The following is a 72,089-nucleotide window of genomic DNA, read 5'->3' as shown; positions in this document are numbered from 1 at the left end:
ATCCTGCCTAAAAGTGATGCTGAAAAACTTATCCATGCATTTGTAACGACTAGATTAGACTACTGTAACTCCCTGCTTGCAGCGTGTCCTAAAAGCTCCATAAAAAGCTTTCAACTGGTTCAAAATGCAGCAGCAAGATTACTAACAGGAACAAAAAGAAGAGAGCACATTACGCCAGTGCTGAAGTCTCTTCACTGGCTCCCCGTCGAGTCTAGAATCAAATTCAAAATTCTACTCTTGACCTACAAAGCCATAAATGACATGGCCCCATCCTACCTCAAAGATGCTATAGAACCATATCATCCAAACAGAGCTCTTCGCTCTCAGAATGCTGGCCTTCTGGTGGTGCCAAGAGTCTCTAAAAGTACTGTAGGAGGTAGAGCGTTTAGCTACCAAGCTCCTGTGTTATGGAATCAGCTCCCGACCCATGTTAAATATGCTGACACAGTCTCTTCATTTAAGTCCAGGCTTAAAACGTTCCTCTTCGAAATCGCTTATGGTCAGAGTAGTTAGGAACAGAAAGATAAACCCACAGCTTCAGCTACGCTGCCCTAGGAGTAACTATGCTGGGGAAAGTATGGCAGCTTGAGCACTATCCTCTTCTTCTTCTGACTACTTATGCTATCAAACAATATTTATTTTTTGATTCCACTTGCAAACTGTTCACCGCCTTCTTTTTCTTTCTCTCACTCCTGAGGACCTATGGACCCAGATGCCCCTCCCCTGGTGAAGTGGTCCCTGCCCTGTGTGGACGGTCCCTCATCTGCCTGAAGAGTGGCTCCAGTTCGCCTCAGTCGGTCCCTCATCTGCCTGAAGAGTGGGTCCAGCTCGCCTCCGACGGTCCCTCGTCTGCCTGAAGAGTGGGTCCAGCTCGCCTCCGACGGTCCCTCTTCTGCCTGAAGAGTGGGTCCAGCTCGACTCAGACGGTCCCTCTTCTGCCTGAAGAGTGGGTCCAGCTCGACTCAGACGGTCCCTCATCTGCCTGAAGAGTGGGTCCAGTTCGCCTCAGTCGGTCCCTCATCTGCCTGAAGAGTGGGTCCAGTTCGCCTCAGTCGGTCCCTCATCTGCCTGAAGAGTGGGTCCAGCTCCAGTCTCCTTGTGTCCGTCTGTCCGTCTGTGAGAGTCGGATCTCTCCTTCACTGGAACTCCTCCAGGTTTCTACGCTTTTTTCCCAAAGAGGTTTTTTTGTAGTTTTTCCTGGCCGAGAAGGAGAGTCTAAGGACAGAGGACCCTGGGACATCGTCCCTCGCCACCACAGACATTGTTGATTCATTTCTCCCTGTGGCCCTCAGAGGCAACTGTTGTTGTGATTTTGGGCCTTACAAAAATAAATTGATTTGATTTGATTTGAAGCTGTGTATATGAGTGATGGTGTGTTGCTAGGCGATGTGGTTGATTGAAGTAAATATGTGTGATTACAAAACTGTGTTTGAATATCATATAATCCAAGATGTTTACACTGATGTGATTTGTTTTAACTTGTACTGTAATGAACAAATACACACATTGGATAGATATTTTAAAACATGCTTCTGTTTGTACAAGCTTTTTTTTGGCATGGGTTTTACATTTGGTTTCTGTCTCTGCCAAACTTATAGATTTTTATATGTGAAAGATTTTTACAAATAGAACAAGAGTTGGTTATTGAAAGTGGTTTACATGTAGGCAATGACATGTGTCTAAATTGAGTAATTACTAGTACCACTACTTTTCACCTACTCTTACTTGAGTACAATTTTGGCTACTCCACCCACCCTCTGCTTAAGCTGGCTCATTTGAAATACTAAGCAAAGCAACTTTTATGCGTGTGGCTGGATTATGAATTAAAACATTTTCCGCCCTCAAAGGAAAACAAGAACAATGTGTGTGCTCCTCTGATAGAAAGAGTGACATCGAACAACTACCTCATTAGACGGTGCACAGATGCAGGAGGGCCACAAAGGGGGAACAGCCTGTCCGGTGTGTGTGTGTGTATGTGTGTGTGTGTGTGTGTGTGTGTGTGTGTATGTGTGTGTATGTGTGTGTGTGTGTGTGTGTGTATGTGTGTGTGTGTGTGTGTGTGTGTGTGTTTGCTAACCTTTTTTCCAGTACAGTTCTGCTGGAGCAGGCCGTGCTAAGCTCCATCAGTAATGTCCTGCCCTTAATTACAGCGGACAGCACTTGCTCATGCTGAGGGTCTTGTGATACTGCCCCTGAGATTATAAAAAATAAATACCTTTCCTCCTGTTGGCCTCACAGTATCACATTAGCGTTGATTTTCATTTGGATGAATGGTCACATTTATATAGCGCTTTTCTACCTGCAAGGCACACAAAGCGCTTTACGTTATAGTACCAATCGCCCATTCACACACCGGTTGTTTGCAGACACTAGGGGCGAGGTGGGTATAGTGTCTTGCCCAAGGATACAATGGAAGTATTCTCCTCAGGCTGCTGCGATCACACCAGGAGTACTCAGTGTCTAATAGTGTTCAATAGATACAAAACAAGTTTGTTCAGCAAAAGTTAAATAAGAGGCAGCTTTGTTTTGTTAAATTGTACTAAGGTTAGCATCGAACAACTACCTCATTAGATGGTGTACAGATGTGTGTGTGTGTGTGTGTGTGTGTGTGTTTAATAGTCTAATTAATCTGTCCAATTAACAGATTTTAAATTCAAATCCAATTATATCATGAATTTGGGACACTTTCTGTATTGTTTAATAGGCAACCCAATCATCAAATATTTGTTCCCACTTTATAACTAGTGTGTGCGAAGCTAATTGTTTCTATGAGTGCCATACACACACATATAGATTTACCATATTAACCTAATATAGTGTGCTCCAATAATTAGAGCGATGTAATGGAGACATTCTGATGCTAATTGCTCACATGATCTGCAGATGTGCCATAAACACAGTTGCAGTGGCTTTGCATCTGATTCAGATAATTACAAGATAGAGAAGCATGGATTGTGTGTCTTTGTTTATTATGTCTTATTAAATAATAATGCTAATTGTAAGAGGTGCCTAGTCTAACAGTACGTTAGATACTTAAAGCAGGAACACTCTTCAGTTGTATCACATGTATTTCAAATGGACCATATTGGTTTGATACTTGTAACCAATATGATTATGTCAATATAATGATATTAACTCAGTATAAACATGGATGAAGAGAGAATGTTAATTTAACCTTTACCAATATATACAAATTAACTCTAAACTGCATTGCTGCATAATACATTTAAAAAAAAACAAATATTGTTACATATTCAAATCAAATCAAATCAATTTATTTTTGTAAGGCCCAAAATCACAACAACAGTTGCCTCTGAGGGCCACAGGGAGAAATGAATCAACAATGTCTGTGGTGGCGAGGGAGTCAGACAATGTCTGTGGTGGCGAGGGACGATGTCCCAGGGTCCTCTGTCCTTAGACTCTCCTTCTCGGCCAGGAAAAACTACAAAAAAACCTCTTTGGGAAAAAAGCGTAGAAACCTGGAGGAGTTCCAGTGAAGGAGAGATCCGACTCTCACAGACGGACAGACGGACACAAGGAGACTGGAGCTGGACCCACTCTTCAGGCAGAAGAGGGACCGTCTGAGTCGAGCTGGACCCACTCTTCAGGCAGATGAGGGACCGTCGGAGGCGAGCTGGACCCACTCTTCAGGCAGATGAGGGACCGTCGGAGGCGAGCTGGACCCACTCTTCAGGCAGAAGAGGGACCGTCGGAGGCGAGCTGGACCCACTCTTCAGGCAGAAGAGGGACCGTCTGCGTCGAGCTGGACCCACTCTTCAGGCAGAAGAGGGACCGTCTAGAGGCGAGCTGGACCCACTCTTCAGGCAGAAGAGGGACCGTCTGAGTCGAGCTGGACCCACTCTTCAGGCAGAAGAGGGACCGTCGGAGGCGAGCTGGACCCACTCTTCAAATATTGCACTTTTAAATTAGGCAATACAATTAGAATAGATTTTTATGATTTAGCATTTAGGCTTCACACTGCTACTGCTACATCCAAGTAAAGACATTTCCAAGTGCTATTGTGCAAGTGCAAGTGAAATTACTTACTGAAAGTTACTTATCTAACAACATTTTGTAATACTAGGTAAATCTCTTTAAAAACGTAAACTGCTTATTACACAAATCAAATGTTTTATTGGCTTTGATCGTTTATATGTATTTGCAGTAACAATTGCATCATGCATTCATTGTTTTGTAATGCATTTTGCCATAGTAAAATACTTATAATCATAGAAAAAAATCTTCTTACACAGCTATTGCAAGAGGATGTGCTACATCAAGCAGCTCAGGGCCGTGTGGGTGTGTGCTCTGGTCAAGAACAGTAAGTCTCTTGTGCAGTGTCGCACATATACACTGCTATTACTGTTGTTCAGGACACGAACAGAACACTTTGTGACATACAATACAGTACATATGTGTGATAGACTCTTACAGGTTGTGCTCAGGACAATAGTATTTAGTAGTTATAATAGTAGCTTAATTAGTATGGCGTGAATGAATAATGCAATGTAAAGCAGTTTGGGTGTCACAAGAGGCACTATCAGCCTATAAATCCAATAATAATTCTAAAGTTATCATTTAAGATGGAGGACAGAAGCTTATACACCACTGTGGGCATGTCGCTGTTTTTTTTGCTTTTTTTTCTCACATTAAACATTCAAACCAAATAGCTACTGTTAGACCATATAATTTAATTTGGTTCACAAATGATTAGAGCATATTCATTTGTGCCATAAAGTCCTTTCAACAAATAATAATGCTAGCACTTCTATATAGTGTAAGAGTGTAGCTGTAGTGCACATTAATACCATAGTTAATGTGTGCATTCAGCCAATATTTTAACTATAACCCATTAGTCTGATCAAGTTTGTGGACGACACCACCCTCATCGTGCTCCTCTTGGACGGGGATGAGTCTGTCTACAGGAGGGAGGTGGACCGGCTGGTGTCCTGGTGCAGCGGTAACAATCAATGCCCAGAAGACAGTGGAGATGATCGTGGACTTCAGGAAAGTCACAGCCCTTTCCCTCTGCCTTTGGACTCATGAACACTTCCTAAACACTGTCACTTTAACCATAATTGAATCACTCACTGTTCACTTTCTGCAGTACGTATGTAAACTCAACTGTAAATTTGTGTACATATTAAGCCTACTTTTTATTTTTGTTCTTATAGCTTATTGTTATTTTTATCCCATAGCAGATTTAAAATGTTTCTCTTTTTAACTTAGTCATTGTTCAATGTTTTATGTTGCACCAAATCACCAAGACAAGTTCCTATGTTTGTGAATTATGTTCATTGACAATGGCAATAAACCCTTTGTGATTCTGATTCTGATAAACACACATCGTTGTTTTACATCATAGGCCGTTTGAATGTTGTGACATGAACATCAATAGTGTGTTTTATGGTGCATTGCAATACTCTTCATCAAAATTGTTTGGTAGAAATGTGTAAAATGTATTTTGAAAATGACAACATTCAGTATAGAAACAATCACTGAACAAGATAGTGAAATCAGTGAGCTGGGTTAGGCCGTCGTGAGACAAGTTCATTTGACCCTAATGATGATGTGGTGTTGCAATAGTAATCCTGCTCAGATAGAGATCAGAAAACCTAGCTTTAAAAACATAGTACTAATACAAAATATATAATCATAATCATGATCATAATAATAATAATAATAATAATAATAATAATAATAATAATAATAATAAGATGATGATGATGATGATGATGATGATGATGATGATGATGATGATGATGATGATGATGATGATGATGATGATGATGATGATGATGATAATAATAATAATAATACATAAAATGTGTCTTGCCAAATGTCTGATCTTTAATTTACTTACATCTGGTACATTTTTTGACATTGATATTTCCTTTTGTTCCCTAATAAAAAACCTTTCTAAGAATTTGGCACATTACAGTTAGAATTTATGTAATCCGTCATCCGTTTTTATGTTCAAATACTCTGTGAAGATGAAAACATCAGGAGATTACGTTAAGGCCTTTTCCATCAAACCATCAAAGTATTATTCCGTTTTGAGTACACTTCTCTTTGAGTTTTCTGGTAACAGAGCAAAGGCCCTCCGAGTGACACCAAAAGGACACATTTTGCTATTCTATCTGCAGGAATAACTTACATAGGGCTTGATACATTATTGTGCAGTTACATGTAAGTACTCTGCGCAAACTGCATTCACTGTTTTACTTTTTCTTTCCTCCGAAATCGAAATTTTTACAAAACAAGTCTTTCAAAACAAGTTGAGTTGCCCCTCATGTTTCGCTTCATTGTCTGTTTGGTTTCATGTTTTTTTTTTATTTCCTTGTAATAACATTTGTAAATGTGTGCAGCATTTTGGGTAGCTATAGTTGATGTGTGAATGTGCTACATAAATAAACTTGACATTGACCTTTACCTTGCATTACAAGTGTTCATCTTTAGACAAAGGTAAACGTTTTATTTTGCTCTATCCAAAAACAAGGAAAAGGATACCATTAATTCAAAAAACTTAAAATAATCAGAAATTAGCTTGCGTAATTGTTAAAAGTATAGGGATTCAAATTAGTCGTCACTGTGAAAGTTCTGACTAAACTGGGAGTAAACGTGGATTAGAGACTAAACAAAGAGACAAACCAGTACTCAATGTGGACTCAAACCAGGACAAAAGTGAGCGCACCCTTAAAGCATTTTATCTCTTGAATGATTTTAGGATATTGTTATACATCTACAATATAGGAAGTACTGTTTGTAAAGTTGTGTCTGACTGTTTATTTCATTGCTCCCACGTCCGGGATCATCTGCTGTCGCTCACACGGACACACAGTGCCAGACTGGCTTTAGTGTGTGGGCTTCCTGAGGTCAGAGAAACATCCAGTGCACCCAGTTGTTATTAGATACGATAAAGCGCGCAAAACAGAACAAATTTTCATCACAAAGGATTACCACTTTCAAAACATTTTCTTTTAGAACAACCAGTGGTGACTACTCAGATAAATTAGTAAAAGAAACATTCACATACAAAAAGAAGAAAATTGTACTTAAAAGGCCAATTCTGGAGGGAAACAGCATAGTTTTGATGTTCAGACTTTGATGTTACTACTTACTAGACTTCTGATACACGGTACGGAGGAATATCTGGCTTTCAGAATATTTGTCTGGATCTAAACACTTCTTTTGTGAATTAAATTAACTTCTTTCATAATATTTGAAATCTGCCAATGATTATTGATTATTAATAATTAATAATGATATTAACGATTACCTCAGTGTTGGAAAATAAATTCCTGGCTCTGACCATTTGCTGAATCCCTGCTCTTCATCCCCTTTGTCTGAAAAATCTTTACATAAATTCAAATGTTTATAATGAAAATAATGATGGAAATGAGAAGCATATTGAAACATCTTAAAACAAGTAAAATAGTGGTCCATCAAGTAAATCTCAAAGTAATGTTCTGATTTCAAGATACACATTTTAACTGTGAACTTTTTCATTTTCCCCCACTCCTTCCGTTCCTCTTAAGCACATTTGTGGGCAAAGCGGACATTTCAACCAATTCCATGAAACAAATAAAAAAAGGCTGAATGTATTGCATCATGGTACATCCACAGCTGGACACGTTCTCCATGGGTTGCCTGAGGTCAAAGAAACATCGAGTGCATAGAGTTGTTTTCGGACCTGCCATCTTGGTCTTTGCATTCATCCATAAACAGGTCAAAACAGGCATTACCTTAACAGCTGCTATGACGCACGGTGACTACTACCTAATGGTCACCAAGTTCAGGTCACGGAAGCGCGAGCCGGGGGTTTCGGATTTGCATTTAAACAAACGGGTTCAGAGGGATCAATGTGTTTTGTCCTTCCTCACCTCTCAGGCCCTGTTCACCTTAGAGACCATACAGACATTGATGTTCTAGAAGCACCAATTATACATATTTAGAGTCCGGGCTAACAGCTACTCACCTCAATAATAACAGCTACTCACCTCAATAATGTCCATCTTTTTGTACAACGTGGGGGCGTATGATTTCCTATTCACACTGATTGTCTGCCCTGCATGACCCCTAATGGACCACTATGAACATATTGCCTCTTATCAATGTTTTATATTTCCTTATTTCAATTTTAAACACACAAAATAGAACATAGAACACAACACAGAGAGGGGTGGGAACCAACAGTCGGTCAAAAAAATGTTTTAATGTCTGTTCAGGTTCAGTTTGTGATTTTCTTTGTGATGGTCTTCTTTCCTGCAGCTCCAAAATGATCCATTAATTGTATATATAGGAGAAGTTATGAGACCCAAATAAAGTGAGATGCCAGTGCCAAAAACAATCTATTATGCTATTAATCTCTAATATTTAATCTGGTATCCTCGTAGTCTTAGATGAGTCCTTAAACCCCATATGACTCATGGTTCTCATGTTTTTCTAATTATGACGTTTGGTGAGATAGTATCAATAATTATCATAGCTTTTCAGCAGCCAATTTAGACTTTGTGAAGAAAATTTGGCAATTAAATGTTGAAAATTACAGGAGTTGAGTTGTACAACAGAATACCTCCACCGCTGTGATGTCATCAAAAGGTGCCACTCCATCAAAAAGGCAGAGAGAGCCCCCTCAAGGCCCAGACCATTCAAACAGTTCAATTATTTTTAGTCTAAAAATAAAATAGAAGGAATTTAATTCTTATACCCCAAATCTTATTTCCCCAAATCCCCCAAATTACAACTTTGACGTCACAGAGAGCAGTGAACGAGAATCTGCAGTCGGCGTGCTCACTTCTGTCGTGTAAAGCATTATGGGCAAAGGCCCAGAGCTCCACAACCAGGAAGTCATGTGTTTTGTGTGACATGCGGCGATGAGCACACGCCATGCTTGGAAAATTATTTGTCAACTCATAACTATTGAATCATTTTAAATCATTTTGCTCCTTGTTTACCATCTGGTTGCTAAGAAACGGTTGTGGAATTATCTCCACCTATGTCATATTTGCTGACCATGTCAAACCAGGAAGTTCCCAAATTGGAGAAAAACAGGCAAAATGTTTGGTCAAATCTAAAATATAATCAAATTCCTTTTGTTTTACTGAAATATTTAGTCTTGTACGGTGGTTAAAATCCCTTATTAAACAGCGGCTAAATACAAATACAGAACTTCACATTTATTTTTGGCTGGTAAGTGCTTCTACTGTTTTACCAGATGTAATCCTGAAATTGTTTTCATATTGTGATTTTGACTTCATCTGAGCAATATTGACCAACGGTAGATTGTTCAGAAAATATCATGGCTATCCATCAGAAAGGTGCTAACTGTTTCTGTAAAAGTCATGGTTGAGGTTGAAAAAATACGCTTCAAGTTAGTTTTATTTTTAATCTGCTACTTTTTGCAGGCTTTTTGAAATACTTTTATATCAATCAATAAAGTTGATTGAAAGTTGATTCTAATTTAGTAAGTCTGGGTGTTCTTACTGTGAGGCATAGAGAGACCTGATGTCCATAGTAGCTGCAATAAGCTCTAGTTTGAGAGTAGATTTTACTGCCTCAAAGCCAGCAAGGTATGGAAAATACAGTATGTTGTTTTTTTATTTAGTTAATTTTTTTATTTAAGGTTTTTAGCTCTTTTTGTGACCTTTTTGATCATATTTTCTGTTCACTTATTCAATTTTCTACCCTGCAAGGACACAAACAAATGTGTTCAGTTTGCACATCATTTGTATGAATGAGCCAAAGAATCAGCCCCATCTTTTTTATACACGTCAACTGAGTGGATTGGTGACATTTGGCACCGCCGTCAGAGGTGAAACTGGGTGAGGACTGTGTCAAATGGAGCAGAATCTGTGTAGCACGAGGTCCTGCTGCCAGCTGATAATAGGTTCAAAGTCTCAGGCTGTGAACGGCAGGAGAGCAACCCTCCACTAATTAGTCACTGCCAGGCTGCAGAGCTAATTTAGTCACAGTCAGAAGATAAGTTATTACAACAAAACGTGTGGTTTCGAATCTCTCCAATGCAAGTGTTGTTTAAATTACTTTCCTGTAATAAAATAATCTTAGTACTGATTACTTCTTCTAGAAGTAAGTTACTTTATTTCAAAAGTAATTAGATTTCTAATTACTATGATATACTTTGAAAAACAGGAAACCATACGGCTTAGGAACTAACTAATAAAAGCATGAAATCTTTGTGTGATGTATTCTAATTTCAAATAAACAGCAGCATAGTCGATACGTAAAATGTTGTTTTTATACCAATTTGTATTTTGTCCACAGCAGATTTTTGCCTGTGGCCAAAAGATGACGTTGCACATAACCTTTTCATTTACTGTTTTCCAATATGGACAGCATGTATTTGTAGCCAGTAAAACACAACCCAAAGTTACTAGGACCAGTAACCAAGTCAATGGCAGATGAGCCCCTGCTGAGCATGCACGAGGAGCTTGGCCCATGCCGTTCAGAGGAGCTAGAGCAAAGAGAGAGCCCAAGCCAAACGGAAACATTTTTAACCAGAAAAAGGTTAATGATCTGAAAAAAATGCTTTCTGGATTGGAGAGGATTTTGTTGTTGTGGTTTTTTGTTTGTCTTTGTCACTAGAGACAACTGGTGACAGGTTTGAGCTACTTATATTCTATCCAATTATTGTAACAGGCCCTTGACAATAGTGCCAGGCTAGGTCCAGTTGCCGTCAACATGAATATCTTCTGTTTTGCCCCGTTCACTCTCTATGGAGAATTAGCAGAGTCTCGCTGAAATATTTAATTACACAAAGAGAGCGAGTTACAGATGGGTATCCACAAGCAGCATGTAAAGATCATTACATACCATGTAAATTATAAGATAAGATAAGATAATCCTTTATTGTCCACACATGGGGAAATTTCATTGCTGCAACGCAGGTATATACAGAGGAAAAGAACAGATAACTTATAGGAAGTTTGAAAAACACTCTCAATAGAAGATCTCTTTTAAACAAAAACTCCTATAGACAAAACCTCCCATTTCCCAACAAGGGATGGAGGGGAAAAATAGTAAATATAAAATAAATAAATGAATACCATTGCAAGTGATCACGACAGTAATTGCACATGAATATTGGTCACGACAGTAATTGCACATGAATTGCACAGTAATTGCACATGAATCACGACAGTAATTGCACATATGACGGAATTGCACATGGTTAAGTCAGTATTGCGAGTGTTCAGGACTAACAGTGTTTGTTATAAAGTCTGACAGCAGCAGGAAGGAAAGACCTACGAAACCTTTCCTTCACACAGCGAGGGTGGATCAGTCTCTCACTGAAGCTGCTCTCCAGAGCGGACAGAGTGTCCTGCAGGGGGCGACACTCATGGTCCAGCATAGATGTGAATCTAGCCAGGACCCTTCTGTCCCCCACCTCCTGCACCGAGTCCAGAGCACAGCCCAGGACGGAGCTGGACTTCTTGATGACTCTGTCCAGCCTCTTCCTCTCCCTCTCTGTGATGCTGCTGCTCCAGCAGGCCACACCGTACAGGAGGGCTGATGCCACCACAGAGTCATAGAAGGTCTTCAGGAGTGGCCCTGTCACTCCAAAAGACCTGAGTCTCCTCAGGAGGTAGAGCCGACTCTGGCTCTTCCTGTACAGTCCGTCTGTGTTATGAGTCCAGTCCAGTTTGTGGTTCAGATGAACACCCAGGTACTTTTATGAGTCCACTCTCTCAATGTCCCTTCCCTGGATGTTCACTGGTGAGGGGGCAGTGGGGTGGCGTCTGCGGAAGTCCACCACCATCTCCTTGGTCTTCCCCGCGTTGATGAGGAGGTGGTTCTGCTGACACCAGTCCACAATACTCCGCATCATCGTCGTCCGTGATGAGTCCGATGATGGCAGAGTCGTCAGAGAACTTCTGCAGGACATAGCTGTCCGTGTCGTGTCTGAAGTCTGCAGTGTAAAGGGTGAAGAGAAAGGGCGCGAGGACAGTGCCCTGGGGTGCCCCCACACTCTATAGTATATATATATATATATATATATATATATATATATATAGTAAATATATATACATATATATATATATTATACTATATATATATATATAATATCTATATCTATATATATATATATAGTATAATATAGGGGAAATATATCTATGTTTATAAAAGTAAGTGTTTTTGGCTCTAAACTAATGCTAACATTAAATGTTGTAAATAATGATGAAAAACACCACACACTGAACTAACCTGTTTACAAAAACACTCGACTTTGCATTCAATGTACTTTTCAGATATCAGCTTTATGCTAGTTAAAGGTGGTATGGACGATTTTTTTCAGCAAATTTTTTGTCATATTTCCTCGTGGCGTGGATAAATCATTTGTCCTGCCACGTATCAATCATAAAACGCACCTACCGCTCACCTGCAGCCGCGTCAGGCTCGTCCCCATGTTTCAGCGTGCCAAAGCGCATGGATCTATCATAATATAGTTCCCTCGGTGTACGGGGCAAAATGAAGACGGAGAAAGACAGTTCGAGCTGACGCAGAAGTGGACAGAAATCTACGGGAGACGAGTGATGCGATGCGCTCCATTGCGCTAATAAACAAACGCACGTGTGTGTTGTATCAGTCCGCACGGGGGAGTGCGCATGCGCACTTCCGCCTGAGTTCCCAAATCGCCGAAAATCGTCCATACCGCCTTTAATATACTAGTATACTAAGTTAATGTTAGCCTTTGGCTTTTAGACAAAAACACTTACTTTGATAAACACAGTGACATATTTACATCTCGCGCTCTGCTGTAGATCATTTTATTTTTAATTTAGTTCATTAAGACTATGCTAATTCATATACATACAGATATAATGGAGCGGGAAGTGAGGCTATGCATGTTTACAGCAACCGGAAATAGCTGGACGATATCGTTAAAAGGGCCTATTCATCTTATTCCGCCCCGCCCCACTCTCTGCCTCTTTTTGCCACTGGTCGGCGCTTCTGTTGTATTGGCACTTCTGTTGTATTGGCACTTCTGTTGTATTGGCACTTCCAGTCGAGCAGGAACTTCGTCCACAATTTCCAGGAAAAGGTAAATAGATCCATATACAATTTTATCGAAAAATGATAAATCGATTACTACGTTATTAATATGATTACCATTACTTTTTATCTGATTACCATTGTAATAACAAATAGACTGCTTGGTACAAATAATACATTGATATTAACCAATATCAAATTGCAATCATTTAGGTAATAATATCCTCTACAAACAGCAACATATCCAAGCGAAGACTTTATAATGATTAAATATATAAAAAGTTGAATCAAAACAACTGGTTTACTGTGTTCCCACCATGTACATCTTAAGGATAAATCAACACTGTAATTATAGCAAACAGTAACACTGGGCTACATAATAGGATCCGAGGAGAATCTTATTGGAACAAACCAACCCTTGCAGACAGCCTTGGTGATTACAGGAAGAGGACGCGCAAATAGATTTATTAGGGAACCAGTGGGGATGTCCGATGTATCCTCTGAGAGTCGGCCTGCAGTATTGGCAACACACTGCGACACAACAGGGCCTGGTTACACACAACGGATGTAAACAAAAACACAGGTGACGGACAGCATGGGCCTCTGAGTAAGACTTATACTATCACTACTATGTTGATATTACCCAAGATGATCCTGTCCTATCATTCAAACATAGAAAAAGATGTGAACTTGAAATACAGCCTTTAATTATTTTTTTTGGAAACAGCAGAGATGCACAGATTGTCCTGCCACTGGAGAGTTATTTGGTCTATAGGTGGCCATATCACCTTAACAATAATATAAGATAAGATAGGATATGCCTTTATTTGTCCACACATGGGGAAATTTCGGAAATTTCAATGTCTCAGAAGTTAAGCAGTGTAGGCCCAGGGTAGACACTGTGTGGGACACACACCAAGTTAGCCTCAGTGGTGCAGCAGTGGCTCCAGTGTGAACTGTCTGTGCCGTGTGTCCTTAAGCAAGACACTTATTTTTATTTTATTAATATTATTAAGGTTTAGTTTGTATTTGAAAGTGCTGAAAAAAAAAATATAATTACAAATGAAACCCAAACAAAAAAAATTAAATACACAAAAAAGTAGAGTGTATACTAAAACATATAATATAACAACTAAAATAATACACAATAAATTATATAAATAATAAAGTAGAAAATGTCTTGCTTAGCTTAACCAGGGCAAATACATTTTTACAGTGTTTAATTGTGCTGGTGATACTAATTGAAAACAAATTTACCCAATCAAATAACTTTCATTACAATGACCTCAAGTGATGCTCCTATGAAAAGTGATGTTGAAAATTTTAGTGAATGTGGATCTAGAGTAAATGTTAAAACACACACACACGCACACACACACACGCGCACGCAAGCGCGCGTACACACACACACACACACACACACACAGTGTCTAGATGTCTATAAGGTCAGGATTTTTCACCTTCCTGCCCCTGCACTGACACATGGAGTGGGGCTGAGCCAGAGGTGAGTAGGAATCCAGAAGGATTCATCAGTGCAGTGTGCTAAACCATGATGCTCTGTGCGCTGTGGTCTGACTCACAAACAGGGCTGTTTGACTGGCAATCATTGAAGATTATTACACTCAAGATATAAAAACTCATAGAAGCAAAGGAGGTAGACATTAAATTAACATTGTGACCCAAGCAATTACATACATTTTTTGATGCCTTTAGGGAGAACAGCACACATTTAGTTTTACTTTAACAATTTAAATGTGATCGTTTTCATATACTGTTCTTGTACTTAGTGTTGCAAAAACTGTATGTATGTATCCATTGTGGGACAAATAAAGTGTCTCTTATCTTATTTTTGATTCTTAAAATGCAATTCACTGAAGTGCAAACTGACAGGTGGATAGTATCTTGTGGTAAGCCCAGAAGAACTGTAACTACACATTTATGATAAATATAGATGTACATATTACAACAACAACAACAACAACAACAACAACAACAACAACAACAACAACAACATCATCATCATCATCAACTTACTGGCAATAACAGTCATACTATTACAAAAACATACACCTGCAGCTAGAACTATAGGACACATCCTGTGTGACCTTTATAACTTCAACTATGGGCCTGAAGAACTGGCACATATTTAAGTGAGTATATATCTTGAAAATATCTAGACTCTAATATGAGCCACTGACTGTCATATGCTGCATGCAGGATTTGACTCAAGCTTATTGCCTCTGATGCAGATACGTATTACATAATATTAATTCACATAACTATCTGGATGCAACTGTTGAATAGAAACATTGCAGATCTTCTCTGCACCTTCCATCTCTCTTACCTGCCGCCTTGGCTGTTTTCCCAGCGTGAAGCCATTAGCCTTACGTAAACAGCGTGTCGGCAAAGGGCGCTGACTCACTGACGTATTTTAAGGTTAAGCATTTATAAGATCACTCGGTGGTAGTCACATTTACCAGCTCCACTGAGGCAACGCCAGTTTGGTCCTGGTCATTAGCTTTAAAACAGGTTCGCAATGGAAACGTCCAACATCACCACAGAGGCCGATTTCCCAAAAGGATTTTTCACTGGCTCTCTTTTGTCCAATTACAACAATTACAAGTCCATTCATTGAGTCCAGTAAGAAAAGACGGCATTGAAGAGAGAAATCAGTGTCCATGTTGTATTGTTATGAAAGTAGTACTCATGATACAATAGCAATACAATACAGAGCAAGAACAAGTACTGTATGGGCACAAGTGGCATTAGAAACTTAAGAATTAGATCCAGCTAAAACCAACCACCCATTAAACCTTTTCTTTCCCCTTTAAATTTGACTTTCACAATGACAACCCAAAGGTCAGAACACACGGTTATAATTAAAAGGTTAAAGGAAAACATTTGTTGCTATCTCACTCTGGTGCTATTAATACACTGTAATTACTTATTAAATAGCAAAGCAGCATGTATCTTTGCTACAGACTACAGCATATTTTAGGCCCCATAATGCTGAACAAGCAAAAAATAAACAAGCAAACAAGAATTAAACTATAATCAACTTTAAATATTTATTACACAGATGGCAGAACCATGATCCACGTGATCCAGTCACTTGAAAAAGCTCTTTGAATGGAACAGTTTGTGACTTTTAACTGCTACACTCAAGATTAAAGCACACACGATTTCCTCTGGATGAGAAAACATTAGAAAAGTATTAAAAATAAACACAAAAATAAATAAACAAATCAACAATACAAAAACATATTCCACCACCAACAAATCCTAAAATGCTACTGGAGTGCCTCTTACTATACCTCCTTGTATGATTACTGTTATATTTTGGTTCTGTTGTACGTCATGCCGTGTACAAGGCACTGGAGTAGCTTACCCAGATTACCAAGAGTTGACAGATTGCTGATTTATCTAAACATACAGGCGCTTGTGATTTTAACCAAGGCTGTGATTGGCTCAGAAATCTAAAGCCTTTGTATTGAAACTGTAGACACTACTGCTTCATTCAACAGACTGACCTCGACTGACACGCAACTGACCAGAGTCTCACGCCATCAATGCACAGCTTCAGTCTTCATTACTAGTCTATATATTGTAATGATTCCACAAAAAATATGTGCGTGATGCAAATGATGGAGGAAATTATGACAAAAGATAGTCAGAAAAGATATAATATTTCTTATCTATAAAGTTATGAAGGTTTGGATGAATATTTAACCAGAAGAGGACTAGACAGATGCATGTTTCCCTCAGATTAATCCAGTTCAAATGGTTAATGTGAATTTAAGTAGATCTCTATAGGTAATATCCCTGAGGTCGGTGTGTCAAAAACATACTGAATATAGAGAAATACCAGTTGATGTAGTACTGTAGAAAAATTGCACTGTTAATGGAGAAGATTAGAGATCTAACTGAGCTATTTATATTGGACCAAAGGTAATTCTTGTTTGGCTTATACCCAGAGAAAGATACATAAACAAAAGTTGATGTTTATTGACTGCTGAATGTGAATGAAATATGTATTTCTCTGTGTTTGAAGAAACATCATGAACCTGTTGTAAATCAGTGTGCAATAGATGTTCCCATAGAAAAATATAATGTACTGAAGGCCAAAAAGGAATCGTGCATACCAAGGATTTGTGTGGCAGGTTGCATTTATGAGTAGGCAATGTGTATGTGAGAACAACAAATTGGAGATGAAACGTATGTGTAAAATTTCACAATATTACATACAAATACTTGCCAAATTAGGCCTAGCCATATAATACTAAATAGCAGTCGCCTACTAAAACTATCACAACTAATGTAGAAAAAGGTTCAGTTGTAGTCATCTGGACTAAGTTTAGAAAAAACTTATTGGCTTATTGACAATGACTCTTGGATGAGAGTCGAAACGTCTAGCTTTTTCTAAACTTAGTCCAGATGATACAACTGAACCTTTTTCTACAATGGAACACTCCTGGACGAATGAGGGATTACACCGACATATCACAACTAATGCTGCAAACAGAACTATTCTATACACTACCATGGTAACTAAAATTACTCTTATTCCACACATTTAAAAAAAAATGTTAAGATATGAAAAGGTACCATTATTATTACAGTGAATGCCAAAAAGTTTAAAATAAATCTGTTAAAAAAGGTCTGTGCAATCACATACGTATTCATCTTTCTCACCATTGCCACATATTACCTCGTGTATCCCACATGAGCCTCACAGACACCTTTGTTCACCCCAGATGCTCGAATCAACCGCTAATGAGAATTCTCACCACAAACTGCGTGCTAAACATGTTACGCGAATGAAGAGGCATCGCAACCAGTCAACGTATTTGATGACACTATGCTAGCGAGGAGTTGCCATATTGTTTCTGTATTTAGTACGTCACACATGCTCGCAACAACAACAGTCAATGCAATAGTCTTTTTTGGTTTATGTTTCACCTTTGGCACATCCATGACTTATTAGCATCATAAAGTTTTCAATAGTTTTCCTGCCCCGTAAACAGACTATCACAAGACAAAGGAAAAATGATCTGTGGTAGTGGAAACTACAGAAGGACATGGCTATTATGTATCATAAAACTAGATGGATCGATGGACCAACACTTTAGCCAGGTCTAAACACAATATAAAAACATACACACACAGGAATGAGGAACTCAAAAATAAAGACATCAGTGTAGAGCAAACTTAGGCATTTGTGGCCCCAGGAGCCAGTTTTAATTCGGCCCCCCTCAAGATTTTAGTTCCTATTCTTTAACTGTCTTAGCTATGTAACATGTGTCTGCACTTGTGTCCTTAATAGAGGTTACATGAAATAAATGAAATAATTGATTCAAAAGCCTGTATTTTACAAAAAAGTGTTTATGATGACAAGAATTTGTAACACCAATTAACGCAGTCTGGCCCTCCACCACTTAACTCGATTCGAATATGGCCCTCAGAGGAAAAATAATTGCCCATCCCTGGTGTAGAGACATGTGAACATATTATGCTGCTTTCTTTGAAGTACTGTTGATTAGTTGTTTGTGTTTGTTTGTCTGTTTTTAGCTGTATTTTATAGTTAAAAGGGCCACTTTATGGATTGCTCGCACATTGTTATAATAAAGATAAACTTTAGCCTACACCTTTTCGGTCTTTCTGCATATCAAGTTATTGTTTCTAGAATAATGTCCAAACTGTGACTGAAATAAACTAATCTAATTGTGGATTATTATGACACATTTTGGACAACTTTATAGAATAAACAGGACCACAGACTTCCTGTTAAACTGCACTGACGGACCATGTTCATATGCCTATGGATAATATACAAGTCACAAAAACAGAGGTTTTGTCTCGGAAACAGATGTACAGAATCTTAAATTAGTCAGACATACAAGGCATTGACTTACCTTAAATATTGTATTTTGTCCCACCTGCCCTTCTGCCTCATTTCTCTGTCCTCTGACTGATAAATTATGGACAAAACCCATCTGCCAAGGAAAAATTGGTCTAATGTGTACTGTCCTTGTGGGCCGCACAGACTTAAGCTGGATGTGTTTCCACTCACCACGTTGCCAGGACAGTTAGTGGTCATGCTGAGGGAACGCCATGCTGCAGAACAACCTGTAGATACAGACCAGAAGAGACAAATTAAGCTGATAGACTAAGCTGGTATACTCTGCTTTTTAACATATCTTGTCCATGAAAGGTCACAACAGAGAGCAGAATTGTCTGTGTAGGTGTTGACATTTAATATGTCTGTAATTATTGGGCAAATTCACATACAAGATAGTGTTGCCATGATACAATTGCACATGCATGACAGTAAGGCAGAACATTTAGCCACAAAATTAAATCTAATTATTTTATATTAATTATCTTTGATCTGATGATCGAATCACGCTCTCTCCTGGTAGAGCACTCAGATCCACCGATCCACAGGTTGGCGGTACGATCGCAGCTGCCTCGGGTGAATACTGCCGTTGTGTCCTTGGGCAGGACACTTAACCCGACTCGCCTTGACGGTAGACAAGCGCTATATAAATGTGACCATTTAACATTTATATTATGCTTCCTATTTCCATGTTAATCTTTGTATTGATGTATGCTGCAAGGTTTGATATTTCATTTTAGAATAATTGCTTCTGCTCATAATTTCAAAACGTGACACAATCAATTTCAAGAATGTGAACATATGAAAAAGTGTGTGTGCTCAGTTGAACCATCTATCGGTCAATTTTAGAATATTTAAAGTATAAGACATTTATATACCCTCATCGAGTTTTGTTTTTGTGCTATACATAAACTAAGCTCCAGCTCATAATCCATAGGTGGCATGGCTGTGTTATCGTGATGCATGGCTCATATTACAGGGTTTTGTGCACGTGTCCTATTCTACATTTGGGAACACACTGGCTTCATTACAGACCAAAAGACTGGTGGCTCGACCCTGCTATACAAACCTAATGCCCACCCTTGGACAGGCAGGCTTAGGTATACCTATCTGATTTCACTCTACTGACAAAAAGGTCAGCAGTATTAGCTCACATAAATAGCTGCCCCACTATACACACAAAACTGATGATGATACAGGTGGAATTTCACATTATGTTTCTAATCGTAACACCTCAACGGTTAGCAAAGAAAATTATGTTGAAGATAAAACCTGCACACTCTAGTAAAGTAAAAACATACTAGCAGAGTGTTTAAAATGGCAATATTGATTGTATTACTTTCATTGTTAAAGTATTACTTTTAGCGATAGGGCTTACTTTTAACTAATTATGCTATTGCTTTAGTAGTGCTAAAGCCGTACTACTGCTGTAATGAGGTTGGATTAAAAAAATTGAAAGAATGTAGGCTATAGAGCAAGTTAACTTATCTATGCCTATTTTTTATTCTGTCAAAGTTATCAAAAAGAAGATAAGTAGAAAGTGACGAGAGGTGCTAAAGTGACTGAGGTAGGTTGAGTCACAGACACTTGGCTCTATCTTTAGACGGCCCGTGGGGTATTTCAATTTACACATTATGGGAAAGTCAATTCAAATTGAACAGCGCGGCTCTCAAGCTGTACACTGTTTTTTCCAAATCTAACACAAGAAATCGGGGAATCTGTAACAGAAAAATAGCTTTTAGAGTGCTACAGTGATTCAATTCATGGGTTACAGCTTCATGTTCTATGCAACAATTGGAAGACTTTATATGCTTAAATTGAATATGTTTTTCCTCCCGGTTGTTCATTTATTTTTCTTTTAAAGTATTTTTGGCTCGTAGGGTTTATTGGACAGGACGGATGAGAATGAAATGGGGGATGAGCGAGAAGGGATGACATGCAGTTAGTATTCAGAGTCGGGAGTCGAACTCTCAACACTGCGGCTGGAGCACAGCACTTGGAGCCTGGCATACTGTGCTATGACTTAACCACGGGCAGCACCCAGTTGTACATTTTTGTGGATGATGAGTTCTAATTTCTCATCATTTCAAACCCATGAATCCCTATTGTAGAATAAACAAAACAGTCTCTACTATGCATTAATGTATTTACGAATGTATTTATTTTATTTAGCTAATACTGTCAAAAACAAAAACAATGAAAAACCATTTGTGTTGGTGAGGAGTTGGCAGCTGTGACGCACAAAAACAGCCATAGTAACACAAAAATGTGGAGGTTTGGTCCTGCTCTGGGCTGGAGGAGAGGCCATGACGCATGACGCTTTGGGAGGCGCGACAACGTCTCATATAAATTCTCCGTCAGACGCGCTCTTTCCTCAGACAGAGACGCGCACCTCTCTGGCATTTGAAAGGGATTTGATTCTATCACAAAGCAACGCAAAAAAACAGCAAGGATGATTAAGAAATCGTCCTCGAGCGAAAACGAGTTTGACATCCCGGCCAAGAACTGCCAGAGGATGGTTATTCTGGGCTCCACAAAAGTTGGAAAGACCGCGATCATCTCCCGGTTTCTCAACGAAAGATTTGACGACCACTACACACCTACAATCGAAGACTTTCATAGAAAATTCTACAGCATCAGGGGACAAGTTTATCAACTGGATATTTTGGACACATCTGGAAATCACCCATTCCCAGCGATGAGGAGACTTTCCATTCTCACCGGTAAGTCTCACCTAATGATGGAAAAGTAGTATATATTAAATTGTCAATTGGCCAACTATTAGGCTACTACTAGAAACATGCCTTACTAATAAACCTTCTTGTCTTTAGGTGATGTCTTCATTCTGGTGTTCAGCCTGGACAACAGGGACTCGTTCCAGGAGGTGCAGCGCCTCAAGCGCCAAATCCACGAGACCAAGTCGTGCCTGCGAAACAAGACCAAAGAGAACGTGGACGTCCCGGTGGTCATCTGCGGGAACAAGTGTGACAGAGACTTTTACCGCCAGATCCAGGAGGAGGAGATCGAGCAGCTTGTCGGTGGAGACGAACACTGTGCGTACTTTGAAATCTCCGCAAAGAAAAACATCAACGTGGACCAAATGTTTCAGACTCTCTTCACGATGGCCAAACTGCCCAGCGAAATGAGCCCGAACCGTCACTGCAAAGTCACTCTGCAGTACTGCGATTTGCTCCACAGAAAGTCGTTCAGGAGCAAGAAGTGCAAAGACGGGAACGCGTACGGCATCGTGGCGCCGTTTGCGCGCAGACCCAGCGTGCAGAGTGACTTAATGTACATCAAAGAGAAGGCCATAGGAGGCAGCCAAGCTAAAGAAAAAGGATGCATCATCTGTTGACATTTCATTTGCAAAAAGGACTATGGACTTGTGTGAACGTTTACAAGGCACATCAGGCCTTTCCTTCTGTGGGCGTTTTGGTCCATGCAGAATCAAGTGCAGCTCTCACCTCATTCTTACAGGTTCTATTGTAGTGATACAGTACAAACCCTGACCATGTCTTATGTCTTATCAATAGCCACTACTGGCACTTAAAATGTTTACATTTTTGCTACTTTTCATGAATGTATGTAGCTGAACAAATATGAATTTTATGTATTTATGGTCTACAAGTTTTGAACAGAGAAAATAAAATACTTTATTAACGGTACTCTGCTTTTGAATTGTTCCTTTATCTTGCAAGAGACATTTTAAACTGTCCTTTCACGAGATGTCACACAAATAATATGTATGTCCTATAGATGGCAGGGGGAAATCTGAACTGATTTGACAACTTTTGCAACTGGAACTGCACATCCATCACTTGAGAGACAATTACAATACCATCTACCAAACTAACGATAAACCACTTTTCAAATTGATATTCTAATCCAACTTTGACATGTCTACTGCTATAATTGGCATTAACAGATTTAATCAATCCTGTAGGTTTAAGGTACTTTATTGTCCCCATAGGAAAATTTGCAGAATAAAATCCAATAGAAATAGTACCATTTATTATAAAACACAGTACAACAAAAGGCAAGAATAAAATGAATATTTTAGAGAAAAAAATAGGTCTTAGGATAGTCTACACATCCTGGTAAAAAAATGAGATCATCAATTAAACACACTTTTTCAAATACATATATCTAAAGTGTGATTATTTGTGTAGAAGTAACCATACTCAGCAACTGACATATATAGATATTATTAATATACAAAGTTCAATCCGAAAAAAATAAACTCAACGATAAATGTTTTTTAACAGTGCATCAGTAACCTGCCAATCACAATATCCACATGAGCATAATCAGTCAGTTCTTGAATCAAACAGATGAGGATGTTGTTGGTTCGTCCGGTGCCCCAGTCTTTGGCAGTCACGATGCTTTGGGCACATCAAACATACAGAGCCCTTTATACTTGTGCAGGAGCTGGTTCTTTGTGCGCACTTGCTCCCGCAGCGTGCAGAGCTGCTGCTGCTGCTCCACCGGGCTGCAGTCAATACCGGGCATGTTCGAGATCTGCTCCCGTGCCTCCTGGATCTTGGTCTTTAGCTTGGCCAGTTCTTGGTGGACATCTTGACTATCCTTGTCCATGCTGAATAAATAATTACAAGTTAGCAAGTACAAAGGAAAAACACAACTGAGAAGAACGCTACTGAGAAGTGCACAACTAGCTAGCTAACTGTTTACCAAGTGTACACACTTAGTTACACACACATCAGTTACACACATCGATACAACCCAGACGCGTATTCATAACATTACCATTTTATAATGTCGTGAACCAAGGGTAACAAAGACCAATCTTCATGTTCTTTCTCTTGAACGGGTTGAGCAGTCGCCATAATCAGCCCATGGACCCGCAGCGGCGCAGCAGTGTGACGTCACAGAATGCGACTAGAAAAATAATACAAAATATAGCCGCAAGCGGCAATGATCGGCCCTCGCCACGCCGCCGCCACGCCGCAAGAGGAGGGGGCGCTAACGCGCCCCAATTGTCCTTTTATTACATCTACTGCTGAATCTGTGACGCTGTCACATCTTCTCCCCTTTGTTTTACCATCAAAAAGCAATTTTATTTTGAATTCTTGGCAAAATGTGCGGCTTTGCCGCACAGACACCGTGACTCTTAGAATAAAAATGTGGATAACTTTTGATGGTCCACCCCTGAAGATGAGTCTCACCAAATTTCAGGTTAATATGTCTAACCCCCTAAGAGGAGTTCGTGAAAGTCTTAAGTGTAAACATGTTCTGGCGATTTCCCCATTGGAATAACATGGAAGGTTTCGGTCATCGTTACGGCAAAGCCATAACAATTATGACATGGGTCTCATTGACTTTTTTGATGGGGATGCCAAAATTGAGTTGTGTGTCAAATTTCATATAATTTTGCAAAACTAAATATTTAACCTCCATATAAAATCTTAATTTATTTCACTTCAAGTAGGTTTAGGGCAAAGAGTTTAACAACTGATTCTAATTTGACGCAATTCGGACTTTATCTGTGCAAACGGCAGAAATGTTAAATTTGGGAGATTTCTGAAATTCTTGCTACAGTTTGCGGCTTCGCCGCACAGAGACCGTGACAGGTATCAACATAATTTGGATAACTTTTGATGTCCCACTCCTCAGTAGCATTTTCACCAAATTTCAGCTTTTTAGGGCCACCGCCCTGGGAGGAGTTCGTAAAAGTACGACGTTTGGAAAAACTCCGAAGTCATGTTTAGCCATTTTTGAAGCAATATGGCCGACATTTGGTTGGGCGGACGGCGTTGCCGTAATAATATTTTTTACTTCTCTTGTCACCATCTACCTCTGCGCCAAATTTCATGATTCTATGATCTGATTTTTTTTGGGTCATTTCCCATCTCTCAATGCATTTTTGGTACATTTGGGGGCGCTGACGCGCCAATTTTTTAATTTTAGAAAAAGAAAATAGCCAGAATGTAGAGAGGCAAGATTTTTAGAGGTGTGCTAATTTTTGTGACTTTTCGTCAATGTTCACTGGGTGAAAAATAGGGGGGTTGGTCCCGAGAAGAAGAAGAAGAAGAAGAAGAAGAAAGAAAGAAAGAATAATATTCCTATGCAAAAACAATGTTTCCCATTTTTCAAATATCATGAACTATACATTTTCGGAAAGCGCTCGCGCTTTCCTACCTCATGGTGTGGGTCCCTGGTCACTGACGGGTACTTTTGTTAATTTTGAGTGGGCTCCGCCCACTTTGTGTTTTTGGCCCTCTATACAGTAATAATGTTAAAATATAGCCGCAAGCGGCAATGATCGGCCCTCGCCACGCCGCCGCCACACCGCCGCCACGCCGCAAGAGGAGGGGGCGCTAACGCGCCCCAATTGTCCTTTTATTACGCTAAACATAACTAAACATTTAACCTCCATATAAAATCTGTAGGGGGCGCTGTGGCGCCAAATGAATTTATTTCACTTCAAGTAGGTTTAGGACAAAGAGTTTAACAACTGATTCTAATTTGACGCAATTCGGACTTTATCTGCGCAAACGGCAGAAATGTTAAATTTGGGAGATTTCTGAAATTTTAGCTAAAGTTTGCGGCTTTGCCGCACAGAGACCGTGACAGGTATCAATGTAATTTGGATAACTTTTGATGTCCCACTCCTCAGTAGCATTTTCACCAAATTTCAGCTTTTTAGGGCCAACGCCCTGGGAGGAGTTCGTAAAAGTACGACGTTTGGAAAAACTCCGAAGTCATGTTTAGCCATTTTTGAAGCAATATGGCCGACATTTGGTTTGGGGGACGGCGTTGCCGTAATAATATTTTTTACTTCTCTTGTCACCATCTACCTCTGCGCCAAATTTCATGATTCTACGATCAGATTTTTTTTGGGTCATTTCCCATCTCTCAATGCATTTTTGGTACATTTGGTGGCGCTGACGCGCCAATTTTTTTTATTTTAGAAAAGGGAAATAGCCAGAATGTAGAGAGGCACGATTTTTAGAGGTGTGCAAATTTTTGTGACTTTTCGTCAATGTTCACTGGGTGAAAAATAGGGGGGTTGGTCCCGAGAAGAAGAAAGAAAGAAAGAAAGAAAGAATAATATTCCGATGCGAAAACAATGTTTCCCATTTTTCAAATATCATAAACTATACATTTTCGGAAAGCGCTCGCGCTTTCCTACCTCATGGTGTGGGTCCCTGGTCACTGACGGGTACTTTCGATAATTTTGAGTGGGCTCCGCCCACTTTGTGTTTTTGGCCCTCTATACAGTAATAATGTTCAATTTTTGCATTACATGCTTATATGCACGGAACATGCAAGAGATGGGGAACGTATTCGTGAGCTACTTAGCGCAAATGAGTGCTTTATATGGGGATGACGACCGCTTCCGCGGTCGTCATCCCAATGTAAAGTGCTCGTTTAGTGCGAACTTTTGCACGGGCTTCGCCCGTTTACAACGGTAATGTTCCATTTTCCTACAACTAATTAGTATGCACGGGGCGTGCATGAGTGGAGGAGTGCGTTAGTGAGTGTTTGGAAGTGGGCGAGCGCTTCGCGCTCGATTTCGTGCGCACTACGTGCGCACTTTCGCAGCCGTGCTTCGCACGGCCTTACGAGATTAATAGGCCTCTCGCCAGCTTGTGGCGCTCGGGCCTAATTTTTGCATTACATGCTTATATGCACGGAACATGCAAGAGATGGGGAACGTATTCGTGAGCTACTTAGCGCAAATGAGTGCTTTGCGGTCGTCATCCCAATTTAAAGTGCTCGTTTAGTGCGTACTTTTGCACGGGCTTCGCCCGTTTACAACGGTAAAGTTCCATTTTCCTACTACTAATTAGTATGCACGTGGCGTGCGTGAGTGAAGGAGTGCGTTAGTGAGTGTTTTGAAGTGGGCGAGCGCTTCGCGCTCGATTTCGTGCGCACTGTGTGCGCACTTTCGCAGCCGTGCTTCGCACGGCCTTACGAGATTAATAGGCCTCTCGCCAGCTTGTGGCGCTCGGGCCTAATAAACAAATAATGTATTTTGTATTATTATTATTATTATCATCATCATCATTATTATATCTCAAACCTCTACTTTGTACTTTTATTCTTATTATATAATTTTGTTTGAAATAATATTACCGGTACTCTTAGAGGAAGAAGATGGGGGAAAGGAGGAAGAAGAAGAGATCATCCTCGTCTTTGGTGTTTTATGGCGATCTGTTGTTGTTGTTGTTGTTGTTGTTTTATGGCGGTTGGCATCCGAGTGTTGCATTACCGCCAGACTTTATTCCTCAGACGTTTCGTAGTCCTCAGACTCTGTCGTAGTCCGTAAAAGTACTCCTCCCATCGCTTTGGCGTTACAAAGCCCATGAGGTCATGATGTGTTTTTGTGACTAGAATAGTTGTTGTGTCAGAGACCAACCGGCTTTATTCCAGGGAGACTCTTCTTCACCTTCCTCGCCCTCTTTGACGTTCGGTGCTTTGGAAGTACAAAGCCCATGAGATCATGGGACGTCTTTGTTGTTTTACAAAGCCCATGAGGTCATGGGACGTCTTTGTCGTTTTATCCTTTAGAAGTCCTTCTTCCATCACTTTGGCGTTTCTAGGCCCATGAAGTCCAAGCGCGTTAGAACATCCTCTTGCTCCTCATCCTCGGCTCAGCCTCCAACACCCCCCACCTCTATAAACGTTTACCCAGCCCTGTGCTACATAAGTAAGCAACCACAGCCTGACACAAACCCTGTGACTGGATCGCCAGAACGTTCCGCAGATTGAACTCCCGCCCATTATTCCGAAACCACAAGGCCAACCCGGCCCTTTCCCTATCATAAGCCTCACAGCAAATCAGCACATGCTCGACAGTCTCTGGCACCCGACAGTGACCACACAGACCGGTCGGATGTTTGCCTATCCTACTCAGTGACCAATTGAGTCCAGTATGGCCAATCCTCATGCGGGCGAAGGCCCTTTCCTCCCACGCGTTCCTGCCCATAGACCCGCAAGGACCCACACTACCCTGTATGTGATAGAGATGCCGTCCAGTAACACAGTGGCTCCAAAATTCCTGCCAAAGGCCGACCACATGACTCTTGACAACAGGCTTGATTTCAGATTTGCTTAACTCAACCGCCACATCAATTGATGGCCGCCGAAGGGAACGTTTAGCCAGTGCATCAGCCATTTCGTTACCATCCACCCCCACATGCGCAGGGACCCAAATGAAGGAAACCCTCACATCCTTCCTGGACAGGGAGAGCATCAGACAGAAGATGCCATTCAACACATCCTGTCTGCAATCCGATTTCCCAGATTTAATGCTTTGCAATGCAGAAAGGCTGTCAGAGGCCACCACAATGCCGCAACACTGCAAAGCAGATTCCGCCCATTCCAACGCCAACCGTATCGCTATAAGTTCCGACGTGAAAACAGAAAGGCGATCTGTCAACCTCTTCTTGACCGCTAGCCCCAGGTCAGGCACAAAATAAGCGGCGCCAGTACGCCCACTCTCAGGATCCCTAGACCCGTCGGTATAAATAAACACATCACCTGAGTGCTTATCGATGAGCGCTTGAACGGCAAACTGCGGTGCCCTCCCAGCGACTCCTCTAAGCTTGCCATGCAAGCTAACATCAACAGGAGCCGGGACAAACTTCCACGGAGCTATAGCAGACAAAGCCACCGACGGGCTCACACGCAGATCACCAACCCCCGCAAGCCGCGCCTTCGCATTTCCTACCTGGCTGAAAATCATACCGCCAGCCTCACTCTGCCCCCCATCAACCCTGAGAAAGTCCCTCACCGGGTGAGAGCTCGTATGACCTTGCACATTCACCCAGTAAGCCAACAGAAGTTCCAGCCTCCGGAGCCGTAACGGCAATTCCCCCAACTCAACCTGCAGCGCCGAGACAGGGGAGGTCCTAAAAGCCCTACAGCAGATGCGCAAGGCCTGGGCTTGCTCCACATCAAGCTTCTTTAAGTTAGTCTCAGCCGCAGACATGTAGGCTATACAGCCATAATCAATAGCCGCCCTCATGACGGCCCGATAAATACCCAGGAGCGACCTTCTGCTGGCCCCCCAGTCCTGGCCGGATAGACAACGAAGCAAGTTATTCACCCTTTTGCATTTACCACTGACCTCATCAATGTGCCGACGCCAACTAAGCCTCTCGTCAAAGGTGACCCCCAAGAACCTCACCTCCCTGACCTGTTCGAGCACCTGCCCATGCAGTCGAAGGGAGACGTCCCTATGTCCATTGAAGAAACAGATCACTTGAGACTTCCGTACGGACAGTTTAAACCCCCACTTCAGGGTCCACTGCTCCACCTGCTGTATTGCCCTTTGCAGTTTCGCCTCGTAAAACCGGAGATTCCTCCCTCTCACCCATAGAGCGCCATCGTCAGCATAAAGGCTCCTCCCAACAGACCCATCCACGTCGTCAAAGATGTCCTTAATCATAACATTGAACAAGATAGGGCTACACACACTCCCCTGCGGGATCCCATTCTCCACCCCATAGACCCCAGAGTAAGCAGCGCCCACTCTGGTTTGGATACGCCGGCCAGACAGAAAGCTCCGGACCCAGTTAAACAGTTTACCCTTCACACCACACTTCCGCAGCTTAATGAGGAGCCCATCCTTCCAAACCATATCGTACGCCTTCTCCACATCAAAGAGCACCGCAATAACCTTTTCTTTCTGAGCCCTGGCCAGCTGGATATCAGATTCCAAACACAACACGGAATCCATGGTGTTCCTGCCCCTACGGAAACCACTCTGGTGCGCGGGAAGCAAACCCTGATTCTCCAAGAAGTAATCCAACCGCTCGGTAACCATGCGCTCCATCGTTTTCCCGAGCTGCGACGTCAAGGCAATCGGCCTATAACTTGAAGGGTCAGACGCTGGCCTACCCGGCTTCAGAACCGGCACCACCGTAGACTGTTTCCACGCAGATGGAACACAACCTGAATCCCAAACACGGTTGAAAAGACCCAGGACTAGCCCAAGCGTGTCATCAGTCAAATGAGAGAGCATGTCATAGCACACCTCATCTTTACCCGGGGCTGTCTGTTTCGCCTTAGAAAGTGCTCTCCTTAGCTCAAACAAACTAAACGGAAGGTCAAGGTCATCTTGAGTCGAAGGCTGGTGCCCAATCAGCTCAGAATTCTGGGCCAAAGTACTCTCCCTGTAGTGCCTTTCCGCAGGTGAGAGATTGTCAGAGCTGTGCACCGACACAAAGGTGCTGGCCAACAGTTCAGCTTTGTCAACGTCGCTGACTGCTTCAACACCATTCAGTATTAGGACCGGGGTCCCACGACGGCGCTCAACCCCAAGCATCCGCTTAATCATCCCCCAAACATCCCCGAGACGCGTTTCTCTCCCAATTTTGGAACAATACCGCCTCCAATAGGCACTCTTGGCCGTTCTCACAGTTTTCCGCACAACAGCGCGGGCCCTCTTGTAGTCAATGAGGGCACCCTCAGTGTGGGCAACCCTTAGCCGGCGAAACGCCGCATTTCTCGCCCTAACAGCATGACCACATGCTTCAGTCCACCACGGCACCCGCTTCCTATGTCCACTACCACCACTCTTAGGAATCGTGCCTACCGCTGACTGCGTGATGAGCGAGACAATTGCACTATTGAGATCATCCACCTGAGTCAATCCTCCTTCCTGCAGAACCCTAGAACCATCATCAGCTTTCCTCAGGAAAGCCCCCCAGTTCGCCCTTGCCAACTGCCACCTCTGGATCCTCGTCCCCCTGACCACACAGCTCCCAAAGCCAATCACGGCGCGGACTAGATAGTGATCGCTACCAAAAGAAAGATTACCAAGAACCTCCCAACTACAAACACCAGCTAACTCCTTGGACACAAGTGTAAGATCTATTGCACTTTCCGCACCGGTCCCCATATCATAGCGGGTCCCACCCCCATCATTCAGACAAACCAACTCCCTTTGATTGATAAAACCCTCTACCACCTGCCCATACCTATCGGTACCACTACCGCCCCACAAAGCGCTATGCGCATTAAAATCCCCACACCACACGGCCTTTCCCCGAACATCCTTACCGATACTATGTAAGGACTCTAGCGTTAACTCACCACACGGATTATAAAGGTTAACCACAGTAACAGCTTCACCACCCAGCCAGACCCTCACCGCCAGGGCCTCCGGCGCTTTACTCACACTGACAACAACGTAATTTAGGTCATCTCGGACAAACACAGCCACACCTCCGCCTCTACCCTGCTCCCTATCATTCCTAACACACACATACCCTTGTATCCCAAAACCCCACCCAGGTCGTAACCAAGTCTCCTGCACGCACATAACGTGAGGCTTGTTCAACAAGGTAGAGACAAAATGCTTAAATTCCTGGCCATTAGCACGAAGACTACGCGCATTCCATTGCAAGACAACCACCGCCATTATGAGCCCCCGGAACCTGACGGCGCATCGGGAGCCCCCCCACTCCCACTGCCAGAATGGGGCAGGGCGCCCTCCCGCAGCGCATCCTCTATCTCCGTCCACTCTGGGCCCCCAGCTCCAAAGTACTTCCCTGCAGCCTTAGCGATGATCTTAGTCTTTTCGGATCTCTTCTTGGTTTGCCCAGTACAGTTAATCACTTCCACTATAAAGAGGAAGAAATCTTTCCTCTTCACAACCAGTACATCCTCCGCACCCACAGGGCCTCTGCCCGTGGAAGCCACACTCACGGGCATCCCAGTGGGGACCTCCCCCTGGCTGCGGGCAACGCTGCCCCCTCCCCTGTCGCCTAGGACACCAGCAGCACTGGCAGCCCCCACTGCATCCACCGTCACCTGACTACCAGACACCTTCTTGACCGCATCCGCGTAGGATATGCCTTGAGAGGCTCTAACTTTTTGCACCTCCGCAGCCCTCTTGCTGAACACGCATCCCCCGTAGGCAGAGCTATGCTCTCCCCCACAGTTACAGCACTTGAGTTTTGCTCCGTCGTCACACTTCCCATACTCGTGGTCTCCTGCACATTTACCACACTTCTGCTTCCCTCTACAGACCGCTGCAATATGCCCAAAGCGCTGGCACTTGAAGCAACGCAGGGGCGGCAGAACATATGGGCGTACGCCATAGCGCATGTACCCAACGCACACCACACGAGGCAGGATCCCACCTTCAAATCTAATCATTATCGACAGGCTGTCACACCTTACCCCATCCCGGGTCATCTTCAACCGCCTAGCATCCACCACCTTAGCTCCAGTCAAATTCTCCTTTATGTCATCCACAGATGTCGTCGTAGGGACGCCTACTATAACTCCCCTGACCGTGCCTCTTACAGCATCAGACACAAGAATGTCCTTCCCACCCAGACACTTAGCTTCAATCGCCTTCCTTTGCTGAGCCACGTCCTTGCACACAACCAGCAGCGAGCCATCCCTAAGGACACTCGCATGCTTGACCACTCCCACAGCTACAGTCAGGCTCCTTGTCAACGCCATCGGATCCCACCCCTTAAAGGACGCATTATCCTGCGCGAGCTTTATGAACACCTTACACTCTGAACTCACATCCCCGACATCTGCAACCCCCCCGCCCTGCTCCTCACTGAGAGAGCCCTCCATAGACGAGCAAGAAGACGCCCTACGCCGCACAGGATCAGTGGCTCCAGGGGAGTCCTCCCCGCTGTTCATATCGTCACCGACCAGGTCACGCTTCCTCTTCTTCTTCCCCGTCATACGGACCGAGGCGTTCCTCTATGTTGCCGTAATATCCAAACTGTTGTCGTTGTAGTTTTTTATGGCAGTTGGCATCCAAGTGCACGAGGTATTGTTCGTTGTTGTGTTGTTGTTGTTGTTGTTGTTGTTGTTGTTGTTGTTGTTGTTGTTCTATGGCGATCTGCATCCAATTGTTGCATTACCGCCAGAGTTTATTACCGCTAGTTTAGTGGCTCCAGGGGAGTCCTCCCCGCTGTTCATATCGTCACCGACCAGGTCACGCTTCCTCTTCTTCTTCCCCGTCATACGGACCGAGGCGTTCCTCTATGTTGCCGTAATATCCAAACTGTTGTCGTTGTAGTTTTTTATGGCAGTTGGCATCCAAGTGCACGAGGTATTGTTCGTTGTTGATCTGTATCAAAGTGTTAGACTTTATACTTCTTCTTTTTTGGTGTTTTCAAATGAGGATCTTTCAAAAGATGTGTTTGGAATTCGTGGGCTTGGAACTGAAGAATGAAGTCTAACGAAAAAAGTCTGAAGAAAAGAGTCTGAAGAATAAAGTCTGAAGAATAAAGTCTGAAGCATAGGCGCTCTAAATGAAGCCTAAAGAATAAAGTAAAAAAAAATAAAGTCTGGTGGTAATGTAACTCTTGGATACCAGCCGCCATAAAACACCATAGAATTAGAAGAAGAAGAAGAAGAAGAAGAAGAAGAAGAAGAAGAAGAAGAAGAAGAAGAAGAAGAAGAAGAAGAAGAAGAAGAAGAAGAAGAAGAAGAAGAAGAAGAAGAAGAAGAAGAAGAAGAAGAAGAAGAAGAAGAAGAAGAAGAAGAAGAAGAAGAAGAAGAAGAAGAAGAAGAAGAAGAAGAAGAGTTCTGTTCATTCTATTCTTCTACTCTATTCTGTACTGGAGGGGGGAAACCATCTTTATTAGGCTATGAGTTCTTAGTCAACATGCTTTTTATTTGTTTTTCTTTTTTGTTCTGTTTATGTGCTTGTTCTTTATAGTGCTGTATACCACTAGCTCGATGGGTAGGCCCCAAACAGTTTTTTGCTCAGTTATATTTAATTTTTTACTTGACTTTACTTCTCTGAGTAGTTTTCATGCATAATTTTTGTTGTCTCTGCTTTGAAGATACCAGATTACATTAACTTCAATCTATGCACTTAGACAATTACTCTTACTAGTTTCCCCAAACACTTTTGAATCTAACTGGAGAATTTCACGGATCACTACTTTGGCTTTTTGTATTTTCATATTTCTGTATTTGTATTTTTTCCTGTAAGGTTTAACTTGCATGAACTAGTGACCCACTGACCTAGTATGGCCTACAGCCTTCATCTGTCTGAATTAGAGCATATAATGTAGAGAGCAAACATCAATTTCTGATGTCAAGAGATTTACCTAGCAACTTCAAGTAGGTCTTCAGTATGGGCCCCACACATATGACACTGTGTAGATAGTAGAGGCATAAAATGTGAAGTGGTAACCTATGGTTACAAGGATGAGCAAGTCTAACTTTCATTTTGATGATTAATCCTTTATTTATACAGGTTAACCTCTTAAAACTTGATAGCTCATAAAGAGGGCCCAGTTGACCATAAAATAATCACATGTAATTACTCTTGCACTATCCTGTAGCATCAACAATATGATATGGACTAATATACCTTCAATGTTTGATTTGCAATTTCAAAAGACCCTCTAAAATCTATATAGACTTCTGCTCTTTTGCAAAATCCGAGTAAGTTGTTTCTTTTAGTTTATTTGATGTCTTGGAACGATATTATTCTGAAACTGACAGTTCTAACAAAGATTACTCACACATCATCATTTATGAATGATCTTTTGGCAGAAGACAGACAGGGATGTATAAAACTGTTTTTCTAAATCTATTTTGAAACTTTAAGGGATAGAAATCACAATTAGATAACTAAATTCTATTTATTTTTGTAACGTCCAAAATCACAACAGCAATTGCCTCAGATATAAAACAACTTGAATTTAGCGTTTTACCCAACATGCAAGATAAACAAAAACACACAGGTCCAAAAATGCAAAAAGAGTTGTTATATTTGATTTTCTCTTTTCTTAAATCTGTTTTGGTCAAAAATAAGAAAGCGCCCTCTCTGGCAAAAAGGTAATGCTAAACTATAAACAGTATTGTAAAGCTCCATTACTGCATTGTCTCTATACTTCTGAACACCACAATAATAACTCTGTGATGGGCTGTTCTACCCTGGAGCCAGGCCTCTGCAGGTGCCTCTGTTAGACGGTTGAAGGTTGTAGTAGCAAGAACATTAGTTGAAGGAGTAAGGAATAGTTGTGGGAGAAAAAGCTGAATGAAGAGAAATGTTTCTAAATGTAGTAACAAGAGCAGTGAGGTGGAACTGCAGTGGAGAGTCAGTCGAGACTGGGGTGTGGGTCAGGGGTCAGGGGTCACGGCTTGAGGCTTGGCTCACTCTGCACAAGATGATGAACTTGGCAACATTTATATTTATTTTACAGTTAAAGTTGACTCCAGTCCACGCACATTTGTGTGTGTGCCACAACCACTGCCCCGCAGAAAAAACTTCAGCACAATTTGCTAACAATCTGAATAATTTTTATTGTTGATTTGAGCAAAGACACTTCACTCTGGAGCACCACCGAGCTCTGAAACCAGTCAGCCTCTGTAGCAAACATCTCAGTACAGAGGGATGTGGAGAGGATTTTTAAGAGAATAAACCCCAATAAGCATCAGGCCCTTACTAAATATCAGGTTGCCTGCTAAAGAAAACTGGTTTAGAGAACTATCTCGGGTTTTCTGTGACTTGTTCAATCAGTCCCTGAAACATCATAACATCTCTAGCTTCTGTAAAACAAGCATCATAAGTCCTATCCCCAAAGTCACAAGTCCATCATGTCAAATATACTTTCTTTAACATCAGCTGTGGTAAGAAGCTTCAGAGACTTGCTGAGCAGGGAGGTTGATGATGCCGTTTTGACCCTGAAGCACAGTGTCCTGATGCACTTGGATAAACCAGGAGGCATCATTATTTAAAATAAGCAACAAAATCATCATTAAAATAAACAACTCATTGTTGTTTTTTAATATTGAATATTGAAAATAAAATTACTACATGTACTGACCATCCAGGACCGTTTCATGTTAGGCCTACTTTCTCAATGAAGATTTGAATCAACACACATAACTCATGTTCAATGTTTGTTGTCTGTGCTGCACCGAACCACCAGGACAAGTTCCTATGTTTGGGAATTTTTGTTCATCGACAAATGGCAATAAACCCTTTTCTGATTCTGATTCATGAGTCCACCAGCACGAGCTCGAGAAGATGTGTTCATTTATGCCACACGTGTGCCCTCTAGCGAAACATTTGAGAAGTGTCACACTCCGTTGAACCACGGGTTTGGCATGCATGATTATCAGTTACAAATTACGTTGTTCCAATTCATTTCAGTACATTTATATCTTATCTTATTGCCTAGTAAGGCCCAAGTAGGAAAAGCAAAAAAATACCAAAAATAAATCAATGTTTGTATATATTCATATATTTGTCATGTGTCCCGAAATAAAACCAATGTTTCTTGTTTGTATCATTCATAAATACGTACAAAGAAAGTAACACAGAAAGAAAAGAAAGACATGGAATGTTTAGTAGCCTACTTAGCACGACCACTAGATGACGTACTTTGATTATTTATTTGATATGGTTATTGTAACATTTCTTGCACTACAGGTGCACTACTATCACGTTTTTGTGTATCCCCTCTAAAATAATAGATAGTAAAATTGCACTGCACAAAATTAAAGCTTTGGCCAAAAGCTTTTATAATGAAGTTCCCACAGTTGCTACCTTTGCTCTTTTAACAGAATCAATAAGAATGCGGATCTGTGAGAACGTAATTGGTGATTTGAACAGCAACCTAACCTGTCTGTGGATGATTAATGGCCGCATTAAGAGTTTAACATCCACCGGCCGACACAGGCTCACAAAACGAGCGAACCCAGCGTGCAATTACCTCGACGTGGTGACGTCAAGCCTATGAGTTGGCAAATCACGGGGCGCGCTGGGCGGGCTTTGTGAAGCCGTAGTTGACTGTTAGCAGGCTAACTAGAGAAAGAAAGCTAACTAATCGTGAGAAGTACTGCTAACGTTAAAGGAAAAGGCAACTGTCAAAGCAGCAAGGGGGACAGCATTTCCTAGTGACGTGATAAATCTTGTAAATGACTCAATGAACATACTTCTAACTACTTAATCAAAGACCGTGCTCTCTGATGCCCGAGGAGCAATTTGGATACTACAACGATTGTCCCATTTCCAAACGGAAACCATCTCTGGACACATAGTTCGAGCTAGCTTGGTAGCTAGCAAAGTAAACCATCCAAGAGACTCTTTATTGTCACCTAAACTCTCAAAGTGAATGTTTCGTCTGTCATGAGTCCTGCCGGGTGCTCCCATGTGAACGGGTTTAAGGTGGATAATTGGAAACAAAACCTTCGAGTCATTTACCAATGCTTTGTCTGGAGTGGTACTGCAGAAACCAGGAGACGCAAGGTAAAAAAACTCCCCTGAAACACCGAAACTGTAACTGTACCTTCTAGGTGAAAGTATTCGCAGTTTTACCACAGTATATGCACAGTATATGCACAGTGCCGCGGAGCTAAGCGTGAAGCCCACATGATGCTTTTTAACGCAGACTTGTGTTTACGTCCAGATGTGTCTTCTATTACAGCTAAGCTAGCGCTGGCATCACTCATAGAACCCCCCCCCCCCCTTTTTTTAGAAGTTCTACGACTTATTTCCTTGCTATAGACTCGGTGCATCTCCACATTTAATCCCGCCGATCACGCGTGATTGAACAAAGTCACTTGGGTCAGATGTGTGCGAAACTTGCTCCATTTAGGGTTTGCGGGTCGAGCCAAAACGAGCCATTGTGTTTGTGTCGGTCCACTCGCCCGGTGCACCTCGTGTCTTGTGTGTCCTCGTGTCTTGTGTGTCCTCGTGTCTTGTGTGTCCTCTTGTGTTGTGTGTCCTCTTGTGTTGTGTGTCCTCTTGTCTTGTGTGTCCTCTTGTCTTGTGTGTCCTCTCGTGTGTCCCCTTGTGTGTCCCTTTGCACCGGGCAGAGGCAGCTGGTAGTCCGGGAGGATGCTGGGACGCCTGTGGGACTGATTTTCAGATTTGTCCTCCTCCCGTCTGTCCCACTCTCCTGCTGCACACGTCTGAAATGTGATGTAATCAGTTTGTCTTAACTTTCCCCAGCCTCAGTCTACACCGAGTCCAAATCGAGTTTTGACCCAAGAAACGCGATATAATGACGCGCTGGAACGTATTGGAAAGTAGCTAGTGCGGTTCTAGTCTTTGAAAATATATACCGGTATTGATTTTTTTTGTTTTGTTTTTCCTTTTCCCCCCTCCATTTTATTCTGGTAAATAGGTGCCTCAGGGAAATGCAGGCGTGTCAGTGTTGGTAAGTGAACTCCTAATCCTATAAGCAACACATAGTAAGGAGAGTACTTCACTATCTTGTGCTGCTTTTGGACAGGTATTTACTTCTTAATACTACGAGTCAATAAGAGGTAGATTTTGGCTTTAAAACATAATGACTGAGATGGAATACCATGTTTCTATTGCACTATTTTTAGACAGCTCGATGGCTACATGGTTTTGAGGCATTTAACATTTTGTTCCTCAGCTTCACTTGAAATAGATAAATGCTTGTCAGTTTGGCACGAGTAAATGAGAAAAGCAAAGTGCACTTTACAATACATGTTTACTGAAAGAGTGTTCGCTCTGTAATTGCTATAATAACAATTCCTTTGGTAATTCATTGTATTTAAATCCTTTCTGTTGAACTAGAATAGATGATGGCCTTTTGATGAGAGGGAAGTTGTTTATAGGTTTCAGTTTCCTGTTCATAGGATCACCTATATTTGTTGTTGTTGTTGTTGTTGTTGTTTTATGGCGGTTGGCATCCGAGTGTTGCATTACCGCCAGACTTTATTCCTCAGACGTTTCGTAGTCCTCAGACTCTGTCGTAGTCAGTAAAAGTACTCCTCCCATTGCTTTGGCGTTACAAAGCCCATGAGGTCATGATGTGTTTTTGTGACTAGAATAGTTGTTGTGATCACCTATATTTGAGGAGTTGTGCCCATTAAAAAGATCTAATATTTAGTTTTGGAATTGTTAATCGCTTTGATATTGCTGCTAGATTCCAACCACGCTGAAACACATAGATGTGGAAAAAAAAAGGTTGCTGTGTTTTTTTTTCTCTTGTGACGTATTAAAGCGACAAGATTCTACATGTGGGCTTGGAAGCAGAAATGATCAAACTTTATGGCTCAAGTACATTATTGGATTCTTCACATTCGCACTCTTATCGACAGAAAATAAATGAAGCCACGCTATTATTTTCACAGCGTCAAAAGTTGTTGAGATGAAAGCCGGATGGGTGGGCCTGGCACTATTTTACAGCTATAGCCTCTTTGATGCATTTGCTGTCGTTGGGATTAAAGGGGTAAGGGGCATGATTAGAGAGTCAAATGAAGGCAACTTTTTCATCCTCTGCCTTTGATAAATCATATATGATAAGAGGCCTTGCTACTAAACCCCCGCTTTCCCTTTGGAACTCTGCAAATCCTGTTGGTGTTGAGACGGAGACTGCGTCGCACATTTTTTGCTCGTTGCCGCTAGAATCAGAGGTAGGAGCGTCGGATTTACACATTAAGTGCCACACAACAACGAACTCACTTCTTTGGAGACGCAGCCAGGCGTGAAGCAGATCTTTCTGTCAGATCGCTCTCATCACATCACAGGCCTGCTCCCTGACTCATCAGCATACTTTGGACTAGCGCGTTCCTCCTGCCTCCTCACCGCCAGCTCCGCTTCTGTGCGCACTCCCACGCCTTTTCATCCTCTTCCCTTTTGCTTTTTATAATATCTTTTTGTATTTGCGCTCCTTGTTCAGCTTCTTCTTCCATTTTCTCTTGAACTTCCTGTTCCAAAACGAATGAGAGCTTATTTTTGTTTTTTTGTTCTGTTTTTCCTTCATGGTGTTTTTAGATGTTTAAAATATGTATTGGCTCCTTTCCAGCGCTGTTTCCTCCACGTCTCATTGGCCTGCGTGTGTCACTGCCTGGTCTTGTCTCTTGTGGCTTGGAGGCTGTCAGTGTGAGTCGGACTTAACGAATGGCTAAAGGTCCAGAACTATCTCCCTGATTAGTGTTGCGCCTGGTCGCCCTGTGTTCACATTTCACATGCAAGATTTCACCCTTTTAATCTCTGCGAAATGTATTCTAACCTACGTTTAGGCCCCGCCTCGACTAAAGTCAATCATGATCTGACTGACTGTAGGGTTGTCAAAGATGAATCAGTACCTGGAACTAGTCCCAAAACGACATACTCATGTGATCATCATCAAATGTTGCTGAAAAAAATCGCATAAAGAGTTAGTAACTTTACTGTAAACGCAGGGAAGTTTGTTCATTAGTTTTTCATCTAAAGGATGCAGTTTCATAGGACCCGCATCAATCGTACATCGTGACGTAATATACAGATGACATAACTGGAACGTAATGCCTAATTCAACAGAACAGAAGGACATAGTTTTACAGTTTGTTCTGTGTGTTGACTATAGGGCTCCTTCTGTCGTTTAGTCGATTAATCGGTCGACGGTGTCTGTCTTCTTAGTTGACCTAAAGTTTTATTAAAAGCATTTATATGGTAAAACTGCAAAAAGGAGACGATGCAAAGTGAGTTAGTTGAAGATTTTGGAGTGAATCATGAGTTTAATCTAATTGATATATCTAATATTAAAAATACACTGTTTTACTAGTACTTTTCTGTATAAATAGTTGTTTTCGCATGAACCCCCGTGCAATTGTAGTCATTTAAGTGCAGTTTGGGTTAGATACATGAAGACACTTGATATTTTGATAGCCACACCCTCTTTTATGTGACTAAATCGGTCGATAAAGCATGTTTTTAGTCGACTAGGACTTGGTATTGATCATTATCTAGGCTAGAAAAAGGCTATAATATTGAGGATGGCTCTCATTTTGTGTCGATTAGTATTTGTTTTATCATTGCGGTATCGAAGCATCTCTTTCCTTAAGGTCAAAATGTTAGTTATTGAAAATGTAGTATTGTAACAACTCTAGTGTCCACAAATTGTTATAATGTCAAAATCATGATTTAAAATATATCCCAGTTTTCCACCCCCACTAACCTTTATTCCTCATACTCCTTATGTTACAGCAGCAACAATAATGCAACACTGAAATATAGTTATGTATGTTGCTTTGTGATGCACCTAAGCAGTTATGAGCAATATTTTTAATTTCTTTTTTTACATGCACACACGTTGCATCCAAATCTTGTGTACACTCTACCCGTCGTCGCTGCTAGCTTTCTCTCTCAATTTGAAGCTATGTCATGGTGCTTCCCATTCTGTCAAGCTCCCCAGCCCTCCTTTTAGTTCTGCCATCTGGCTAATGAGCTGTCAATCACTCTCCAGGGGCCAAACAAGCCCAAAAACCCAAAAGCTATCCGTCTTAACCGCCAGGAAAACGCAATTATTCGCTCGTCCCCTGAAATCTCTCCACCAGAATTTTGATAGCGACGAGGCATTTTACTCTGGATAATGTTGCAAAGATGACCGTACGAGAGTCGGCGGTGAGGCTCTTTCCTCTGATGTGTGCTCCGTCTCGATGCTGTTGGCAGTGGGCATCTGGTAGCTGCAAGGTCTGACAAACGATCGCACAGTCTTTTGTTGAACCCCAGCTCGACTTTTGGCCATCTGTGCAGACCAAAACAAAACACCGCTCCGGCCTGCAGGGTTTGCCCTCGCGCCACGCATGTTTAGCTGTCTGCAACTATTTATAAGTGCTTCAGCTGTTTCCTCTGTCTACGCCTTTTTAAGATGTCGACCAAAAGGCGAGTCTCAACAGCTACCAGTGGAGTTGACGTCGTGTTCGTAAGCTGAAATATGTAGTTAATACATTGTAAACGCACCCAGGAGCGTTCCCCTTTGAGAGAGGACTGAATTACAAACTATAACTGCAAAGTTGATTGTAATCGAATCGAAATCCCGTTGAAGTTGCATAATTTCCTCCACGGACAACAAAATATCCGGTCTTATTCTGCATAAACACTATTTTAGGACTTTACAAACACATACAATATACAAAATATATGTAATTTTGCTTTATTAGCTTGATCCCATAGTTAAAACGTAAATTGTAAATCTATAATCACGCATTAAAAAAATAAATAACACAGACATTTTTTCCAAATCATGCATTACAAGCTGCTCATTATATAAGTTTTGAGCAATAAAAACAACTGTAATAGAATAAATGTGAGATGGAAGATGTAATGCTAAGCTAACAAGAGAAGAGCAGGTGGCGCACCTCCCCACTTAAATCGTTCACCCTCAATAGAAGGATGCCGATTTATTTTTTTCCCGAAATGAAGGCTAACGCAGGCCCACCTACACCAATTCTAAAAAAAAAGCACTAGGTTAAGTGTTGTTTTGCGAGAGTGTGGGTGCAAAGCATATTGTAAATAACAGAACAGATTGTAAATAGCGGTGCAGAGGTAGCGAGATGGCACGCAACAACCGCAGGCGAAACGATAGAGTGAGTGAACAACCTCAGCTACTCAAATGCACCTGGTTTACACCTCAATCCAGTTAAACACCCTTTTGATTACACCCTCTTGCATTTGAACACGATTTGATTTCATTTATTCATTCACTTTTCTAAACTGTAGGTTCAATTTGACGCATATAGGAAGCGTATCGACAGAAGAGCGCAGTGTGACGGAGGCTTAGTCATCAGCACATTCCTGTAAGCGCTTCATTTTGTCATGTGCATTATATAAGCAACCCAATTAAAAGCAGCGGCAGCAACACTTTGAAGCTAAAGAGCAAAAGCAGCGCGGTGAGTCACTGCTCTCACGGACTCCTTTTGTATGAACGTGCTCGATGAAGGCAGCGCATTGTCCAGCTCCAGATCCAGCGCTCGCCCTCCTCAGTTACAGCGCATCATATTACCGCCTCCTATACTGGACGAACGCATCAAGACAAATGACGAGGTTCGGATGAGACGGATGCTTATTCTCGCATTTTACTCAGCAGTTCATGTTTCAGGCTTGTCTCGAATGCAAATGCTCCCGAGTTCAAAATGCGCTCTGTGGAATGAATCCCGATTTGAAAATGTACATTGCCGATTTAGTTGCAATCACACCAAAAACCACCCAGGGCTGGCTTTTCTTTTTCGAGCTTTGCAATTATGATCTCAAAACGAAATGATAGACTTGCGCTGCAGCCACCCTGCTATTGAAAATCTTGACAGCATCTTGCTTGATTTGAGGTTGTATCTATCACCATCTTTGGTAGGTCATTCCACCTGACACGAAGGCTGATTACTACCTGTGCAACACTTGTTCCAGTCGTTTCAGTCGGCCTGGATCAATAGGTGAACTAATCGAGCATTAAAAGCCCTGGAACGAGAGATGGAGCCAGTCATTTTGACAATGAGCAATAGATGGCCAGAACCCTGCAGAAATGGATTTCTCTCCAGCTCAAAAAGTCGATATGAGAGTCCAGAGGCGTGTGGGGCAATATGAGAGGTGTGGAACTGCAGAGCCTTTGAAATACAAGGTGCTTATCAACATAATGTTACTTGATATAATCGCTAGAATTAGCTTAATATCAATATTTAAACTTAGATTGAAGGGTTTATTCGGTGTGTATTGCCACTGGTAGTGTTTGAATAGGATAAGCTCCACAGTGTAGTGCCTGCCCATTGTACTGGGCCTCGCAAGAACGGAGCTGGTGTGAAGAAACTGCCTGAGCCTCTTATGTTTCTCTATAACAATAAACTTTAATCCCGTTCAGACGGTGTCAGGTGGTTCTTTTGTATCAGTGATCAATAGATGAATGCGCAGACAATACATGATACGGTCATTAAGTTTGTGTTGGATAGCTTAAGCATGATTCACGTCTCCTCGTATTATTACATTTCAGAATCAGAAAGAGGTTTATTGCCATTGTCAGTGAAAAAAACAATAAAACCAGGAACTTGCTTCGGCGTTAATGTGGAATATTTATGGGAAGGTCGGGATGTGTTATCTGTTCCTTTCATCTGTATCTACTTGTGTTGCAGCACCGAAATTTCCCCATGTGTGGACAAATAAAGGCATATCTTATCTTAAACACTTTGATTTATTTTCCTTTTGCTATTATTTTAGCTCTTAAGGGCTCTGGTTTTGGCAAATATTGAACATGGCACAAGTTCGGATGGCAAAATATAAAATGTTCGTGTTTTACGTTCATTGTAAGAAAAACTAAATTTAACGATTATTCACAATGACTGAAAACATCACCAAAAGACTGAAATTATTACTTATTATTCTTCTAGTTTTTGCCAGCTTTATGAAACTATCTGAATAACAAAATCAAGTTTAGGTCTTTCAATAGGTCTATGTTTTTGTATTGTGACCTGAACAAACATGATTATCGATTAACCTAACTTTTTGTAACCCAAATATTTCCCCTGAGTTGTCAATGCATTGTTCATTTGATTAAAGCTCTGGTTTGCCAGTTTATTACCTGTATATTTCCGACCGTTTTTGAGCTTGACGTTCGAGACACAGCAGCAGCGCGTCTTCACATCCTGTCGCTCCCGTTACGGTTTAACATGTTTCGAGGCTTTTACATAGGCATGATTTGTCTCTGATCCAGATCCCACCTGACGTCTTCTGTGAACAAGCCGGCCAAGCGTTAAATCCCACCAATCCCGCATATGTGATGGAGTGGAGGTTTCGGTGCGGAAATGTGCAATTTGAATTCAGGAGATTTGTCAAGAAGGCCCGAAATCTTGGCTCGAATTTCTATCGCTCTGGGGTTCTCAAGTGCTCGCGCGACACAGCTCGAAGTGGAGATGCACTCGAGTTTAGCTGGCACGGAGACGGCTTGTGTCGCCTGCCGTTTTCTAATCTTACTCATTGTCTCCCCCAGGCTAAATCGTGTATCTGTCATATGTGCGGCGCCCACCTGAACAGACTCCACTCCTGCCTCTACTGTGTGTTTTTCGGCTGCTTCACAAAGAAACACATTCACGAACACGCAAAGAACAAAAGGCACAATCTCGGTAAGTAACGTCAAAGGCATTTAGAGTGTTTTATTAGTTCTAGTGTGTGTCGACTGTCAAACCGTAGTAAACTTATAGTCTGTGGCCAGAAAAGTGCTCAACATTGGACAAACAGGTGATGTGTAGGCCTGTCACAATAATTACTACATTGACGTATTGTTCATTAAATTGTAACTGATACAATATATTTTGAGGCTTAATATCTATCATGCGTACATTTACATTGGTAGAGAACGTTTTGTTTTTTCTTTTTGTATTGTAAGATTTGAGCTTTTGTTTGCCGTATAAATGTCTATTACTAATTGTAGTACTTAAGTATTTCATTTGTTTATTTGATTTGTTGCAGCAGAGCATATATTATACATTTAGAAGAGGATTATCTTATAAAATCATATATATTTTCTGTAATTACACTACAAAATCTGCTATTGTGACATGCTTCGTGATGGGATAGTTATGGTTTTCATCACTGTAGCTAAAAAATGCTTAAATCAGGCATGAAAACGACACTGAATCAAAATCACAATGCAGTGTTTTCCTGTTTAACACGTCTGTGTGATTTATACCTTGTGGCAGGAAGATTCAACTAATTACAGTGAAGTGCGAACTCTCGGAATGGGCAAATTACTCAAAAGGATGTAATTAACAGGCGTATCGATACAAAAACAAGCAAATTGTTTTTTGATCATGTAAGCTGTTGGACAAGGGTGCCCGGGAAATGAAAAGTTACAGATAAACCATACATTTTAAAGACCGGAAATGTGAAAAACAAAGCATGTTCATGTTTGCCGCGGTCTGTACGTATCGCTCACTTACCGAATGCCTTCTGAGCATCCTAAATATTCACCACGAGGAGTTTATAAGCGCTTAAATAACTCTCAAAGTGTTATTTTAATAGATCCATGACCCTGAGCGAGTAAACGGTAAAGCTAACAAACAATAGCATGCTAACGGCGCAGAATAATAGAGTTGTGTTTACATCTTGTTGCAGTAAAAGCATTTTGTTTGACAAATGTAGATATTAGTGGGATTATATGGGTAAACGTCTGTCTGTCTTATGTTAATTAAATGAAGACAGAATGTTGGGGCAATATTGACAAATTAATGTCCCAATCTTATTTTTTGAACGTTGAGGTTCAGTTATCAGACAAATGTGAAAATGTGAAATAATACCATATACCCAGGTTTGAAAGCTTACAACACACAATTTATTTTTAGTTTTAATTGGCTCTTTTTGTAGCATTAGTCATGATATTCGGATTTAGATATTTTGTCCACGTCTAACACAAAGACCATTTTACTGGATGCTTATTAATCAAAAGTAAAAGCCAATCCCAAATCGTGATCGGTCAAAGTAGTTAGAAAAATGTTGAATCTTTTTTGTCTCCAAATGGCCCAGCCCGGCCCTTCCCACAATCCACTTAGTTCCCTTCCTCATAACGTCAGCCTCTCCCTCCCTTCCCTCTGCAGCATCAGCTATTATCAGTGAGGGATTACAGCATCACTATAGACAACTTCCTCCTCTGCGCGCTCCAAGAAGCTGAACTCCACTCCAACTGCAGCGCATTAGACTTTATCCAGTCAAATGTCATCCACAATTTAAGCCGGTCGACTCCCAGTGCTCCCGCAACGCTGAATACATCTGTAGCTTCTCCTCTGTGCTTTGACCTTACATCTTAATTATGCCGCATCAGTGTGGCTAATTAACAAGACATCATTATTAACCTGACGAGGGACTCTTTAATGGCACAAAACAACGGTAGTTACGAAACCTCAGCTTTTAAAGGGTTTGTTTTTTTAGTTTTTTTAATGCGTGACGCGAGCACACGAACCAACCTGTTAATTGAGTTTTCTGCAAGACCGAGCTACTCTTTTCATTGACAGCTTTTCATAATCATTTTAGCTGGTACTAGTGACTGCCTTTCGTATCTAGACCCTTTTGAATTCTTTTAATCCTTTCTCTCATGTCCCTAACAAAATAATGAAACACTTTTAAGGCTAAGCTCCATTTTATGATCTCTTGTGGTGAGCGACAATGACTGGTACAAATGTCTTCTTTGTGGTGACGGTTATAGAGGATATATTTGGGAGCAATATGTGAACATTTTGTCCTCAAAACTATAATGTTTGAAGAAGGGAAAAGGGGCCAGAGCTGAACTGTGAACTGTTTTGTTCTACAGTGTTTAGCCGGTAGTCGCAATTTTATGCTTGATTAGCGCATCATATGCTTCACCATTAAAAAAAAATAACAACTAATATCCACGCCAAATTGTGATATATTGGCTACATTTTTATGCGTGGGTCGTACCAAAACAGAAAAGAAAAAATCAACGTCCAATCGCTAAAAATAGGTTGTCACGGCAACAGAACAGAGGTACTGTAGCTGCGCCGAGTTTGAGAATGAAAAAGGTTGGGTTTAAAAACGCAGGTGAATTACATAAATTCAACCTCACTGCCCAGTGACTTTTCCAAAATGGTTCTTGGCAGGTTAAAAGCTGCAATAATACTTGTTCTTTCTTTTCCAGCAATAGACCTATTATACGGTGGGATATATTGTTTTGTGTGTCAAGACTACATATACGACAAAGACATGGAGCAGATTGCCAAAGAGGAGCAGAGGAAAGCATGGAAATTGCAAGGTAGAACTGCTGTATAAAGCCGGTATCAGAGCTTTTACTACAGTTTCTTGTACATTTACAGTTCTACATTTTACTGTTGTCACATTATGTCTCGTTTCAGGCATTGGAGAAAAATACACAACGTGGGAGCCGACCAAGAGGGAGCTAGAATTATTACGACACAATCCAAAACGAAGGAAAATGACTACAAACTGTACAATAGGTAGGTATTGGGCTAGTGTACTATATTATGTCCTGGGTTGGACATGCAATTAAATTTGCAAAATAGAGCTGCATTGGCCAGGGCCCAGGCGCTGGGAGATGGAGGACATGGTGTTCTTTCTCTAATAGATGCAGAAGGCTTGTGCTCATTTGTGCTTTAATCAATCGCTTGTTTGATTCAATTAGGTCCCTTTCTGCCCTCTACAGTGTGTTACTTACTTTCCTTATGAATCAGGAAATTAATTGGTTATCTTGTTTGGCAAATGCTTGTGTATGCAAATCTTAAAGCCAATGCCAAACACTTTGTTCCTGAAGCCATCCTTTGTGCTTTTTGGGCTTGAACCAGGATCATGCTGAGTCTCACCTGTTTTGTAGCCGTTTCATCAGGAGTCTAGACTCACTCTCTGCTTTAATGAATCCATTCACAGTTTAGGTGTCTGCGCCACAGCCTCTGTGCCAAACACACTACATACTGTATGTAGGCAGGCTCATCTCTGATCACCCTTCTGTTCATATTCAGAATAAATACGTCATCTGATTTTACAACACAGTTCATAAAGTATATTGCATCGCACTGGTTTTCTGTAACAATACATTGCTTTATTGAACATGTTTACTGATGTCTGTTTCACCCTAAATACAATGGTGTCTTTGTTTGTCTCTTGCAGGTTTACGAGGGTTAATAAACCTGGGAAACACGTGTTTCATGAACTGCATTGTTCAGGCCTTAACGCACACACCATTGCTGCGAGACTTCTTCCTCTCTGACAGACACAAGTGTGAGATGCAATCAAACTCCTGTCTGGTGTGTGAGATGTCGCAGCTTTTTCAGGAGGTATGATGCAATTGGAAAAAAAAAAAACTGTCACATTTATTTTTGATATTCCACAGTGAGATTCAAACCTGTTTAAGCAGAACCATGAAGTAAGATTTGCCGACAAATTGAATACAGTAGATTACAGAATGACCTTGTGCAGAGCAGAGGGCTGAGTCACTGCTCCAGCCTTTTTTTGTGAAGACGCCGAAATGAAAAGGATTGAAAATCTACAGACCACCGGGACAAGTGAACCGCTGCGGTGGTGGATTTACATATTCAGTCCGACCAGCGATGATGGAGGCTGACGCTGAATCTAAATCCGTCTAACGCAGATCTTTCTAAATAAACATATTGGTGCTATTGTGCGTATCCCTCAAACTGCTGCTGCACCGCTCGGCCCTGTTCTCACACTCCTCCACTCACAGATGGTAAATGATGACAATAATGAGTAGACCGCATGAAGAGCACACTCCTGGTCCATCACGGCGGGTGCTTTGGTAACCTCATCTCTTCTGTCAGTCTTTCATTGATTATAACAATTCCCTCCCACAAGCATGAAGTCAGTTTTCTAAGACCCCACCCCCCTACAGTGTGTCCAGAGGGTCACAATAATCAAACCCTGTATGTATTTGATGTGTCATCAGAATTGAGGTCCCGAAACGGATGGAAAGTGAAGCCTGACTTCTTCACTATTGTCTCGTCTTTTAATTCATATAAATTGGCCTTTCCTTGCCTCTCGCTCTGTCGTTGAAGCTTCTCTCTTTATTATTTACTAGATTCTCTCCACTACTTTGATACCTGCAGCTCCTCACCCTGAAATAGATTGTCACTCAACCGCATTCCCATGGCAACAGAAAGCCACTGCAATGCATCATGGAAGGACCATCTTACTGCTACACTCTTATTTCCCATCGCTCTCTGACCACTTTGTCTTTGCTCTTTTTAACCTCGTGGGGCGTCTTCAGCCGGTACTGTCGGTGATGTGTCATTCCTCCATTGACTCTGGCAGCAGGCAGTTAAGAGTCAGACACTCATTGAGACTGATGCCTTCAGTGCCGTCACAATCTCGCAGTGAATAATGAATGACATCGCAGAGAAAACATAACTCAACATGAGACACCTGGAGAAATAGGTTAACCCGGTATCTCATTTGTCTTCCCGCGCGCGCAGTTCTACTCGGGACACCGTTCACCCCACATTCCTTTTCGGCTGCTGCACCTGGTGTGGACACACGCTCGGCACCTCGCAGGCTACGAGCAGCAAGATGCCCACGAGTTCCTCATCGCGGCGCTGGACGTACTGCACCGGCACTGCAAAGGAGACACCATCAGTAAGCAGTGACCACACGAACGATGATCTGAGAAAAGATATTCAATAAGACGAGAAAACCTTTATTTGGCCCACAATGGGAAAATAACACTTTTGTATACCATGAAAAGAATCGTAGCAATTAATCGCAGTTGTAACCCTAACACCTAACTGTGAACATAATGTTAATTTGGAAACATAAATCTCAAATCTAATTGTGATACATGACACTAGGGTGGTCAAAAGTATCAAAAATCAGATACTAATCAATACCAAAACTAGTATAGTATCGATACTAAACAACATCACATTAACAGGACAAAATTTGACCTTTCTTGAACAGATTTTTCAAATAAGGCAAAGTACTGTTGTGTTAAATGTCTGTTGCGAAAGAGCATTCTTAAATTATTGTGTTATCGAAGTTGGCATTGAGAATCAAATCTATTCCTTATCAAAATTGAGTTTGAAATGTTTATATCTTGACACTACATGACCTGTCATTCTACACAATCACAGCCCTACAATACAACATGTTATGTGTTGGCCGTGTATGTTTTTATGCAAGAATCTGCCCTGTGTTTTCATTTAAATTTCACTTATTTGGTGTTGTATCATGAAAACTCCCCCTCGAAGCTTGGACTGAAATATAGATGCACAGAAAACACCTTGCACTCTTCTTATTTTGGTACGTGGGTAAAACGGTGTTGATCAGAGCTGGGAGATGTAGCCACAGAGTGCAGTGCCTATGCTACTGAAGGAGACTGACAATGTGAGCGCGGGGGGATTGCGAGCGAGCTCTGTGAGGAATTTCAATTGGGCCTGCTGCAGTGCAATGACAGGCCGACTCACCCCGCAGTAAGCCTCCCGCCCATTGGCTGCAGACGCTCCTGGCAGTTGTAAAGCGCCAGATATGCTCCACTGCAGGGCAACGCTGACAGTCCTTCAGGTGCTGAAGGGACTATCGCTTTGATCCCCTCCTGTGTAGTTTATTATACTCTTTGTCTTTTGCAGGAGATGACAATGGGAAGAAGGCCAACAATCCAAATCACTGTAATTGCATCATTGACCAAATCTTCACCGGTGGCCTGCAATCAGATGTTACCTGCCAAGTTTGCCAGTAAGAGAATACGATAAACAGTCCAAATCCTTCACCCTTTGCGCTCTTATATCAGTCCGGTCTGTTGCCGTGGTGTCTTGTTTATGCAAAGGAAACCGGAAAGGTGGAAGGTGATCAAATATGACCTTTTCAAATGGCATTCCGACAATTTATTATATGTAAATTTGGAGGAATGATATAACAGTTTCTATGGCGCTAACACTTTAGCATGTTATTGTAGGGATGGGAGATACTGACAAAAATGAATATCTCCATATTTTTTGCATGACTATTTGTTACTAAGCGTCAGGAACGTGCTTAAATGTGCCGGTAAATGTCTTGGTTAAGGCTTGAGTGTTGCACAAAATGTTACTGGATGATAAAATGAATCACAAAAGGGAAGAAAGATCACGTTATACATTTTTGTTTTGAAGATTATGCTAGACGTTTCGTTTTTTAATTGTGCATATCGCCAAAATATTTTTTTAGTCCGCCTCTACACACATTAGAACATTAAATTAGGGTTGGTAGAAGTGAATATCTCATTTATTTGGATAAAAACTATCCTTTTTAAATGTCAAGGTTGAGTGAGCTAGTAAAATGGATACATAAAGTCACAAGAGTTAAAAGATTTCACTATTTCAGTCCTTGTAAATATTGTAACATGCACAATCCTCGAAGAGTAAGCGTACCAATCAGCCCCGTCCTGTCTTCTGGTTTTATTTAAAGGTAAGGTCCCAGTAGACTCGCTGGGAGGGGGCTGGACAGACAGCAGCATAAAGTGCCCTCCCAGAGCTGTCCTGTCGCATTACTGCTGCCAAACTGCACTGGGCTCATTCTAACAGGCTCCCACCGGTCTCATTTCACCTGCTTCTACCACAACGTTATGTCTCATTTCTGTCAGAACATTTGAGAGTTTTTGTCAATGACCATCTTCTGGTTCGCTCAGGTACTGCAGCTAGACAAGTAATCTAATCGGCAGTAATGATATGCCTCACATGACCTGGATTTTTGTGAACACCTCGGGTATAATTACTCTACAGTACATGAAATAGAAACTGGCTCAACTTTCAGCTTCTGTCAGCATGAATAAACAAAACTTTTTTTTTCTCACAATGGCATCAGAAAGTGGTGCCATTATGTAATCCGAAAGGCGCGATTGTTGTCAGTTGAAAGGACTTAAAACATTATGTTGTTATGGCAGGTTTGTGAAGCCAATCCCTTTACAAATAATGATGAAGTTCAACAGTTTTGGATCGTAAGTGTTGACTTTACTTGCAGAAATGGGATTCAACTTTGTATATTTGTGAAATTTGAGGACATTCGACCGTCGACATTTTTTTTATTTTTAATTGTCAATTGCTATGGCAACAGTGCTAGATTCTTCTCACACTAAAACCCAAGAATAGACCCCTGCCCGCTTTCTAAATGATGACATCTCGATAACTAAAGCTGATTAATCATAACCACTTAATTATTGAGATAATTGTCAACTAATTTAGTTATCAAATAATTGTTAACTCGACTGTAAACCAGACTTTCGAACATGCTTGTGCTAGGAAAAGAGGTTTTATGGTCAGAATTACACCAAAATGACACAGGAAACATGAAAACATTTTATTAAACACTAAATGTTCACCTATAAATGTACTTAATCGAGTTTAATACTTTTTCTGGGTCAAATTTGGGTAAAAATCTCCTCACCGGGTCTTGCAGCCCTAAAGATAACTTGAACACAGCCTATTGACTATGATGACACACATTCTTGATATAAAGCCAATTTATCTCTTCATGGATTGCAAATGATGGGGGAAGAACATTGTTAATATTATGCACATGCAGACTCTGGATCTCCAGTAGGAATTGTTTTTGAAACATGACCAGAATCCACACAGGCAGGGTTTTTAGTCGGTTGATGTGTTGCCATCGACGCCATCCCTCTCCATGACTTATTCATGAAATCTATACTCCACAGAATGCACACACAACCTCGTTATTCTTACCCATGCTCTATTTTCCTCTCTCTGCAGTGGTGTTTCTACGACGATAGATCCGTTCTGGGACATCAGTCTGGACCTGCCGGGTTCATCCACGCCTTTCTGGCCCCTCAGTCCCGGAGGAGACGGCAGCATAGTGAACGGGGAGAGTCACCTGACAGGGTCCACCACACTGACAGACTGCCTTCGAAGGTGCACCACTGTTTCTCTGAGCATTGATTTAGCTTTGCAGTGACTGGAGATTTTCTATGGTTGCACTGTGCGGACACAGAACTACAAAGGCCCTCTTTATCTTCCAAAAATAATGCCATAATCCTCCAACAGACTATTAAATGACTTATCAAATAATTTAATTTCTGTAAAGATTGAACTGAATACAGTGTGTCATAAAGAAAATATCAAGTAGTAATATTATTAATTGTCTTAACAGTTATTAGATTTTCATTGTATCTGTTGCACCAATGAAATTTCCCCATGTGGGACAATAAAGGAATATCTTATCTTATCTTAATCTGCAGCCATATTTCCTACCTTCAATAGACCCTTTAAACATTTATAAACAAAAATATTCTAAATTCTGTAATGGTGGAGTAAAATATGAAAAACCTGTCAGAGATGGCAGAACCTGGTTTGACCACATTTACAATTATTTACTATTTTATATTATTTTTTATTTGTTTAATAGAGATTACAATAGACATCACCTGAACAACCTCAACGTTGAGCCCACAGTAATTTGTCATTCTACAGATACATTACATACTTCCCCACAAATTATACTTTTTTGAATCTCAAATAAAGATTTGAGGCTAGAAAACTATTAAAGGGTCTCTACTATTACATTTGTAATGTCTTTATATTTGTCCATTGACCTACTTGAGTTTATTTCCCCTGTCCCCCTATCTGTAACTGTCCAATTCAACCACTTGAACATCATCAATTCCTGGACTTAAATCAGGGTCACATGTGAGGCCCAAACCTCCCTTGTTTCCCCTCATCTCCGAGCATCAGCAGGTTGTTAGAGCAGGTGCGACCTCTCATATCCTTCACTGCCTATTCATTATTTCATCAATTGTCTTTCCCTTCTTTTCCTCTCTTTTCCCCGCCCCTCTTCTTTTTCTCCGCGCTCACCCCCCATGTATCTCATCTCTTCCCTGTGTCTCATTTCCCGCCGCCTTTGCCTCCGATTTTTTTTCTTCTGCTGCAGCTCTGCTCACACGCCTAGTTGCTGCAGCAAGTCTCTTAAAGGTACAGAAAGTGGTTAGTGCTGTTTCCATGACGACCCGCATTGGTAATACCAGGGTTTTGGGTTTAGATGCAGATGCAGCCTGGCCTGTTCTCTATGAAGCCTAGTTATGGTCATTCTCCTGAGTGGAGACATATTTGTACTCCTTAGTACAGTCTTCCATCCATCCTTGGAATGTGACAGAAGGCTTTTCAAACCATTTTTATTTTCTTATTTGTATCAAAATGGCAGGTACAGTCGGTGGCATTTTGAATTCCAATTATTTGGTCCATTATGAGTTCTAATATTATACAATAATTCACCTTTTAGAACTTAATTCCTCACTTTATTTCTTGTCCTTGTCTCTGCAGGTTTACACGGCCAGAGCATCTAGGAAGCAGTGCCAAAATCAAGTGTGGCGGTTGCCATAGTTACCAGGAGTCGACTAAACAGCTGACAATGAAGAAGCTCCCCATCGTAGCATGTTTCCATCTCAAAGTGAGTCAGCCTGGGAGCAATATGCTGCCAGTTATCACTCGTTACATTAACTGTCACTGTGTCACAACATCAGGTACATTTTTGAGGCAATCTTTTTTCACATGTTTAAAAATACCTCTGACAATTCACTGACATATTTCTTAAATCGAATGCTAATTCAAAGGGCATCTGTAATTTTAAAGATCTACTCTCTGATTAAGCTTTCTTTGTCCTACAAAGACAAAGTGTATCATTTATCAAGCATCAGGACTGTTGTTGTGGAGATGAAATGTGTGATGGAGAGCTTGAGTAGCATCCACTTTTCATCTGTAGATAATTTAATGTTGTAATGATGCCAACTGATATCTAAATGTGCTCTCTCCCCCTCCCCCCTCTTGTTTTTCCACCCCCTCCCCCCGCTCTCACCCCATCCTCTTCCTTCTGACCATCTCCAGCGGTTTGAGCACTCTGCGAAACTGCGGAGGAAGATTACCACATATGTTTCCTTTCCTTTAGAGTTAGACATGACACCTTTTATGGCATCCAGGTAAGCAGCCTGTTCGTCTGCTGCCTATGAATTATGTACACATTAAAACAAGGACAATGTCACATAAACTAGGTTTAATAGAAATGGCACATAAGTGTATTTACAGTATTTCAGTTGGATTGTGAAAATGTGTCACTGCTGGTGGAGCATGCAGCAGTCTTGCCCCACCCTGACTCTAGCTTTTATTCAGCTCAAAGGGATGTGGGGATGCGAGTGCCACAGCAGAGGCCTTCTGGGCTTTATAGTTTGTAATATGCTGCCATCTAGTGGACATAAGAAACCATGTCACTCTTGTAATTAAGTTGGAAAAGGAATATATTTTTCAATAGTTCATTGATTTTCATTAGTTAAAGTGTCCATATTTGTGTGGACGAAAACGTTCTTTTAAGTTCAATTTGAATTTTATAATTTTGTCTTATCAACATATTTATTCGGTTTTACCCATCTAATAAATAGTGAGTAGTAGTTTTCACAATTGAAAATACAAAAATAATTGAAAAATAAATATATCTCTCACCAATTCCTAATTTTGCCTGTGCCATGTTTCCCTCTTTCACAACACAGTAAAGAAAGCAGAATGAATGGCCAGTATCAACAGACTGTGGATGTATTAAATAACGACAATAAGTAAGTACATGGTAGTTCTACAGTATTGATGATGCGTCCTCAGTCACTGTAGTTCAGTCTGTTAATGTGTCACATGACAACTGTTTTAAATGAGCCTAACCATCTGGCTGTGACTTCTAAAAGTGAAATCTGATTAAAGTCTATTAAAAGATGCTTTGTTTCTTCAACCGAAACAATTGAAACAGAATTCATTATCAAGGACATGAATTGTATTGGCACCATGACTTGTGGAGGATCCGAGCAGATGATTTTGAATTCTCCTTTTTTCCAGGTATTCGTTGTTTGCGGTGGTAAATCACCAAGGCACGTTAGAAAGTGGGCACTATACTAGCTTCATTCGTCAGCACAAAGACCAGTGGTTTAAATGTGACGATGCCATAATCACCAAGGCCAGCATCAAGGATGTACTTGACAGTGAAGGGTAAGACGGCACATGCGCCACAGACGCATGTCATAGAGGCACAAGTGTTGGAGGGTTCACACTTCACGCACACGACCGAGCCCAGTCACAGTGGGTTTCATGGTTTTGACTTGGAGTTGCATCGTATTCCTTCATTTGCAGAAGGAATAACATTTAAAAAAATCATCCTCATTGTCATTGTATGTAAGGAGACATGATTGTATTGCTCTTATCTACTTTTCTACATTACTCTTACTGATTAGTGGTTGTGGAACTATACATTCGCGACATGATTTCACATTGTTCTGACTCGTCCTTTTTGGTTTCAGGTATCTCTTATTCTACCATAAACAGTTCCTTGAATACGAATAGTGTCTTCGGAGAGCGACCACAATGAAACGACCACTGCATTTGAAGGGACTTTGGGGGACAGGATCGAAAACACACAAACCTACCTGAATCTCTCTTGAGTACCAGTTTGCTTCTCCGGCAGTAGGAGGATAACGGTCTGTAATCATGCAACATTATGACAAAAAAAATTAAAAGCACTGAGCTACTTTTCGGCATCTACTTGACAAATGAGCAAGGAGAGATGGAGGAAAGGTCTTTTGAAGGAGGACCATGTCTGCTGTCCCCCGTCACCTGCTGCAAAGGCGGAGCAGAACGTTGGCGGTGTCGCGCGTCAGAGGGCACATCACAGTATTTCAAACCCACCACCACCAACTACTACGTCCCTCTCCATGGTGCTCTTGTTTCAACTTGACAAGCATTTAAACTTGATGGAAGACAGTCCAGCTCATATGCATATACAGTAAAAGGGACTGAGCGCAAAAAAAAAAAGAATAAAATCAATGTATTATGATGAATCTAAAAAGATAATAATTTGTTTTTTAAAGCTATGGTTATTATCATTTGTGAATTTAGTTATCAAATACTGTACAAATCTAGTATACATCTATTTTTAACAGGTAAAATGTGGGAACCTAAAAGATGCTGCCTTTGCCAGTTGCTGGGGAAGTGCTGCTATGGAAACAGATTTGGACCTAAGTGTGCTCATGATCCTCTATTTACTGTTGTTTTATTTTGTTGTCTTGATTGAGGGCAGGGAATCTATTTTTTTAACGACACATTGATTTTGTTTTTGTTTACTCATTTCCTTTTTCAGTACAGTCACGTGTACTTTGTTGTCTTAGTACTGGAAATGTTATATTATACTTTCATTCTTGTGGAATTGTAGGTATAATGATGGCAATGATTAAATTGAATTGTATGTTGAATGTTGAACTTTTGAGTTTTGTAAGACAATGTGAACACTTGTGTACAGTATCAGTATAGGGGAGAGTGCTGTGGTCTGTCCTCAACTTACAGTTCAACATCTGTGCAAATGCAATGCTTCTTACTGGACACTCAGATCTCGAAAAATGTGAAAACCACCCCAATAATGCCTCAAGGCCTGCCGCTCGTCACCATGTCTGACATTTTATCTTTGTGCAATACGAGAGGGTTACTCACACGCTGTCTTAAGGCGGCCATAGTCTGCCTCACGATCCATCAGTGTTAATATTCTCCATGGCAACTGTGTGGTTGGTGTGGTGTGGACCCGAGTGGTTTGTGATGTCTTCTGCAGTGCAGTAAAGCCAGTGTCCTGGACCTTGAGTAATGTTTATCCATATCACATGTTTTCTTTGATTGTTTAAAAATGGTCCCACATGTATAAGATAAGGGTCCTAAACGGTCACATTCAAAAACCACTCCCCCACAATGTTAAGCTGCTCTGTTTTCTGCATACCAACCCCATCTTTTGGTCTGCTGCTACACTGATATCAAAGATGTGTACAAATGGTTCTGTTGCACATCACCGTGGCGCAGTTGAGGCTAGCTAAGGATATTCAGGGATGCAGCTGAAACGAACAGGAGAGCTTCATCATACGTTTCAGTGATTAAACTCAGAACAAAACTGGAAAGTCTCTGGGCCATGTCTCTTATTTCATACTTCAGGCACCACATAGTTGTCAAAGAGCATTCGGGGGAAATGCTGGTTATTCAACAATGATAACACTGTTCTAATCCACGTTTTGAATGACATACATGACCTAGATACGCTATACCCAGCTTCTGATGAATAATTTATTGTTTTGTTATTTATAATCTGTTTTCATGTATTTGAGTCTGGCGCCACACTGTGGTTAAGAGAGACCATGACTTCAACACAGGCTTTGCAATTTAATCATTCAAGAAATTAACTGATGTATGAAGCATACACACATTTAGATTTTGCTAGACATCCCAATTATTTCCATTTAAAAAAAACGAAAAGGAATCATGCATTGAAACACATTTTATTAGACTGGTAAACAAACACATTTATAATGCAAATGAGCATGTCTCCACGGCAAGACATGCACAACTCCACAGAAAGTACAATTTTGAAAATAGTATTCAGTATAAATGTGGGTAACAGTTAATGGTAGAGGAAATTTGTGGTATTGTCCTGCTACTGTAATACATGATCATACAAATACAATATTCACAATACAGGAAAGGCAGTGGACTGTTACTTTCAGTTCTATCATGTATAAAGTAAAGTAGAAACCATATTTATGTTAATCAAGTGACTTTGACGCTAATGTGTTCAGTAAATTGTGAGAATGATGTGAGAATGATCACAAAATGTCTGTAGCTACATACTTCAAGTCTGAAAATAGCATGCAAAAAAATGCATCTACTCTATGCATAATTGAATTAATTATAAACACATAAGTCTCATAAGTTAAAGGTGCACTATGTAACACTTCTGGTAGGGGGTCTCCCACCTGTTTGTCTGCACAGAGATGTTATTGATTTGTCTGGAAGTGGCATCAGACTTATTTATCTAGCATGATTTCCTTGTGTTTTTATTGGTAAAAGGTAGCTTGAAAAACATACATTTACTGGGCGTTTTTGCCTCTCCGCAGATCTGACCTGTAACTTGGACTAGTGGTGACAGTGGCGGTGGTAAAGCTAAATCCTTCATGGAACATTCCAGGCAAAAAGATCTCCAAGGCAGGTGGCAGACCTTCCACTAGAAAAAAAGACATTGTGTTCTTTTGAGTGTTCTAGCCCTTCTCAAATTCTTATCTCACTGACATGCAGAGCGGTTGCTGCCTTCCTAGATAGTACTCCAGATTTGCACAGACTTGAGGATGAGTGGCAGCAGAGGAGAATTACAAGTGCAGCCAGTGAGCCATAGCGGCTCAAGTCTTACAAGATTCAGCAGATATGCAGCAGTCGGCATAACCCTGTTATGTTGTATTAATACACTCACTGGACTTGCTCATGGACACAAACACACACATATGATTATTTGACATTAAAAATATATTATATTGATGTATTTTCTACAGTTTAGCAGCACTTTGGTTAAAGACTACCTGTATTTGTTCATCAGTAAAAGACACCTGTGGTCACACACCAAACAGCTATACATTCTGCTATTGACCAGACACGGTAATTTACATTTTGCGGGTAATGAATTGCCCAATCCTTTTACACAGAAATCAGTAGCCCACTAGATCATTACTTATTTACAAGTAAGATTTATGGCTTTGAAACAATGCCATTTTAGCCACTAACGGTTGAATGGGCCCAGATTTGTGCCCAAGTGTCATACACATTCAAATGAAACCACCAAAATATTTTATAATTTAATGGTGACAAACAGTCTACTGTACCTCAAAATGCTGGGACAAGGTCCACAAAACCATGGCAATTTTAAGAGTAGGAAATACAATTTAAACACAATCCAGTACAATACTTTCTGTGTTAAGCATCAAAGACATTCAATGTAAACTCTATTTCAAATGAATACATTATACAAGTCTATATGCAAACCGCTGCAGACGAGTTGCTGTGTCTGTCTTGGAAGGAAATAGTTTTGAGGGAGGCAAACCTTTCGATGACAGATTCTACACAGTATCAGATTTTGATTTATTTGAAAAGGAAATGCATCAATTTGTCCAACAAAACTGATATTTACAAAAAGTTTGACCATTTTTTTTTAAACCAAGAAGAACAGCAGGCAGAGTTTGTTCTCAGTAACGACGGTAACACATCTATACAAGCACAATTTAAAAAAAAAAAGGCAGCCGTTAGATGCTGGTTTGCAGATTTCCATTGAATTGTGTGCTCTGCGTCTCCGTGGGGTCGTTGATCATGCGAGACTTATCCTGTCTGCTATCACTGTGCTCCGCCTCATCCAGCCCCCCAGCTTTCTTCAAGCACAAAACATTCTGGAAACTCTTTTTGAAGTTCTCTGACAGAAAGGCGTAGAGTATGGGGTTGGCGCAGCTGTTGGCGTATCCCAGGACGACCACAAAAGCGAAGGTGGACCTCAGGATGGGCGTGGTGGAGAGGGTGCCCGTCACCGAAGTCACATTGAAGACGTAGAACGGCAGCCAGCAGAAGACAAACACGGCCACTACGATCGACACCATCCGGGTGACTTTCCTCTCCGATTTCTTCCTCTTCGAAGATCCAACACGGATTCCTGAAGATTTGACTTTGATAATGATGAACAGGTAGCACAAACAGATCACCAGCAGAGGCAGGAAAAACCCCAGGACAAAAGTGTAGAACATAAAAGCTGTGTAATACACTTCCTGGGGCTCGGGCCAAACAATAGTGCAAAAACACCCATCATGCTTTGTGATAATCCCACTATAGATGACAATGGGTATGTTGACCATCAGCGAAACGCCCCACACTGCTAAGTTGATAGTCTTGGCCATGCGCGGTTTCCTCCATTTTGTGGACTTGATGGGATGCACCACCGCCAAGTAGCGGTCAATGCTCATGACCATAAGGCAGAAGATTGAAGTGAACTGGTTTAAAGAGTCCACCGTCATCACAACGCGGCACAGGACGGGACCGAAAGGCCAGTGGACAAGTGCCAGTTGGATGGCTATGAACGGTAAACCCAGCATGAACAGAACATCAGCAACAGCAAGATTGAGAATGTATATGTTGGTCACGGTCTTCATTTTGGCGTAGCGTAGGATGACGTATATCACCAGTGCGTTTCCACAAAGTCCAACAGTGCAGACCAGGAAGTACAGGCATGTGATGATGACGGTGCTGGTCCGGTTGAAGCCATAGTCTGTGTTGTTCCCCAAGTTGGAGTTGGATTCATTTTGCAGAAAACTGTCATACATAAAGTGCTCGGAGAGATTTGGAGGAGCAGAGGGGAAGATCCAGGAGGCCATGGCACCTCAGCGTGGTTCTGCCTGGTAGTGATGTACCATCTGCTCTGCTCGAGACCTGCCGAGGACACAAAATCACTGTCAGAGCTGAGATTTTTTGGAGCTGTCCTAAAAAACAGAAATATAGTTGGAAGTGCAATCGCTGTGTTGTGTTGTGATTGTTTCTCGTATGATAATATTCTACACATTTAGATGAGGTTTAAGTAATTACAGTATCTAAATTTGCTGCAAAAGCTCAAACAAAACCCTAATAAAAAATAATTAAATCTGACTTTTACACAATGTATTCATCTTTTTCTGGTTATTACTCGCTTTTGAGTCAAAGTACCACCTGGGAAGAAAATTGGCTTTCCAAATTTCACTATACAATACCACTAACCTAGGATCCAAAATATACACTTCTTCAATTCTTTAGAGATATAATTAGATTTCCCAGGCAACCACTATAGTACTGTCAAACCCCATTCACACATCATTAGTAAATTTCCATTTGTAACTTGCCAGAACACTCAGATCTGACCCCCGTTCACACATGTTTCAGTCCCAGAACTTTGCCAGGTTTGCTCTGTTCACACCTCACATTTGTCCCTATCACCGTAACAATGTGCCGCATCATTTAAATTGAAGGAAAATGGGTTAACTTAACTGTACAGTGTAACCATGGATACAAAGCTCGTTACCTAAGAAACAAGCAATGGTACTGGCAATTTTCTGGCCTTATTTACACACGTCATTCCCTGTATTAATCCTGGCAATTTACCAGGAAAATGGCCAGATCAAAAATGAAGGGAAATCAGTTTTGGTTTTATTCACATATGTTCCGGATCTGGCGGAATGCAAGGAAAGTTCCCTGGTGTGAATGGGGATTAACAGGACTGTTTTAGGTCGGAACAAAAGCGTAAATGGGACTATACCATGACCGCAGTAGAGTTTGGACAGTAATGTGGATAAAACAGACTTTATATAGATATCTAAAAGACATGAAGAGGTGTCTGCGCCACACCAGAAGCAGTTGCCGTGGATATTGGACATTTCATTGCAGGGCTGACAAGAGACCAACTCTTGTCTTCATTAATAAAAGATGCAATCTAGAGTCAGAAAGAGGCAATGCCATTATGATAATGGCACTGTAATAAAATGCTTCTGTTTGAGCAAATGCAGATGTCCATTTTCAGACACGACACGAATGAACTCCAGCCTTAATTTACACATTGCTGACTATCTAATAATGATGGACTTTGAATGATTTTTTCTATATCGATTTAATTTCATTTTGCTACTTTGGAAGAAAATGGCACTTCAGCCATACATCACATATTGTATTTCAGCACTTTCTTTCATTAAGACATATTGATCCAGTGCGATATCAGTCCTTTAAGCGCCTTTCTTATGGCAAATGTCACAGCAATGATGAGTGGGAAAAGGGTGTTTGATAGTTTTACTTCAGGCTAACCTCCCACATGTTATTGGTTCTTCACAGCTGCCCAGGGAAATCACTGCGCCCAATAACAGCTAAATGTCTCTTTGAGGTTAAAAAACTGCATGTGTCCCGCTAATATTCTTATTGGATGATCTATCAGGCACCAGGTGTGTGGGGGGCTTGAGTAGTTTGGCGATGATTAGCAGACACATGTCAATAAAACAAAATGCTTTAGGGTGCTACTTTGTAAAGCTGTCACTGGACACTGATCATGAATAAATGTGCGACTTGAATCATGTTGTAACCTACAATGGAGCAGCTGGACACTCAATGGGAAACAAATCTTACATAATGTAGACAGTAGAAGCAGTATTCATGAAAAAGTCAGCTAAACTTTATGCCTTAGTAACAACAACAACAACAACAACAACATGTAATGCACAGTAACATATTCTCCTACACAACCTTTTATTCAGCCATGAGAAAACATGCAACAAGTAGTCACGTTCTAAACCATACGCAGCTCCTAAATTCAAATATAAGAGGTCACAATCATTTTCTTCATCAAGTTCTTATGGTTCAGGTTTGGATATAACCTAAGATGGCTATTATTTTTGTCTTTTGTATTTTCTGTAGGATAACACGCACACACTGCACAATCAATGACTTGTGAAATGCAGGATTATTTAAAAAAAAAAGCAATTTACCTGCGTTAAGAGCCAACGCGCCACAGACGCCGCACTATTTGGACAGAGGCAAAGTCTAGATTTTCATGTTCAATTTTGGCACAACTTCTCCGACGAGCCACGTTCGTCCTCGGTGTACTTCCATAAAGCTGCGCGTGTCCAAACTGCTCCGGTCACTGGCGGCTGATCCCGGTGCGCGCGCGGAGCGGAGCGCCGGTGCGTCTGGACGCTGTTGCGCGCTGTGCTTCAGGAGCGCGTCACATCGGGACTGATAACGCGCACTCATACATACAGATGAGGCTCATTCAGACGCGACATTAACATATAAATTAACCCAATTGGGCAGACGTTATTGTAAGGAGGTCATATTTTATGTATGAGGTGTTTGAAACGCACCTGTAACATGTAACGGCGCTGTTAATAATAAAGACTTGGGCCCGCGGTCACTTTCCATCCACATAATCCAGGGCTAAGTCCTGTTTGCTCTTTGGGCACATGCAGTGTCTGCGCAGGCTTTTTCCATGGTGGGTGTCACTCTGGACAAGGCTGCTTCTTGAAAGAGTTGTGCTATAAGTGAAAGTCAAGTGCTCCAAAAGCCTGCACAGTCAAATATCATCCAGGATACTTTAACAAAACTATATCTTCAAGTCTTTATAAATGTAACGTGACACATTCCAAACCACAAGAGGCAACAATGAACAAATAACTAATGCAAAAGTTTGAATGTAAAGGAAGTGAGAGTCAATTTTGTTTTATTCAATTGAACATTTCTATGATATAGACTACAAGCAGTCTATATAAGATTATGTGAATACTCTAATATATGCATATTTCTTAATAGGCTTAATTATTTTAAATCCTATTGGTTATTTGTTATTCATTTTTAATCCTCTAGTCTGTGTAGGAGGTTGTCCTGGCAGGTTCTGTATGAAAAAGGTCTTAACATGCTGTCTGAAAAAGCTGTAACCCCTGTGTTAATTAATTATTGATTTATTTTAACAAGACTCGCTAGTTCCCCATAAGGAATGAATGGAGTAAGAAGTGGAGCTCTGTATTTTAAAGCAACCAGAATGTCCAATACTGACTGAGATGACTACACTGAAACTAACACACCCTATTTTAATTTTCTTCGAATGATTTCTTTAAATACTGTGGTTATCGAATACATGGGACGTTAGTATTAACAAGCAAGACCCCAAACTGTGAATGTAAAAACGAGTTTATTCAACGTTGACATTTTAACACTATCGCTTATATTAGTCGGCCTAATTGGACACATGTATTACAGTTTTACAAAAAATAAAATCACTGAATAGCTAATCCCTAATTTACCGAACACTAGCGGTATCATTTGTACAAAGTTTGTCTAATGGCTTGTGTCTAAAGCATTAAAATATAGATTCAAATTCTAATTAAGACAACCCTGACAAACAGTGTGAGCCAGCAGCAGATGTGGCTTATTGAATGAGTGCCACACTGAAGCTTTTGGCATTTTTCTAATGTTCTTTATGGGGGTCATAAATTAGACGCGTGTCATTAAAGCACATTATAGAGTAACACTGATTTGTCTGCAGTGTCATTTAGACGAGAGGTGAGCACTAAAGGTCCAGTCATTATCGACCGGAGGAAAACGTCTCAGTCACACCTTAGAAGAGACCGGTCCTGCTTGTATTTACAAAGGTTTTTACTTTACTTACGGCTGATTCCTCTTCAGCAAAATAATTTAAAATGTATTGACTATTTTCTTCCCTATCTTTTTTGGCGAGCTTCTTGTAAAAAAAATGAGATACTGAAATACTGTAGGCTACATGTTCCTTTTTAATAGTTTTTGACCTGTAGAGTGAGTAAGTTGGAATGTTTGAAATACATTTAATAACTTATTGAGTGAGTGTCATGGTAGAAATGCTCAATCTTGGCAGCAGAAACGTCATGATTTCTTAAACAATGCCCTGATTCTACCATAAAAGGTCTCAAATGACATTAACAACAATTAATTATGTGAACAACAATGAATTGCCTACACATCCTTTACACTTTAGCTGTTTTGTATGTAGCAATACTCTTTCTGTAGGATACCATTTTCCCCTCACAGCATCTGCGATTTGTCAATTCAAACAGCCCTTGTCAATTACAGGGCATCATAGTCAAGGTATAATGACAACGGCTCCAAACATTGTTACGTGATCTTTGTCCAGATGGTCCTGTCTAAAATGAGCATGCAACCAACCCAGGAGTCAGGTCAACAAGGCCAGACGAGACATATGCCGCGTGCACCTCTGTGTGAATCTGTTAAAGTAACGTTGGACTAATTCAACATGAAATCCATTTGATTAAAATGTTAATTCATGGGATTTAACAGCGTCATCTAAAATTGGTTTGAGAAAATGCGACTGCAGCCTGCTCTTTCTCAGATGCTCATTTCAGACCTGTTACGTGTGACTGAAGAGGTTTGCTACAGATGAAGATCTTTGATCCCCAAGGAAGGAGTTTAGTGACATGCATAAGATTAATTAAACACGATTATATTGGTGAAAATGCAAAATGTGGAAAAATAATTATATATTTCTGTTGAAAATCAATTTTTAAGGGTTTTCATAGCACATCAAAATAAGAGGTTTCTGCCTTGACAACAAAGTCTGTCTGCCTTACAGAATATTTAATATTGCAGAATATTTCCTGAAACAGTGAAACTTAAAGAAATCCAAACTCAGATCCAACTTGGACTGAAAACAAATGTGTAAAAAGCTGTTCAAAAACTCCTGCAGAAGATGTTTTTTATACTTGTCACTGTGACCTCTCAATGGTCCATAGTAAAGGTAAAGGTTTTACATTTTAGGCATTTTGACTCTCATCCAAGAGTCTTTTCCAATGCTGAGGGCAAACTTATCTTGGAAACTTATCCCTTAAGTTGTTTACTTTAGCACAGATTCGGGTCTTGTTGGCTCTATTGTTTTCTTCTGGCAGAAATATTTAATACCACATTCTTTCACACACTTTTTGCACAAAACATTTAACTGTCAGTGTATAAACCGCAACCCGTGTGCAGCAAACCCATCCATCATTCCTGATCGGCATATTATTTCAACACAAAGCAAGTGGCTCTCACACTTGCTAATACTTACACCTCTGCATGTGGAAACACAAACACAATAGAGGAACCACAGCAGAGGGGTAAACACAAATTGCTATGAGGAGCTCGAAGATGATAAATCTCACAGTGGGAGGCAGGTGGCTGATCACATTTCTCTGGGGCCAGTGGCTGAATGAGCTGTCACACACCACAAACCTCCAGGCCCCCGCTACACTTATACACGGCTATTCAAAGCATTACACAACCCAGGGGAGGTTTATATCAAGGCTTTCTTTGACAATATTACAGACTTTATAGACCTGCACACGAGGAATTGATGGGTTGGTTGACCAATTCTTTCTCCTGGACAAGGCATTTGAAATTGTCTTTAGGCGGTTTAATCCCTCATTTGTCTTCCAAAAACTATACAATAAGTGGCCAATAAAACAGGTTAGGAACTAGAATCAAATTGCAATAAACTTGAATGTTATTTCCCTTGTATGATTGCACAGTGACCTTTACCAAACATTAGTCACAATTAATTGAATCATGTGTTACTGAAAAAATGCACTGGGTATTATTATGATTCATTATGATTTATGATTTATGATGATTTATTATGATTATTATTGTGTATTTATATAGTGCTTTTACACCTTCGAGGCACTCAAAGCACTTTTTTCTAGGCTATGTGAGTGAAGTGTCTTGTCTAAGGACACAACGACATTTCCTCCAGCGCCCCACAATGGAACTTGGTGTTCAGGCGGCCTCCCATCTAACCAGGCCCTGTCCTGCTATATTGGTGGTTTTCAGATTGTACAATGGGGAGCATATATTATTTGCCACTTTTCTCTGTTGATTGTATGATATTCTTTACATGAGAAATGTCCAAACGGAAAATCCACAAATCTTAAACTAGTCTAGGCCTGTATAATGTGTATGTCATCTATCCATCTACTGCAGTAACATGAAAGTGTGTGTTACCAATGTGTCTGAGGCAGGTTTTTATATGAGATGTACCCAGACCTCACAGCTACGTGCACCTCACAGACATCAGTGAACCTGACTACATAACACCTGCTATGAGTGTAAAAGTCAGCAGTGTTGTTTTCACCCCTGCTTCTACTGTCCAGACATCCAGCAAATAGCTCTTAAACCCCCAATGGACCCATATCAAGGCTACAATCATGGCCTGGGATGACAGCTTTGGACATGCTGAACTGGAAGGCAGTGTTGTTATTGTTTTTGGTGCGTAAAAAGGCACAAATATGATCTTGGTGCAGTGCTGTGAGCGTGATATTTCATTAGTTCTCTTTTGTTCTTCCTTTCAGATCTCTCTGAGGATGTGCATCTCCCACTTGTGAATTTTCCAGCCAAATTCAACCCACGTTCCACTCCCCGGTCGAAGCATAGGATGACAGTGAGTCCATATTGCTTCGTGTAAATGAAGGAATGAATCTGGAAATGTGGGTTTTGTGTATTTACTACAGAACTATAATATTTAAAGCTGTTGGGAGGCAGGTTAAATTACTATTGTTAATATGCAGAGTTCAGTTGTAAAAGGCTCAATGACATTAACATGTAAAATCAGGACTTTAAAAAAATATTTCTTACAAACATGCCATGCAATCTATCCATGGGTTTTATCTTGCAGTTGTATGCAACATTTCGAGGAGGTTTTTCCCATTCAAAAATATAATCTCATATGTAAATTGATAATCACTATGGCAACAGTCTTAATTTCTCACAATTTTGAATGACGCTTTTCCTCGACTTACTCTTTCTTGCCCCCCACGCAGAGTGAGACATCGTCAATCTTAAAATCACGTAGTCCCTTTTCATCTTTGTGACAATCGCATGGATCAACTTTCTTAGTCTGATGTCAAAGTTGATCTTGAAGGGGAATCAGACTTTGTCACCTGTCTCCTGTGTATATATGTCCTCTTCTTTATTCAGACCGACAGACTTGATGACAGACTCTATTATTACACCAGCGTGTTCATGTTTCATAATGTCTATAAGTGCTGGAAATAGCAATGCAGCTGTTATATTTTGTTGTTATATTTTTGTATTGTTTCCAGAATCACTCACAGACTGTAACTTTTCTGGTGGAGTTGCCGCTGCCTGCTTGTCTCCATGGAGATGTTAATGCTTTCCCTGGAATGTCCCACAACTTTTCTATCTTGCGTTTATTTAACTACAGTCGTTTTTATTGCCAAAATATACCTTAAAAAAACATTAATACCTACTTTTAGCAAGGTCGACTCTCCACAGATCAAACCAGTAGCTTGCCCGGGTTGTGCCACTTTCTTGGCTCCATGGCGATAGACAAGTTAAATACTATAGTGTGGAACATTCCAGGCAAAGCAGAAGCAAGAATTAATGGAGAGTTGCAGGTTGAATTAGATTTACTTTTTCTACCTATAAAGAAAAAAATCAAAGAAACAAAAAATCAAATGGACTTGTTGACATGTTGGCCTTGTGCGGCGTTCACTGTGCCACACCAGGCTGAGGACAGATGGCTGTGTAAGGAGAGAAGCAGAGTGAGCTGTTAATGCACCGCTGAGGTGTGCAGCCGTACACAAACACAGGCCACTGCTGACAGAGATGGAGCGCTCCGGCGCCTGTGGCTGCTGCAACGAGCCCTGTTACATTAAATCATGGCCCGCTCCCTATGAATCTTTAATACTGAACCAGCGGGAACGTGAAGCTGCTTTTGGTGTCAACCACGGCTGTGTAATTGGACAAAACTGAGGCTGTAATGGAATATAAATATTAAATATTAACTACAATAGATTTGGGGGTGAAATCTTCTGGTTATGGCTGCAAGCAATATTGATATGATTAGATTAGATTTTGCATACTTCTCCGTATTCTTATTAACTTTGTGCAAATAGCATTCTATAAACAAGCTAAACATTGTGGGTTAATGATAGACCGGCTAAACCTTCACCAAGGAAACACAACAGTATTTATTCCAACATTTGTTTTGCTTTGATTGTGGGTTTGAGAAATGATCAATTTAGTTTAAAAAAACTAAGCACCAACTGAGAGGTACAGCCCGGTCTGCAGCTAGTTGCAACTGCAAAATGTTTGAAATCGCTGGATACTGTGTATCACTGGGCTTTAAGATTCACAACAGGTTGTGACAGGCTCATCCACCACTTTGAACTCTATTCCAAGGCTGGATGGCTTCAGTGGGAGCAGGAGGCGCACACATTGGTTGATATTAGTGTCTAAGTGTAAGTCACATGTAAACCTTCCTACTCGTGTTGACTCGAGCAGAGAGCGGAGGGTTATGCCCTGTGATCACTCGATATATACAGCTTGTCAGTGCCCCATGTCAGGACTGTCTGTGGAAAGAGAAGTTTTCTCATGCTGCGGTTGCAATATGCTTGAATATGCCCTTCAAGTGGACCTGAGATTGGCAGAACTGGTCTCACTTACGGGTTTTTAAACTATCTTAAAGACAAAAAGGGAGAATCTTTTATGAATTGTCTGTGCTTTTAAATGTAAAATGTATTTTATTTGTCTTTGTTTTTTGTTTGTGTTTTTAAAAGTCTTTCACTTTGCCCCTGTAAAAGAGGTTAAATAAAGGTGAATGAATAAATACAACTAACATAATTGGTCTGGCAATTTCAAAATCTGACAAGCAAATGTGTTAATCTGACCAAAAAAATCCAAATCAAACCATTATCTTTCTTCGGAATAGTAATATGTTTTGAAAAGCTCTTTGACTAATTTGTTCTCTTCCATCACAAGTTGAGAACAAATAAATATCAGATAGAAAATAAATGTGTAATGTGTTTAATTCCAATGTTATGTTTCCATCAAGCTTATTTGATAGCATCTCAAACATTACACCCATTCAAAAATGTCTTCTCAATCACCTCCTGACAGGATCCTTTGCATTTAGAAATCAAAGACAGGAAATTCTCAATCATCCTATCTAAACAACACAATCTAAAGGAGAACCTTGATCATTTTCCCCTGCATTTTAGTGCCAATTTAATCACAGATCTTTTAGTTAATTAATTTCAGCTAACCCTTACTAGTGGTGTAATTCCTACATAAGAGGTTGTACGACCAAAAATACATTAATAACTCTCGGCTCATTTAAAAATGTAGCAGTCTGGGAACTAGAGAATGAACAATTACTACTGTTTTTCACTATAAGCATAACATTCTTTAACCACAACAATCTAGGTTTTGTCATAGAACAGGCACAGCCACATCCGTGCTTATAAATGACCTCTCAAATAGCCTTGATTTCCAACAGCACTCTGCTGCAGTGTAGATCTATCACAGGCTGACAGGGCAGACATGGGGTATTGCTGCACAAACTGTCCTCTTGATCTTGACGATCTATCTGTCAGCTGTTATTAAGTTATTTGCCAGGAAGAAGAGTGTTTGAGAAGGTTTGAATTCTTGAAAATTACATTGCAATGCAATCCAAAGTCTAAAGAATAAAGTCTAAAATCTAAAGTCTAAAGTATAAAGTTTAAGACGTACAACTACAGTAGATGGCGGTAATGTAACACTTGGATACATATCGCCATAAAACATCAAAGAAGCAGAAGAAGAAGAAGAAGAAAAAGAAGACTTTATTGCGATGGTTAGGTCTAGATCAGACACTCAAAACCTCACGGAAGTCAGAATTCCAATATGGCGGCGACCGAGACCGGTGTCTGAAGCGTATCGAGGGCCGCCATATAATTATTGTCTTTTAAGATAGTGATTTGGGCCGCCACGAGGGCCGCCATATTGGACCCAATTCTGACTTCCGTGAGCCAGCTGGTGTCTGATCTAGTTCTGACCTTACTGCGATTGTTCGACTGGGGTCGATTAAACAATGTTTATAAGAAATTAGAAAATTGATAATGTCCCAGCTTACCCTGTCCTTCGACCCTCCTTCTTAGCAAGGAAAAACTACGAAACCCTTTGGAGAAAAGTAGAAACTTTTGGGAGACCGACAGTGAAGGAAAGATCCTACTCCCATGGACGAAAAGGCTGCAGATGGTCAAGGACTGACGCATTTCCATTTGCAGATAGACTGTAGGGCGTAGTTATTTTTTTAAGGGTTCACACAAGCACTAAGTCCGTCAACTTGATTGGTCTGATCGGGTTTCATTGATAAATACAGCTGTGTGTCATCTGCATAGCAGTGGAAGTTAATGCCATGCTTTCTAACGGCAGCATATAAAGAGTAAACAGAATTGGACCGAGTACTGAACCCTGCGGCGCACCTTATGTTACTTTAGAACAAGGTGAGGAGCTCTGGTTTACATTAACAAACTGGTACCTATCAGATAAAAATAATTCAAACCAGCTGAGGGCTGTTCCTCCGACACTTACATCACATTCTAACATCTGCAGTAGAATGTTGTGGTCGATGGTGTCAAACGCTGCACTAAGGTCCAACAGAACAAGGATTGAGACCAATCCATCATCAGCAGCTAATAACAAATCATTTGTGACTTTAATTAGTGCAGTAGCACTGCTGTGGTGGGCTCTGAACCCTGACTAAAAAATGTCAAATCAATTATTGTGCTGTAGGTTGCGACAAAGTGTTGCTTAACTACAAATCTTTCAGGGTTTTGGAGACAAAGGGAAGATT

General features: G+C 40.9%; 4 protein-coding genes across 5 annotated transcripts; 2 read left to right on the top strand and 2 right to left on the bottom strand.

The window, feature by feature from the left end:
• The first annotated feature begins 21,290 nt into the window (after window positions 1-21,290).
• On the top strand, window positions 21,291-22,553 carry LOC140357688 (dexamethasone-induced Ras-related protein 1-like). Its single transcript, XM_072442202.1, has 2 exons — window positions 21,291-21,633; window positions 21,742-22,553. Exons 1-2 carry the CDS (start codon window positions 21,363-21,365, stop codon window positions 22,263-22,265), a joined length of 795 nt encoding a protein of 264 aa, XP_072298303.1. The 5' UTR covers window positions 21,291-21,362; the 3' UTR covers window positions 22,266-22,553.
• A 646-nt stretch (window positions 22,554-23,199) lies between these two features.
• Window positions 23,200-23,791, bottom strand: med9 (mediator complex subunit 9). Its single transcript, XM_072442201.1, has 2 exons — window positions 23,675-23,791; window positions 23,200-23,504 (listed from the first exon to the last, which is right to left on the bottom strand). Exons 1-2 carry the CDS (start codon window positions 23,752-23,754, stop codon window positions 23,285-23,287), a joined length of 300 nt encoding a protein of 99 aa, XP_072298302.1. The 5' UTR covers window positions 23,755-23,791; the 3' UTR covers window positions 23,200-23,284.
• Window positions 23,792-36,625: 12,834 nt separating this feature from the next.
• LOC140358447 (ubiquitin carboxyl-terminal hydrolase 22) lies at window positions 36,626-58,023 on the top strand. 2 transcript variants are annotated; one of them, XM_072443289.1, is made up of 14 exons: window positions 36,626-37,127; window positions 38,008-38,040; window positions 44,593-44,725; window positions 47,251-47,364; window positions 47,465-47,566; window positions 48,234-48,400; window positions 49,553-49,712; window positions 50,702-50,807; window positions 52,817-52,975; window positions 54,380-54,506; window positions 54,941-55,032; window positions 55,597-55,659; window positions 55,931-56,080; window positions 56,389-58,023. In XM_072443289.1, the coding sequence occupies exons 1-14, from the start codon at window positions 37,008-37,010 to the stop codon at window positions 56,429-56,431; spliced, it is 1,569 nt and encodes a 522-aa protein (XP_072299390.1). In that variant the 5' UTR covers window positions 36,626-37,007; the 3' UTR covers window positions 56,432-58,023. The 2 variants fall into 2 exon arrangements, with proteins under 2 accessions (XP_072299390.1, XP_072299391.1); XM_072443290.1 differs by lacking the exon at window positions 38,008-38,040 and having other exon boundaries at window positions 36,628-37,127.
• A 2,075-nt stretch (window positions 58,024-60,098) lies between these two features.
• On the bottom strand, window positions 60,099-63,589 carry LOC140358446 (somatostatin receptor type 2-like). Its single transcript, XM_072443288.1, has 2 exons — window positions 63,424-63,589; window positions 60,099-61,354 (listed from the first exon to the last, which is right to left on the bottom strand). Exon 2 carries the CDS (start codon window positions 61,297-61,299, stop codon window positions 60,187-60,189), a length of 1,113 nt encoding a protein of 370 aa, XP_072299389.1. The 5' UTR covers window positions 61,300-61,354; window positions 63,424-63,589; the 3' UTR covers window positions 60,099-60,186.
• Between the last annotated feature and the right edge of the window lie 8,500 nt (window positions 63,590-72,089).

This window comes from Eucyclogobius newberryi, unplaced genomic scaffold (genome assembly GCF_026437365.1).
Source record: "Eucyclogobius newberryi isolate DKJ021-1_F unplaced genomic scaffold, fEucNew1.0.hap1 SCAF_13, whole genome shotgun sequence".
Classification (NCBI taxonomy): Eukaryota; Metazoa; Chordata; class Actinopteri; order Gobiiformes; family Gobiidae; genus Eucyclogobius; species Eucyclogobius newberryi.
This window is presented reverse-complemented; position numbering and strand designations above follow the sequence as displayed.

Excerpts from the sequence above, each read along its gene's own strand:
- LOC140357688 (XM_072442202.1), top strand. The coding sequence starts at position 21,363 with ATGATTAAGAAATCGTCCTCGAGCGAAAACGAGTTTGACATCCCGGCC. Across the intron at positions 21,634-21,741 it reads GAGACTTTCCATTCTCACCG|GTGATGTCTTCATTCTGGTG; the intron begins GTAAGTCTCACC and ends TCTTGTCTTTAG.
- med9 (XM_072442201.1), bottom strand. The coding sequence starts at position 23,754 with ATGGCGACTGCTCAACCCGTTCAAGAGAAAGAACATGAAGATTGGTCT. Across the intron at positions 23,505-23,674 it reads GTTCACGACATTATAAAATG|CATGGACAAGGATAGTCAAG; the intron begins GTAATGTTATGA and ends TTATTTATTCAG.
- LOC140358447 (XM_072443289.1), top strand. The coding sequence starts at position 37,008 with ATGAGTCCTGCCGGGTGCTCCCATGTGAACGGGTTTAAGGTGGATAAT. Across the intron at positions 49,713-50,701 it reads CTGCAAAGGAGACACCATCA|GAGATGACAATGGGAAGAAG; the intron begins GTAAGCAGTGAC and ends TGTCTTTTGCAG. Across the intron at positions 52,976-54,379 it reads CTGACAGACTGCCTTCGAAG|GTTTACACGGCCAGAGCATC; the intron begins GTGCACCACTGT and ends TTGTCTCTGCAG.
- LOC140358446 (XM_072443288.1), bottom strand. The coding sequence starts at position 61,299 with ATGGCCTCCTGGATCTTCCCCTCTGCTCCTCCAAATCTCTCCGAGCAC.